Below are 50,980 nucleotides of genomic sequence, written 5' to 3'. Positions count from 1 at the left end.
TATAATAATATATTATCTTTTACAATTGCAATGCTAACCATCAATAAGGTGTTTATTTTTAATGATAAACAGCATAAAACTAACAGACATCAGTTTAAACCATGTTGAAAAGTTAAAGTTGTAATATTTATCATCTTTTTAAGCTTCATGTAATTAGATAATTGAATTAATATTGATAATTGCTCTTCAATAAGCATTATTTGGTACTTTCTGAAAAGGTGGAGTGAATGTTTTTGTAAGGGAATATATGATCAGTGTCTAACAGAAAACCCTACAGGGGGTCAATCTCAAAGTTGTTTCATTTAACCCAAGTAATCTAAAATATACATTCATTGATTGATTGATTTGAAATTGTGTATTAAATGCAGCCAACATGACTTATTTTACTTCATGTGGTATGTTTTTCAATGTGTCACAACTTACCATCATAACCAAATAACATAGAATTTTTTGTTTTTTGTTATAAAACATGTTTCACAATCATAGAAATTAGGGAATGGGTGATCCTATAGATGAATCTATTTGCTAATTTGTATGTGAAAACATTTCATCATTCCTAACACTTTTGCTTTTGTTTCACATTATTATTAATAAACAATATTAATAATTTTGATTTAAATATTCCATGGAGCACAGCTAAATATACTTTATCCGCCGAATGAAATCACAATTTGTACACAGTGACACATTTATGAAGTAAAAGTTCAGTGAAACATCCTCTCCTCAGTGATCATATTAATTAGGACACAATATCACATACTATATGTTCTCCACTTTCTTATAAATTTTTCCTTTGTTGATCATGAATTAACACATGTTCCAGAATCATTGCAGTTAGTTATTCATTCATTTCAACATATTTCTTTTTGTTGAACCTGCTTTTTAATACAGCAGCAATTTTTTTTTCTCACTTATTTTTAATACAGTCAATTAACTTCTACATTGTTCTAATTTGTATTCCTTTTAGCACAGTTAAAACAGTCTTGATTCCATTCATTTTGTCACACATATATATGTATAAGTAAAGAGTTGCCTTTTCAGGAAAATGAATTTTCTCTTTATATCTCAATGTACAGGAACCTGATAATATGAAAATAATATCCTTGTTTGGGTTTCATTTGTTGATCTTCCTTTGAATGACAAGTGCAGTCCTTGAGTCTTATTCATTTTATCAAATGTGCTATTGTATTGGAAGTGGCCATTGTTTCTCATTCATCTTAAAATTCTGCAAAAAAAAGGATATTATTATACACAATATAATTAATTTATAAGCCCCATTGCTATATATATGCATAATATCTATTACTTCAATCATTGCACTTGATTAATATGCTCTTAATGTGCCCTGTTATTAATATTTTGAACATAAAAATTATCTTATTCTTATTCTGATACAAAAAGAGAACTTCAATATAATCAAATTTTAGTAAGCTTAATAGCCTAAGCCCTTAGTATCAGCAGTGGTTGGTAAAACAAATAGTAAACTTACATGTTTGTAATAAAATAATTGCCATGTTTGTTTACTTTCTTAACACATAAATATAATAGACAGATTATTAATCTAAACTCATAAGCAATTAATCTTTAAATAGCTTTCATATCACTTCGTGTGACTATAAAATAAGTGTCAATTACAATAATATAATATTTGAATGCTTACATGATAATGCAGACTTCCTACATGTCAAGTCACTTGGAAGCAGTAAAAAAAAACAGTGAATACAAATTCTGCAAAGGACAAATATAAAATTGCATAATCAAAACTTTAAAAGCAATAAACACACCAAAAGTTTTTTTTAAAACATGTAGGAAATATAGGCAATAAAGGAGATATTTAAAAAAAAGATTGATTGTTGGTTGCTTAACGTCCAGTGGCAAATATTTAAAAGACTGTTAGGTATTTAATCTGTATGATGTTGAAATATTTACATCAATGTAGATTGACAAATTTTAAAGTCACTTATTTGTATTATACCATTTTAATATTTATCAAGCAAATCCTACAAGTACAAGTAATAAATAGTCTTAAAAATGTCAATTGAATGAAAGTGGTGATCAATTTAAAATTTTCATATCTTTAACTAAAAATTAAATTGGATAATATATTAACTGGGATGAGCAAATTCTCTCATTTTGTAAAATCTCAGTAGCCTGTTAACTGAAATATATGACTTAATAGTACATTTTATTTGTTTGTACATGCATTTATAAATTCTTTGTCTTTGTGTGACTGGTATTTTCTCATAAACTTAGAAATGACAATGGATATATAAATACTATTTGTGAAACAAATCCAAGTTTTATATTTATAAAATTCATGCTTAAATCACAAATTAAGTCAATTAAAAAAAAACAATGTCATTCTTTGTTTAACATGTAAAAACACCAACACTGCTCATTTGTGTGGGTGGTGTATAAAAGTATAAAAAAAATTGATTAAGCCTAAGGAGAGGTAGACTTGGTATACATTTCCATTCTCAATTTTATTTTTATGATAATATAGGGGGTGCACACCTTACTACCAAAGTTAAGGAGCTATGTATACATAAATGAATAGTTTTAATTTATTGCATACGCTAAACCAAGGGGGAATTAAATGGGGGGAGGGGTAATTATTATGTAACAGTTGGCTTGGAAAAAATCAAGTCTACTATAACTAATATTAAAACAATCTTTCTCCGAGCATTGTTTAAGTTTAGCCAACTTTATTGTTCCATTGATTGATTTATAGGTCAAAGGTTTTCGTCGTCGGTTATAGAAATTCAAATTCAATAAGAAGAAACGGGTACCGATGATAAAGAGTTACAATTTACAACGTATTTACCTCAAAATGTATGCAAAATCCACCTTTCCATTGTGATTTCCATGTGCCGACTTCTTTGACAAGGTGCTCAACAGCTGATGATAATGAGTGTGACGTGACAAGCTAAACATTGACGTTGATGAATCTTAGTTTTTGGCGATTTTCTTACTCAAAACTGTAAGTGTTCAAGGGAACAACGGTCATGTTTGAAGATATTGTTAATGTCGCAATGATGTTGTCGAAAAACAACAAGTTGATAAATCTTTGTAGCCAAAAAATCACAACTCCATAGCAAATTCTCCCAACGTCCGATTTAGCCAATCAAAATTTGTATAGTTTCGAAAATGACGTAATAGATGAGATTTCGATGCAATCACAAAAAATCGTCAAAAATGATTTGAAACCGCATTAACCTACCAGCGTAGCTTTCAGATAACTGCGAGTACTCTCAGATCTGTTCATTGTGTCTTTCTATGTCGGGATGTATAAGTACCCAGCGAAGACCACTTGTGTTTTTGTCCATCTGATGAGTTAACGTTTTTTAACTGATTTTTATAGTTCGTTCTTATGTTGTACTGTTATACCACTGTCCAAGGTTAGGGAAATTATTTATGTATGTGCCTGTACAAAGTCAGGAGCCTTTAATTCAGTGATTTTCGTTTGTTTATGTGTTACCTATTTGTTTTTCGTTCATTTTTTTATATAAATAAGGCCGTTAGTTTTCTCGTTTGAATTGTTTTACATTGTCTTATCGGGGCCTGTTATAGCTGATTATGCGGTATGGGCTTTGCTTATTGTTGAAGGCCATATGGTGACCTATCGTTGTTAATTTCTGTGTCATTTTGGTTTCTAGTGGACAGTTGTCTCATTGGCAATCATACCACATCTTCTTTTTTATATGAACAGTAAAAATGGTATGGACAATCGTATGTCTTGTCTTAGAATAGAGTGTGTTTGACATTTTTTTGTTATATTTTCACCTCAGTGAATGAATGACTAATGAATTACTAAATCGTGAATTTTGTTGCCATAAATAACTTAAAGCGTGTTTTTTCTAAATATTTCATAGATAATTGATTTTTTTAGTTTGGTTGTTCTATATAAATATAACATTAATTCTATATATTAATGTGGACTAATTACTTAAAAAAATGACTTCATGTAGCATTCCACCTTAAATAAGTCATAAGGAAAATATTACAATGTTATGACATACTTTGTCCGTCTAATGAGAAAATTGAAACAAATATAGTATGACGCGGTTAGCCGTGAAATTGTAATCACTGTTAATACATTGACAAATTGCAACTAGTCGTCGTACTATCATAAATAATAAGACAATTCGGTTTCTCTGGTGTTTTACTCCAAAAATATTAGAAAAACAAAACTTAACTCTCTAAAGCATTTAACGCAAGCTATATAGTATAAAGTTTCAAGCCGTCAAATAACATTCAGTATTATTATTTTGACAAATTGCAGGCTAACCTTTCAATTATCTTGAGTAATAAGACAATTGACTTTATCTCGTTTTTCACTTAAAGTAGTTTATGAAAAACATAGCATATACTTTAGTGACATCAATTACCTGCCCAGCAAGATTAACACAATATGTTTAAACGCATTGATGTGACGCTATTTACTGGCTTTGTTATCACATAAGCAACACGACGGGTGCCACATGTGGAGCAGGATCTGCTTACCCCTTCCGGAGCACCTGATATCACCCCTAGTTTTTTGATGGGGTTCGTGTTGTTTATTCTTTAGTTTTCTATGTTGTGTCATGTTTGCTGTTGTTTGTTTGTCTTTTTCATTTTTAGCCATGACGTTTTCAGTTTGATTTAGATTTATGAGTTTGACTGTCCCTTTTGTATCTTTCGTCCCTCCTTTTACCATACTTACCGTCTTTGCCATCTTTTTTTACATTAACACAGTAATATATTTATTGTTTATTGATAACATAAGCAATTACATTCACGTGTTCTTAAATCCTCATTCATGGAAAGATAGATGTTTCATTGATACTTACGTCAAAAGAGCTCGATAAGCTATTAAAGTAAGAGTCCTGTATTTATTTCACAACGAATAGTATCCAGTAGTTGACATCGGAAAAGATTAGAGTGTATACACACATAAAATTAGTCTTTAATACGACATAATTATATTATCTTAAGTTGGAAGATAGTGGTTGTTTCCATGTATGAGAAAGCAATCAAACAACATGATTTGGAAAACAGATATTTTGTTAGAATCGATTGTTACCTACATGTAGTTACGGTCCAATATCAACCCAGTAGCGAAACACAAGCACACATTATTTTAGTCTTCAGTGACTCAACTCTTCATAATATAAGTCTGCATTTTCACAGTTCGTGTATTCACTTACTTTCATATGGTTAAAGCAAATATCAGTTTGGATCAAAACCAAAACAAATAGTATAATAAATCGAAGAAAAAAATATCCAACGAGTGAACAAACAACACAATTTTCAGTGTTGTTCTGTCATGAGTTGACTATTTTTTTTATATTTGAATCATTTGATTAGTGATTCTTTTTATTGCATTTACATATTTGGCAAATGTGTTTTTTTTTTGTGAAATTAAAGTAGAAAATGTAAGGAACTATATAGTTTTCTACGCATTCACAAATAGTTTTGATTCGACGTTATCGACGTCTTGATAACGCCTTTTTTTATATGACGTTAGCTGAGTGTAATATCTACACACATGTGAAATTATCAGTTATGCAATGAAATAAAATAAAATGGTATTATTGCCACTGCGACAAGATTTTAAAGTTCACCAGTATGACTTTCAACAATGAATAAAATTTACACCAGAAAGAAAACTATAAAAAAGCCTGACCTGAAAAAAAAGATGCAAGAAATTCAAGAATAGAAAATAAAGAACCGAATGTATTTAAACAATAAACGAAGCCCACACGACAATTTTGACGCATTTTGTTTGTATACGTATATATCAGTTTGAAAAGCCACCTCTCAGTTTTAATTACCGCGAATATGCTGCAACACTACTAATTTTTATTTCATTTGTGTTGTCACAGATTTTACAATGCGTGTACAGAATTTAATCAAAAGTCGATTTATAAACCAGTATGTCAACGTTGACGCCTTTGAATTTCTAAATTGAAATGATTCATAACAGATAATGATTTTCAAGCCAGGAATCCAAAATTTGGCCTCTTCAATCAAGGCAATAACAATAACTCTTTAGATACTAAATAACATGTTTGTAACTTCGTCTGTCGTTTAATGGCATTGCTTTTTACTATCATTTAAGCTTAAATAAAATCAGGTTGTTAATGCTAAAGATGAAATAGAGGCCAAATTTATCAAATGGATATTTTCATATTCTTAGGCAAGAACAAAAGAACAATGGCATGGCGAATAACAGAACACACAATATAGAAAGCTTAATACTAAGCAAATAGAAACCAACAAAAACGATTGATAGTATGCGATAAATAAGAATAGGTGTAGAAATAGACGTATTATACAAAGTAATTATGCCAAACTTTTAAGATTAAAGGAAATCAATAGCATTTGCTTTATTTTAATCACGAATGACAACAGAGATCACCCCCGTTATTTTATTTCTTAGGAATTGTACAGAATAAGAGTTATTGTTGGAGACAAAGACAAAAGCCTTAACAACTTTAATATAATAGCAATAGAGGACACCATGTAGAAAACGTTTTATAAATTCGAAATGTATGATTTGATCCAAGGGAAGATATATTTTTATTACTTATATAGATCAAATAATTTGTCTTTCACATATCTTTCAGTTTAGATTTGCAAATGATTGTTTATATGTTTATATGTTGGTATTTCTTTTTTTTTGCACCTATGTATATCTGTTGTTCTGTAGTTTGTTTTCTTCTTATAGCTCTCGCCGCGATATAGCCTTTTTGTGCTCATGCGGCGTAAAGCAACCAACAATCAATCAATCAGTCTTCTTATAGTAATGTGTATCTCTAGGTTTAAGTTAGTAAACCTGATTTGTTTTCTCTCAATATAATTATGACCTTCGAAAACCAGTATATTACTGTTGCCTTTATGTATTGTTGATGTATACAAGTATTTAGTTTTGACAATGTAATAATTATTCCTAAGCATAACCTACCAATCAATATGAATGACAGGATTTTTATTATGTAGACAACGAACCTTCAATCCTGGAAACTAATTTTGTGGATTTATATTGAGCTGAAAAAGGTACCAAGGACAACAAAAATCCATTGATCGAAGCTGTGTTTTTCGTTATAGAAGGCAATTGGGGCAAAGTCAGATTTGTTTGATAAAAGAAAGAATACCACCATTGCAATCGATATGTTAAAACAAAGAGCACGTGATTTACAAATATGGCGAGGAAAAGTTAAACAACCTTATGAGCCGCCGTGGTGTAGTGGTTAGTGCATCGGACTACTAACACAAAGGTTCCTGGTTCGATTCCCGTCTGTGATGAAAATTTCAGGGATTGAATTTTTCGGCGCTCCCTTGACACCATTTGCGAGTATGGTCTTGAGGAAACGATGATAGTCCGTCGGAAGGGGACGATAAATGGCTGACCCGTGTTAAAAGAAAGCCATATCGCTTGCACGTTAAAGACACCCTTGTAGATTTCGAAAAAAAGAGCAGGCTAATGCCGCTACAAGGCAGGACTCGCACCCGCAAAGTAGAAAGGGATTAATATAAGTTGCAAAACTTGTTTCCCAATCCACTATAAATAAATATGTTTAAACTAAATATGTCATCTATAATTGATCAGAGACATATGATACAATACTGGTTAGACGTGTGGAATGATTGCACATGTTTTCTTGGTGTCTGGCAGGATTCATCTGTCCTTGAACGTATTCATTGGTAAATGTAAGATACTAAAAGCCTTCTACACTAACTGAATCTGCCACTTGTAGAACTGCAGCAATATTCATTTAGTTTGTTTTCGATATTCTTACCGTGACGATTTAGTTTCTTGGCTGCAGTTAAAAAATGGAAACACATTTTTTTTTTCTTTCTGCAAAACTTGTTTCCAAATCCACTTTAATTAAACTAACCTTCAAACGCATTACAAAAAATAATAAGATTGAGCAACAATATTTCACACAAAACTAAGATTTAACTCTTTTGTGCATATTTTAGATACTTTAGAGTTGACCAATTTCTCTGTCATCACACATCTTATATAGATTTCACCTGTTGCCTTATTCACAGTAAAAAGGGTTTGTAATAAGTTAATAAGTCTTAGACATTTATCATACAAAACAGTGTAAATTTTTGATACATCTAAAAGTGTCGAGAAGTTCGAAAATCTGAATTTGCTTTAAAATTCTTCATTTCTGTTTTCGGCACAAAGACAATATTTCGTACACATAACAGTTATTGTTTATTGAAATGTGCATTGTTTCCCCTAGTCAGTTTGAACAATTTTGAAAATAATTAAAAACCAATTGTTCTCTTACACAGCAAAGAGATTTTGAAAAGATGCTAGTTACTTTATTATGATGCGGTACACAAGTGGTTTCGATATTCTTTTGAGTGAAATAAAGGAGATAATTTGCTGCTTATTGTGAATTAAATGTGTCTTACGGTTTCATATGATAGCTTCTTTTACACTGATTTAAAAATATACATAGTTTTTATATATTTTTGCCTTAAACATGTTAAAATCAGGGGAAAATTGGCCACTTCCGATAGATCAAAAGTCATTTCTTGTCTTGAGTGATACGTTTATGAATTCAAATAACAAAATATATGAAATTTGAGTATTTTTTCATGAAAAAAGTGCAAAATTGATTATTTTCGGGTTTCTCAATGTCACTTCCGTTGTCTTTTTTCAAGGTCATATGTCACCCAACCTTTTGTTGAAGGTCATATGGCTTTATCGTACCAATATTGTAATTAGATTTCTGAATATAGTTCACATTGGCACTAATGTCGATTTTGTCATTAGCAAATTAAAACATAACTAAATTGTATCTTCTTTTGAGGCGGGATGTATAGAGACACAGACACGTTAATTTTTATCTCTATAGAAGTCGTTCCTCACTATCCTACTACCTGTCGATACATTTATTTTGGCATTACACAAGTCATGTCTTCTCTGACTGTTCAGGACGTTAAAATACTAAATCCCTGGGATGTGTTTTAGTTGATTTTAGTCTCTGATGCATGATTTTTTTTATTATTGATTGTTTTTGTCTTTTAACTAGCTGTCAGTAGCTGTGAGTACTCTCAAATCTTATTTTCTTGTTAATTCGACCTGTTGATACTGTTTATAATGGGTTTTTTTTTTGTTATTTTATATATATATGGATCTTGTCTATATAACAGCTTTGATTATTTGGAATATATTCAAAGTTTCAATTCTTCTTACTACATTTGTATAAACTTAAGATTTACCGGTATTTTTTGAAAACCGATTTTTTTTTCTTAAGTGAACATTTTCGAAGGGTTAAATATTTTGCAGTGGTGACTTGCGATTGCTTTGTTTGGACCAGTTTGTTTACTTTTTGGCCTTGAATGTCTGTCCCTAATATTTTATTAACTGTGCATTTGCATTCAGATATCGCAGATCAAATTTATTCGTTTATAGTGTATTAATAAATGTACTTTTTTAAAATTGTTATTTGGATGGCGAATTGTCTCCTTGGCACTCACACCACATCTTCCTATATCTATATAATATACCAAGTTGACGTAATGATAAATCAACCTTATAATTAAACATTTCAGGGACAGTAACTCCTCTAAGATGGCATTGGATTTTTTTCAGACCAAATGTAACATATATTCATTACAATAAAGCAAACATTTTCCACTTGTTTTTTTATGTATATATATATATATATATATATATATATATATATATATATATATATATATATATATATATATATGTGTGTCATACTACTAATAAATTACGAACACTGACGTTACGTCATAATACTTATGTGTTCCCCATAACGACGTTCATAGTCTTGAAAAGTCTTAAGATCGATAAAAGCGCTAGACAATGCTGCTTTTAAAACTCTTTTTGTGTATTTAATTTTTAATATATAATTCTGTTCACCGCTTGAAAATAATCCTTTTTTGTATATATATATTATATAGTATTAAATTAATATTAAGATCCATTTTGTTACATCTTGTGATCAATTTTATTTGGCAATCGCCAATGACAGTCAACAGGGTTAAAGTACATCAGTTGTTCGACCTGTTAGTCAAATGCGTTTTGTGTAATAAAGGCAACAATAGTATACCGCAGTTCAAAACTCGTAAATCTATGGACAAAAACAAAATCGGGATAACAAACCAAAACTGAGGGAAACGCATTAAATATAAGATGAGAACAACGAAACAACATTAAAATGTAATACACACAGAAACGGACTAAGCATTAGACAAAATCCAATGAGAATAACAAATATAACAAATATAACATAAATATACTTTTTCACTTTTTTGGTCTTTTAGAAAATGTTGTTTGTGCTGTATTTAGACCCTTCTACAACGAAATTTGTTTAACATTCACATGTATAAAAATTGCGGTTTTTATCCAACGCAATCATAGGTTTGAACGTAGTTTTTAATTTAGACTTGTATATATGTATATATATATATATATACCTTAAAAAGTGTTTGAGAAAATGCAAACATAAGCAAAAGTCAAAATGTATAACTTGACCTTGACCTTTGACCTTTGACCTCATTTTCTAAGTTAGGGTTATATGGTTAAAGTTTTATAAGTTAAAAAAATATACCAACAAATTTATTTCGTAAAGGTAGATAACTCCTATAAAATTTCATCGAATCACTTCGATCCAAACTAGCCAACAATTCCTGAGAATGTAACGAAAAATTTGTTATAAAGATTTTGTCAATATCTCTTTTTGTTACGAAAGAGATTCACATATTTGATCAATAGTGAATAAGTAGATAACTCTTACAGTTGAATTGTTCGTCTTAGCAGGGTGAAATTCAAAAACGCATAAACTGTACGATACAATATAAGAAATATCTAAGCGGCATATTGCAAAACCAAAAATTTCAAAAGTTGGCGGAAAAATGGAAATAATCAGAAAAGTGAAAAGACCTTAATATGAAATCAAATAATGCAATTTTTCAAGTCGGCTCGAACAAAACATTTCAAATGCAAATAATGAAAGTCATTATTTATGAAAAAAAAATAATCCATCAGATTTTACCATCTAGTGAGGAAAAACAAATTTTTATTGCCACACTAAATAAGAAATTAGAATAATTTTAAAGTGTCAAAGTTATCTTTACAATATTGATAAAATTCGCATTATTCATTCAATATTTTCGGCGTTAAAACTATATGGCTTTTTGTACAAGAGAAATGTATAATGTATAAGAGTTTTATTATTTATGATTTTAGAATGCTGTTTTCATATTTTCACATTTTATTTTAAAATAAACACATATAGCTTGATCGATGAAGTACATTTTTTTATTCTTTAAAATATATCATAATAATACTTAGATTTATCGAATGTATTTCCCTTGACAATAAGAATATGATATTAGTTTTGCTATATTTTAAGTTGTGCACATGCATTTTGTGGCATTTGAGTTATGTTCATTAGCGGTCGTCGAACTTATAAATGCGTACACCGCCGGGCGGATGGACAGTTTCAGCTATTCATTATTGATGTTACTAAATGCATGTAAAATAAACATATATATAGAAGTCAGTCTTATCTTCATAAAATACCTCAGTAAATGTTGACGTACATTATTATGAATACGTAGGGAAATCTAAGATTATGACGATGGTCGCAGATAGAGAGTTGTCTCATTGGCAATATTTCTATATTTTCCTGTTTTCATATTTACAGTGACTAACCTGTAAGTTTTTTTGTAAAAGTAAGGCCTAGGATATACTTTATATTTAATCTTAAACGAAATAAGCACCGGTCTGAAAAATACATACATTTCTTGTTTTCCAAAGAACATTATTGATCTAAACAGAAAAAGGAAGATAAGGTATAATTGCCAATGAGACAACTCTCTATATTCACATGAAACCAAAATGACACAGACGTGGACAACTATGGGTCACCGTACGACCTTCATTAATGAGCAAAGCCCATACCGACATAAATGACAATGTAAAACCATTCAAACGAGAAAACTAACGGCCTAATTTCAATTTATAAAAAAAGAAAAACAAATATGCAACACAGAAACAAACCACTGCATTACAGGCTCCTGACTTTGGATAGGCACTAACATATTGAATGTGGCGGGGTTAATAGATATAGGAAGATGTGGTATGATTGTAAATGAGACAACTTTACATCCAAATAACAATTAAAAAAAGTAAACCATTATAGGTCAATGTAAGGCCTTCAACACGGAGCCGTGGCTTACACCGAACAACAAGCTATAAAGGGCCCCAAAATTACTAGTGTAAAACCATTCAAACGGGAAAACCAACAGTCTAATCTATATAAAATTTTAAAAAAAACGAGAAACACGTATAAATCATATAAACAAACGACAACTACTGTAACATATCAGCGGGATCCCATTCCTCCCCTAACCTAGAACAGTGGTATAACAGTACAACATAAAAACGAACTATAAAAATCAGTTGAAAAAGGCTAAACTCATCAGATGGATAAAAACTGGACGTGTACTTGTACATCCCAACAACAAAAAGACACTATTTACGTACCTGAGAATACTCGCAGTTAACTGACAGCTAGTTCAAAGTCTCAAACAACTAATAAAAAATCAAGCATCTAAGACTAAATTATCAATCCGTTCACATTCAACATCCGATGGATTTCGTTTAAAGTCGTCATTAACAGTTAGAGAAAAACATTACCCTGTGCAATTCCAAAATACAGGTATCGACATAATTGTAGATTCATGAATGTGTATAAATATATAACAGACATGTAGTATGCCGATAGATTTAAGTTTACTGATAACAAAATCAATATTTACACCACTGAAAACAATATTCAATAATATAGTGTTGAATTGGTAACCTTTGAGAATAAGTTTATTTAAAGGATCGACAAGTTTACCAGAATTTTATTTGTAATACAGTTAACGTTGCGGGTGCGAGTGCTGCCTTGTAGCTGATTTAGCCTACTCTTTTTAAAATCTACAAGGGTGTCTTTTACGTGTCAGTGATATGGCTCTGTATTAACACAGCAGGTCAGCCGATTATAACCCCCTTCCGACGGACTACCATCGTTTCTCAAGACTTACTTGCAAATAGAGTCAAGGGAGAGCCGATAATTCAGTCTCTGAAATGTTTTCCGCGGAACAGAGATCGAACCAGGGACCTTTGTGGTAAGTAGTCTGATGCCTTAAACACTAAACCAGGGCTCTCCTATATTTTAATTATTTAGTTTCTGTAACGTTTTAATTATTTTTTCTCTGTTTGTTGTTTGGTTTGGTTCTTAGTCTGTATCATCTATATTTCATCACCCTTTTATTCTCTATTACTATTTTTATTTAGCCTAATTTGTTTTGCTTTTCCTAATACTTGTTACCTTTTATTTTGCTTTTTTGTGCATTATTCTGTATTTATAGCCCCATCCAGACTATCTGTATTTATAGCTCCATCCAGACTATCTGTATTTATAGCTCCATCCAGACTATCTGTATTTATAGCTCCATCCAGACTATCTGTATTTATAGCTCCATCCAGACTATCTGTATTTATAGCTCCATCCAGACTATCTGTATTTATAGCTCCATCCAGACTCTGTATTTATAGCTCCATCCAGACTATCTGTATTTATAGCTCCATCCAGACCCTAGAAAAATACCGTTGTTATGACACAAACAAATAACATCTTCAATCAACTCGCTTTAATGTCCTCTACATGTTACATTGTATTTGGGAATTGAAGAGCCAGTACCTTATCATATTGTTCATGATTTTTGAGAAATATTCTCCCTTGTTAATAATTGTCAAGCTACTAGTTATTGGTGCGTTTCCAATAACAGCATCATTGTGTATTATAAGCAAGATATCTGCTGCTGTTTCTGTTAATTTTTGCAGATATTAAATTGTCTTATGCAATTTAGTCCTAAGATGGAAATGTTTTATTTTAAATGTTAGTTTATATGTATTTCCCCGTTAGTTTATATGTATTTCCCCTTGGAATCGTATATATACATTCTGGTGTAATACAGAAAGTGTTGCTGTATAGATTTAATATCGATGTAATGAAACAGAATTTAAACATGTTAAACATGTCAGCAATCAAATCGCTTTTAAAGTTCTATGCATTTCACATTGTTTATGGGAATTACAATACCGTAATCTGATCAACAGTCTCATTCAATTTAAGAACTATGGTCCCTTGTTACATGTGGTTAGTTATAAAGCTGATAAATGTTTCACATGCAATACCCACATTATGTGGTTTTATTCAGATATCTGTTTATTGATGTTCTTATATTTGACTGATATTTTGAATATCTATTACAGCATGAACACCTGACTATCATCGGAAATGTTTGAACACATTTAATATACAAAGGAATTGAAAAAAAACTATGATGTAATTTTAGTTCACTTTTATTTTTATTATCTATTAAACTGTTGATTTCTGAGAAATATGTATTTTGCTAGTACTTTGGTCCACGTTTAAAGGAGGGGTTAAGATCTAGAAATTATATGAAATTTCAAATTGTTCCCTGGTTAAATTAGATGTTTTATGACTAAGGGCACGACATTGTTTATTTTTGTATTTGTCACCAAGGCATCAAATCTGTTACACACTACTGTTTATGTGAATATGGAATATTGAGCACATTTTTAGGATAGAACACATTATTTTTAATGTATTTTTGTTTCTCTTGCTTGTATGTTTGCTATGCTATGATCAAATGAAAGCACATCAAGGTAATACAGCTTACTTTTTAAATCTCGAAAGGACAACAACACTGCAACAACAATATTCATCACGGATATATGAGTTGCATGACTGTCTGCGAAGGGTAAATGCAAGTTCTTGTAATTAAATTTATACACTTTCATATATTATACATTTATTTTTCATACAGGACTGTAGGTAAACCATGCATCCCAAATTCTATTTGAGTTCATTTTCTTTAAATTCACTAAAGATTAACCAGCTGTTGTCTACTCCTGTGTCGGGTTGTTGTCTCTTTGACATATTCCCCATTTTCATTCTTAATTTAATTTTAATTGGTTAATTTCTAAAATATAGAAGAAATGTTAGATGCAATTCCTTACATAATGCTAGATACATTTAGTTAAATTTGTCTTGTATTGATGGACTTGTTTTCACATATTTCCGAATTTTCTATATTAACGTCTAAATGTCTTTATCAAAAAGTATAAATATATTAGAAACCAAATTTAAAGTGGAAGGATGCTTTTTTGTTTCTAATTTGTACACGGACTCTTTAAAATATATAAATAATTAATATCCTAATCTACTTGTAGTAAGACATGTATAATAACTGTAACACTTATTATTTAAAACAAGGTAAAAACGGAAGTTGTTTATTCAAAATATACTCAGCAGCAAAACACACGCATTGTTTTCCATGAGTTGCTTAGGAGTATAAAGTTATGTAACATATACGTTTTTCTTCATTTTGAAAGGTTTATTTTAAAATGGGTCGAAACTTTGACACAAACCGTTTAAATAAATTATAAACAAAACGTTTGGTGATGTTTTTATTTCAATTTTTAATGTTTAAAACAAACTTTTTGTTTTTTGATTTTTAACGTTTATAAACAAGTGTATATATACAAGGATGAAACTTTTGAACGGATGACACGACGTTCGTCTACAAAAGATTCACCAGTAACGCTTGAAGGCACTAAAAGCACAACATACAAAAGAGGGAAAAAGATACCATAGGGACAGTAAAACTTTATAGTGTTGATAAATACAGCGAAGATAATCTATTTCTTGAGTAGAAACTTCGTAATATTCCGGAAATCCAAAGTTTGGTATATTTGATTATCTATAATTATTACCATATCAATAATAAACTATGTCAACACAGAAATGCTGACTACTGATCTGGTAATTATATACTCTCGGGAAGAAAAACTTCACAAGCAGTGGCAACGACGCAGTGGTTGTTAATAAACTCATTTCAGTAACAAGGACAAACATTGTATACGTCAGACACGCGATTTGTTCACACAAGACTCATCTGTGTCGCACGAGTCAAACGAGTAAAATATGAGTTGAAGAGCACAGAAAACCCAATATAATGTGTTGCAAAATGCAATATGGTAAATTTTCAGTTGCATGATTAAAAGGGAATTTTTCTGTAATCTCTGCATCATATAACTGCAAGGTTAAGGTAAGGATACATTCGATTGCTACACTTTTTATGCTAAATGAAAATACTATACTTGATAGGATGTGGAGCGATATTTGTAATGCTAATTATATATTGTATAAATCTTTCCTCTGTACAATGTACATATATATTTATCATACACATTATGTGTAACATCCTGTAACATTACAATGTAAGTATCATGTGTGTGATACACATTTTCGCAATTAATCTTAACCTATTTATATTTAAGAAAATGATAATAAAAAAGCACAGTCTTACCTTTGTTGTGCTACATAATAAATCCATATGGTTGTGAACTACAGAATAATTAATAAATATGCTCAGTATAAAAAAACAGTGTTATACGGTATTATATAAAATTGTACATGTGGTGTGATTTTCATAAAACAATTAATACCAGAGTTCTAATGACGTGTATTTAAGCAATACCCAGGTATTTTATGACTTTTAACATTGATTAAACCCCATGTAGCAAAGTCAGTTATAGAAATCCCCGACATGACCGATTATCATCATTTTTGTGATTTTTTTTTTATCTGGTTCATGCGAATTTGTCTTTTACATTGACTGTAAGATTAAGTTTATAAATCGTTTGTCGCAAATACACATCATGAACGGCTATCGCAGAGTCTTACTTCATTTGAATTTTGTCTGGTATGTGATTATTGCTACTTCCATGTGTACGACGTATACGGGTACCGTATACGATGAATGACATGCTTACCCTTCCGGAGCACCTTATTTCTCTCCCGGTTTGTAGTGGAATTAGTGTTGTTTCTTATTTATTATTTATAACTGTTGATGTAAATGTCCTTTGGTTTTGTGAGTCTTTGTTTACTCCTTGGTTTTGATTGTTATTGTCGTCCATGTATTTGTCTCTCTGTTTTATATAAGTACACATGACATGTCTTTATAATCAATTCCATCTATAATTTCATAAGACAAACAGGGTTAGAACATTGAAATAAGTCTTGCTAAAGATGTGAACCTTCCATTCCAAAAAAATATATCTACGAATTACATGTGGGTTTTTTTTTATTTTCAAATTTAAGCGTTGTGGTTTGGAAACTGTTGTTCGTCATTTTGTCTGTTTTTTAAGACTAACAAGTTTTGGTTCTTCCTTGGGTATCCTTCTTTTAAACGTCAATCAAATACAATTGATGAAACTGTCAGGCACACACACTTAAACATAAGTACCACTATATTATCTTATTTTTAAATCTGAAGTTTAGAACAATTACATATTGTTACATGCTGTATGACTTGAGTTATCACAAAAGTATGTATGTACACGCACTTGACTCTGTTTTACAATTTAATCTCAAGTTGTTTGTCAACGTTTAACAAGAAGGACTTGTACTGGTAAAATTAGTGATTATCTGGAATATACTGTGGAAGTAAAACCGTACTATAATAAGGTAAGTTTTAAAATAGGTAAATGAATTGCTGTTTATTACTTTTTTTTTTTAATTTCTTTTACCCCAGTGTTTGGTTTTTTTTTTTTTTACATTACTGATGAATTTCAACCTTAACAGTACAATTCATGTTGCTCATCTTAATAATTACATTAAGAAAAAGATTAACAACGTACATGACGTACACGTGCTTGTGCATGCTTGATATTTAAACGATAGTTTTGATTTTCAGGTTACTGTGATAACTTCCTTTAAACGCTATTATTGCATTATTTATTTCGATTTTATGATTCGCTGTTACTTTGAACATTGATCCTGTGTATGCGAATAGAATTTTACAATGAAGTTGGGGATACGTCTCGAGATTTAAATACGGAGAAATGCGGAGAAATAATGGCACAGCGACTAAATTGATAGAAGCACACATATTTTGTATACCAATAAGTATCTCACATATGAAGGTTAATAGTACGTAGACTAATACTTAATGGTGATACCCTCGTGGATATACTAATTTTTAATCGGTCCCTAAACATGCTAAATAGCAAATATGAAACAATTCAAACGAGAAAACTAATGGTCTGAATTATGTACAAAACAATAAACAATTAACAAATATGACAGTCTAGAGGAATAAATTTTATAAGAGATGATAATATGATCAGTACCATATCGGACAATCCCAATGCAACAGTGTTTATGTGAACATAAATGTTTTATATCAGTATTGACCGACTCTCATCCTTAATGTGTCTACACATCATTGTATTGTCAGATCAAATCATGCAAATTATTGCAATATTCATCTAAAATTTGAACTTTATATCGTTTGTATATATTTAAAATAGAAGTAAGGGGATCTTCATTGGTGTACCCATTTTACTCTTTTCTTTCAATGTTTGGCTCATGTGTCTATTTCTTCTTTTTGCTGGTTTATTATTGGCCTTTTTTAATTTTTTTGTCTTCTTTTTTTTATCTTTTTCTTAATTTGTTTTGGTCAATAATCGGCCTTGTGTCAACCCAATCCGTACACTGATATAATTAAAATTAGAAAGTAAAATAAGGGAAGAAGCACCAGGCAGGTAAATTGGTGTCAAAAAGTGCTTATGAATACATTTCGTATAAATTCATTCTGTACGGAAGTTTAGTTCCTCCGTTTCTTAAAATAGACTAGTTGTTTCAGCTGAGTTTCATATCTTTGATGACTTAAATTACGGTTTTGTCATTACATTAATGCATTCGTTTCAGACAATCGTTTAAATTCTTTCATATAAGCATCATGAAAATTTTCGTGATTGAAGATAACTTGGCAAATACTTCAAGAGATTAGAAAAAGTTATCATATTAAACATGTTACATGTTTGTGTCCATTCTACTTACTAAATTTCCCATCGGTGCTGACACAAATTTAAAAACAAAAATCAGATTCAGTAAGGAAAATCATATTTAAATCTTATACTGTCGATTTCAGTTCGAGTAGGGATTACAAGAAAGTTATTTGATAACTATAGATTTTACTACTTACGACATTTTGTAATCGAGACACTTTTTTTAATTCAAAACGCGATACTTACAGAAAGGCTATCGGTATAGTAAAAAAAGGCAACAGTAGTTTACTGCTATTCAAAAGACATACACCAATGGAGAGAAAACAAATCCGGTTAACACACTAAAACTGAGTGAAACAAATCAACTGTAAGAGGAAAATAACGAAACAACAGACACACTGCAGTGAACAAAAAAAAAACGCAATGCAACACACATAAAAACGAACTATAAGATAACAACTGCCATATTCATGAAATATGTACATTTAAGGAAAAGAATGGTGGGTTGTACCGGGTTTTTAGGCTAGTCAAACCTGGCATTTTTATGGCAATGATAATTCTAATATGACGAGCTATTATCGTCAACCAGTATAATCAAAATATATATACCCTTAGCGCAAATGCAGTGATACACAAAACGGCTATTTTGCGTTACGACAAACTGATTTATACTGCCAGATATTCTTAATTTTCGACATCTGTTGGTTTTCCCGTTTGAATGATTTTACACTAGTATTTTGGGGCCCTTTATAGCTTGTATTTCGGTGTGAGCAAAGGCTGCGTGTTGAAGGCCGTACATTGACCTATAATGGTTTATTTTTATAAATTGTTATTTTGATGGAGAGTTGTCTTATTGGCACTCACACCACATCCTCCTATATCTATATCAGTCTATTTCAATTTAATTTTTATGTTAAAATTTCATAAAACAAAAAATCCGCGAAATGATGTTATCGTCTTTGCATGGTTTAATATAAGTCATTGTCAACTCAGAAATAATGCTAGCAACCTAAAATCTTATCTGTTTTATCAGTTCTTATCAAAGAACACTTTTTGTGCAAACTGTAATCACCCTGTTAAGGATAACAAACATTATTTCATTTGCCCTAAGTACAATGATGTAAGACAGATCCTTCTTGATTCCATTAACTCCATTGCTGATAATGTTGATATAAATATTGAATTATTACTTTTTGGAAACAGATTATTTTCATATGATATGAATTTTGCTATTTTAAAATCTGTTCAGAAATATATCAGTGAGACTCAACGTTTTGTTTGAAACTTACTTATTTTTTTGTTTCATTTGTTTTTTTTATTTTTTCCTCCTCCACTTAAACATTAATTCATTTTATCCACTAAGCAAGCTTAGTTTTTCTTTCAAGCCATATATATATATATTTCTAATGACTAATACAGGATATTTGCATGTTTAAAGGTTCTTGAATAAATGATGAGTAATTGCCTATATACTTAAATCTACTTTGCATGTAGTAAGTAACACTGTAAACATATATTTGATCGTGTGTGCTTATAAGTCGCATGCATGATCCACTATATTGCACTGTTTTAAATACAGTTGTTATAATTGAATTATACCTTGTACATGTAATATGGAGCGAGCTTTTATAGACTGTGCCTGTTGCTCAATCCTTTTCATATATTAATGAATAAAATAAGTTTAAAATCAAATTTAAAAAAGTCTTGGCATGGCAACGAAAGAAGGTGACGCACAAATATGTTCCGTAAACAAAAATTCAAATGTAAATACCAGGCGTTTAAAAGCTTTTTGTACGCCTCAGAATGAATAAAATTATATTGGAAGAAAATATATAAGTGAAAAAATGCGATTAAAACAAATATGATTAATTATATTATATTACTAATATTATCAAAATTGGGTAAAACGGAACATCTAAAACAGTATTGTTTGTATAGGGCTTTCACGATTAACAAAATTATCGCTCAGGGTAAAATTATCGAAATAATTGCCATACCCATGGTTAAATGAAAATAAATCTACGGATGCCATGATTTATTTCTTTCATATATCACTAAAAAGACAAACTCCTTGACAAGAATATAATACAAATAAATGCACGAGCATTCAGGACAGAGAAATACACAAATGAACAATACAATGGTTCATTTCGACATGGTAGCCACAGAATAAAACTAACAAGTAAAACAACAAAGGACAGCAAACAAAAACCGAACCTTTTATCATACGACTGGATCAACGCCATGAAAGTGAAGTAACAGATAAAACATCGGATCCCCGTTTGAGGTATCGTGTATTGCAGATGTGTCGATGTTAACTACCTGTTACTAGTTGAAATTGTGAAAATTTTAAAATATGAAAAGAATTTCAAAGTATTTTTTGCGATGTTTATGTTGGAAAACATTGTCTTTCTTTTTCAATGATCTGCAAAAATACGTGTTTTTACGTGATGTCATAATGGAAAATCGCCTTTTTTTGTGATGGGACAGAATCAAATCAAAAGGATAGTCAAACGTTTTTCTTCAGAAGTGATTATTTTACCAATGAAAAAATTATATCAAACTAACTATACGTAAAACAAAAATAATATCTGCTCTGGTACACAAAAGAGGCAAAATATACCAAACGGGCATCAAAATAAACTCTGCTCTGGTACACAAAAGAGACAAAATATACCAAACGGGCATCAAAATAAACTCTGCTCTGGTACACAAAAGAGACAAAATATACCAAACGGGCATCAAAATAATCTCTGCTCTGGTACACAAAAGAGACAAAATATACCAAACGGGCATCAAAATAAACTCTGCTCTGGTACACAAAAGAGACAAAATATACCAAACGGGCATCAAAATAATCTCTGCTCTGGTACACAAAAGAGACAAAATATACCAAACGGGCATCAAAATAATCTCTGCTCTGGTACACAAAAGAGACAAAATATACCAGACGGGCATCAAAATAAACTCTGCTCTGGTACACAAAAGAGACAAAATATACCAAACGGGCATCAAAATAATTTCTGCTCTGGTACACAAAAGAGACAAAATATACCAAACGGGCATCAAAATAATCTCTGCTCTGGTACACAAAAGAGACAAAATATACCAAACGGGCATCAAAATAAACTCTGCTCTGGTACACAAAAGAGACAAAATATACCAAACGGGCATCAAAATAATCTCTGCTCTGGTACACAAAAGAGACAAAATATACCAAACGGGCATCAAAATAATCTCTGCTCTGGTACACAAAAGAGACAAAATATACCAAACGGGCATCAAACTCATAACCGAATGAACAATAAAAAGACCAACATACATGTGGCACCCGTCGCTTTAATGAATTAGTTTACCCTTGGACGATTTGATTATGTAATAACACTCTTTAAACATTGTTTGTTTCCATTGAATGATTGTTGAATGGTTTTAATCAAGACAAAATTGGTTTTGGTTAACGCGAAGCATGACAAGTTGAAAGTGATTTATATATAAGCATTTAAAACAATTTGTATTTAACGAAAGAGTTGGTATTAAAAGTGGTTTGCTTATCAAAATATTTAAACTATAAAAAAGATAACACATAACGAACAAATAACTTATGTATTTCTGCTAGCTCCTCGATGTCAAAGTCAATTTATGTCCGACATAAGGGAAACAGCCGAACAAACGACTAATAAAACAATTGACGACTAAACACATTGGTGGACTTTGTCTTATATCTGCTCTTTGGTAGGACTGTAGTCTCTTTGACATATCGCCCATTCCCATTCCCTATTATATATCTTCAGCATTCAACAAGCAGATGTGACAAATTAAGCTTGTAAAACGATAGTAAACAGATTAGTAAGACTCCTTTCTCTATGTTAACATTTCGTTTATCTTTAACAGGCTTGTTGTTTCCCCGTAATAGAATATCCACTTATGTCATTGTTTTCTTTTCATTAGCTGGTTTCCTATAATTATGTTAATGCATAGATGCACTTAAAAGTCTGTTCGCAAATTGCAAGACAATAAGAAAAAGACATTTAATGTCAACCAGCAATATGACTTACTGGAATTGTTTCGTAATTTTGTGATCATTTTATTTATAATGTGTACTTCATTTTATAGTCTTTGTAAATTATACATTATAGCAGCCAGGAACACAGAGTTTGGCTTTTAATCGGTTAAAATCAACTTAATTTGAAAATTCCTATCAATTTAGATTAATTTTGTTACCAAAAGAAAAGCGGTAAAATGCATTATGTAGAGGAAGGTTCGGTAGTCATGTCCTCTGAGATTAAGCAATGATGGCACAGAGAAAACTCTAAAACGGTGGTGATGTATTCTTTGGGTTGTGTTTTTTTACTGTTTGGTTAAACATTTATTAGTGATCATGTGTTTATCTATGTCAAACTGTATTAAGTCATATTTTGTATAAAAATAAGGAGATGTGGTAGGGCTGTCAATGATACAATTATCCACCAACGTTCCAATGAAGTGGATGGGAGCAAAAAAGGGCAACCGAACGACTTTCGACAATAAAAAAAACAATACCGTATAGTCGGTCATAACATAATCCTTTTGATACTATAACTTGTAACGTGTAGCATTCCCTCACGTATGTACGGTTAATCGTTTCCCATGAAAATAAATCCGGAAAAACGCTTCGAAAACACACAATGTGGTTTTTTTTTTTTATTTATTTGAGGTTTTGCAAGTAAAAATCCATATGATCATTCAATCTTATTTTCAGAACATAAATGTAGTTTGAATGCATACTGTCGTTAAATGTTTAAATTCTTTATATTTGAATAAACAGTCAATGGAAAACACCTACAAATAAGGACATAACGAATGATTCTCTGACCACAATGGATGTTCTTTTTTCCAATGTGAGTGTTAACAGTAGCTTTGACTTAGATTTGAGGAATGAATCCAGAAAAAAAAAGTTCTTTCCTTCTGTAAGTATTGACTTTCCTGTAACTATGATACTGTAAAATAAAATAGGTAATAAGAAAATGTGTTTTGATTGTCAATATGAAAATACTACATCAGGGATTACACTAACTTAGATTTTAACTTAAAGTCACCAATATGCCTTAAGCATGGAACACCTGAAGTGTATAATTATTGAACATTACTATTTAATGATTGAATGCTTCTTTTTGTAACGTTATTTGGGTGTAAAAGCGTTGACCGAAGTACATTTTGTATAATGTTGTACATTCTTTAACATGCTTAAGGAATATCGTTTCTGTGTGAATCAGGCAATATCAGCATTCTCAAAGTAATAATTATCAAACCATGGTACTAATCTTATTAAGTATCTATTCTAAATTGAATCGTAAACCAACAAAAAGATCGGACTATCAGCTTCAACATGTTCAAGAATATTAAAGCATATTAAATTGATAAAAACTATCTGATTAGAAAAAAAACTAGTTTTCCATCTTGAAAATATATTTTCATTTTTTTTAAGGAATTACTGTAATATTTTTTTCTGTCTATGAAGAAATTAAAAAAAAATGTGATGCACACTGAATAATCCGCGAAGTTTAAAGTGTGCACCACATTTTTTGTGTGATTTCGAATAGGCAGGAAAAATATTACAGTCATTTTGTGTAATTTAATTCTCAATTACATTTTAAACATGAGTAAATCATGAAAAAAGGTTGATAAACTCACGGTCACATTACAAATTATGTCTAGAAGCTGATAAACAAATCGACGTCAGCCATGGTACTAATCGTATTAAGTATCTATTCTAAATTGAATCGTAAACCAACAAAAAGATCGGACTGTCAGCTTCAACATGTTCAAGAATATTAAAGCATATTAAATTGATAAAAACTATCTGATTAGAAAAAAACTAGTTTTCCATCTTGAAAATATATTTTCATTTTTTTTAAGGAATTACTGTAATATTTTTTTCTGTCTATGAAGAAATTAAAAAAAAATGTGATGCACACTGAATAATCCGCGAAGTTTAAAGTGTGCACCACATTTTTTGTGTGATTTTGAATAGGCAGGAAAAATATTACAGTCATTTCGTATAATTTAATTCTCAATTACATTTTAAACATGAGTAAATCATGAAAAAAGGTTGATAAACTCACGGTCACATTACAAATTATGTCTAGAAGCTGATAAACAAATCGACGTCAGCCAATCAGAAGACACGGTACATTTAAATTAAATTATGTATAAATAAATATTCATTTATGTGAATTCATTGTTGTATTTAGACAATGAATGAAGTAACAAAATGGATGGCAGTTGGAATCCTGGTTGGAATTTTGGTGTTTAACTCAATTATACTGATATTACTTCTCCGCAAGAAACAGAACAGTAGAATGGCTTTCTTCGTACAAAATTTAGCTATAGCAGGTAAAAATATATGTCAGTATAAAATATGAACACTTTATCAATTTGAATATGTCGGAAGCCCTTTCCTGGATAATCTAGGATATGTCAGTATAAAATATGAACACTTTATTAATTATTAATTTGACTATGTCTGAAGCCCTTTTCCTGGGTAATCTAGAATATGTCAGTATAAAATATGAACACTTTATCAATTTGACTATGTCCGAAGCCCCCTTTCTGGGTAATCTAGGATATGTCAGTATAAAATATGAACACTTTCTCAATTTGACTTTGTCCGAAGCCCCTGTCCTGGGTAATCAAGGATATGTCAGTATAAAATATGAACACTTTATCAATTTGACTATGTCCGAACAAGTACCGTTGATATACACACTGGTGGTCACCGTACGGACATACCATAAATAAAGGCAACAGTAGTATACCGCTGTTCAAAACTCATAATTCTATGGACAAAAAACAAAATCGGGGTAACAAACTAAATCTGAGGGAAACGCATTAAATACAATAGGAGAACAACGACACAACATTAAAATGTAACACACACAGCAACGGACTAAGCATTAGACAAAATCCGATAAGAATAACCAATATAACATCAAAACCAAATACATGAATTTGGGATAGAAAAGTACCGTGACACGACTTATATTAATGTGAATTCACACTCAAATATAGGAGAAAACAAACGACACAACAGAAAGTTTAACACAACGTAAAAATATTACACACACAGAAACGAACTAAGTATGATATAACAATGGCAATTTTTCTGACTTGGTACAGGACATTTTTAAAGAAAAAAATGGTTGGTTGAACCTGGTTTTGTGGCATGCGAAACCTCGCACTTTGATGGCATTGTTAAATATAACATTAAAATGACAACATAATAATACAGGACTACAATACAAATAAATAGGAGAACGTATTAGGCAAAGAAACACATGAATAATAGATAACAAAAGGCATCAGGTTTAAAATTCATTACGTCAAAAACGCGCCTCGTCCAAACAAGACTTACCGGTGACGCCCAGATATAAAAGTACCATTGATATGCAATACTTATGGTCACAGTACGGACATACCACAACAAGTACAGTTTATATGCAACACTTATGGTCACCGTACGGACATACCACAACAAGTACCATTCATATACAACACTTATGGTTACCGTATGGACTTTATCAATGACCAATATCACAACCGGGTGGTAGATGTTAAAGCAACAGCATAATTAATATCAAGTTTGTGAAAGCTCTAATTCGAAGTGCATTTGAAAGTTGTAGTCATAATGACATTGATGATATACTAATGATTATAACATTTGTTCTGCTTTGTGGTCATGTCTCAAAGCAAATGATTTTTCCTCTTTCAGATTTTTGTGTCGGTTTGATTTATCTATTACCCGAGGTTATTATATACAGATTTCATATCGAGTGGACTAAATACACCTGCTATGTATTGTATGGAGTGAAAATGTTTCCGATTTATGTATCTACGTTTGCGATCATTACCCTGACACTAGATCGTTTGTATGTTATTCTTAGACCTATATCTTCCTCTGCCAGAGGTGCTAAATATAGAGTATCATTGATCATGACAACATGGATTCTGGCGATATTACTTTCAATACCATATATGGTGTCTGTAAGATTCAATAATGGAAAATGTGGACATGATTTTGACAAAAAGGTAAAATTTCTACATGCGTATTCAAAATTCAATTAATGTGGTATTATTCGAAAGGATAAAGCTATCGACTAATTCCATTTATCGAAGATTTAAGGAAGAAAGACCTTTGTACGACTTTAAGCAATGAGCAAAACAAACTTTGGGAATGATTTAAAAGACATAGATATGACAAATTGTAAAACAAATGAAATACGAAAACCCACGGATAATGTATGTACACAAATTTGACAAAACAAATATGATAGAAAGTAACCAACAACAATCATAGCATTACTGAATCCTGGCTTGATTACAATCTTGGAAAGTAAATATACGTTTAATAAAATCACAAACAAAAGCATTTAATTCAGTTAAATTAGACACTTCTTTTACTGCCTTTGAATATGAAAAAAGAGAATATGTGTTGATGCGTCGGTTTGTTATCTGGATCGGATGTTGATTTCAAAGTATATGTTGAGATTATGTTTTTGTTTTTGGACATATGAGTTGCTATATTAAGTAGAGGATACGTGACATCAATCGAATAGATTCGAAACAAAGAATTTGACGCTTGTAATTACTTACTAAAATTGAAAACAGAAAAAAACAAAAGAAAACGTGTACTTATACGTGTAATCAAAGTGAAAATATAAGGAGATATTCAAAGGGAGTAGAAGGCAGACACACAGGCCCAAAATACTAGATTACGATTTCCAAAAAAAACTTGGTTCAACTTTGTGGTTTGATGTTTATTTACCCATACGTCCGGTCCAACGGTTTAATTGTTTGTGTCCATAAGGCGTATACATTATGGTTTCATTTTAAACTTCAAGTGATAGATTTCCGATATATTGAAGCAGGTTTTTTTCGTTATGTTGTACTGTCTTACATGTGTCTATTCATATCAATGTGCTGTGTCATGCTGCTAAATAAAAACACATGTTATAAAATATCATGCTGCCAAATAAAAACACATGTTATAAAATGTCATGCTGCTAAATAAAAACACATGTTATAAAATGTCATGCTGTTACATAAAATCACATGTTATAAAATGTCATGCTGCCAAATAAAAACACATGTTATAAAATGTCATGCTGCTAAATAAAAACATATGTTATAAAATGTCATGCTGTCAAATAAAAACACATGTTATAAAATGTCATGCTGCTACATAAAAACACATGTTATAAAATGTCATGCTGCCAAATAAATACACATGTTATAAAATGTCATGCTGCCAAATAAAAACACATGTTATAAAATGTCATGCTGCCAAATAAAAACACATGTTATAAAATGTCATGCTGCTAAATAAAAACACATGTTATAAAATATCATGCTGCTAAATAAAAACACATGTTATAAAATGTCATGCTGCAAAATAAAAACACATGTTATAAAATGTCATGCTGTTACATAAAATAACATGTTATAAAATGTTATGCTGCCAAATAAAAACACATGTTATAAAATGTCATGCTGCTAAATAAAAACACATGTTATAAAATGTCATGCTGCCAAATAAAAACACATGTTATAAAATGTCATGCTGCTACATAAAAACACATGTTATAAAATGTCATGCTGCCAAAAAAATACACATGTTATAAAATGTCATGCTGCCAAATAAAAACACATGTTATAAAATGTCATGCTGCTACATAAAAACACATGTTATAAAATGTCATGCTGCCAAATAAAAACACATGTTATAAAATGTCATGCTGCTAAATAAAAACACATGTTATAAAATGTTATGCTGCTAAATAAAAACACATGTTATAAAATGTCATGCTGCAAAATAAAAACACATGTTACAAAATGTCGCTGCTAAATAAAAACACATGTTATAAAATGTCATACTGCCAAATAAAAACACATATTATAAAATGTCATGCTGCCAAATAAAAACACATGTTATAAAATGACATGTATTGACATATGAAACTTCTACACATTTTACACAGCAACTACAATAAAAAAATTTTATATATATTTCACGATAAATCATGATATTGTTGTGTTTTGTTTTTTGTTTCTAGGTTATGCTTATGTTTGATATCAGCCTCATTCTGATTCTTCCTGTCCTTGTCATTGGAGCGTGTTATACATGTATTATTGTGACAATTTGTCGTCGCGAGCGAAATGAACTTTTGAATGAAAGTACTAAAAGAAGCACTAGTAAGTATTATCTTTGACAGATAATTTAAAACAATATACAATTGGGTAGGGGGGTTTACAAATATCAAAACAATCTCAGGTTTGACCAAAATAATATAACAATAAAATGTTACCGAAAAATTCAAAAAGAAAAACTTGATAACTGCATACTTCCAATATATTTACATCCCAGCTCCTTTGTTCTAACAGGTGTGATCTGAGCCGGATCACCCTACCAGATCACCCTAGTTTGAGGTTCTTTGTTATGCATGCTTTCCTTTGTTCTGTAACATTTTGGCGGGAATGTCAAATCCACTATAAAACTTATAATTAAATATACAATTATACGGAAAAGACTATCTATCAAAATTCACGTAGAAAAAAATCCAGTGTATATGCTGGGATTCGAACTCAAGACCTTTAGCATATCACGCCACAACACAACCACTACACCAGGACGACTGGATGCGAACTATCAGGAATTTAACATACTTAAAGGAAGCAAGATGATTTTTATAAGTGGGGCGAGTTGGCAGACCTTTATTCAGTGGGGTTTAAACCCTTTTCGTTAATAAGTGGATTGTCAGTGATTGTTCAGTTTGATTTTACACTTTTTCAAAAGTTGGGAGAGTCGGTAAACAAGAGTGTGGAGATTTTTTTCATAAAGTGGCGATATAGGTTGGGCCGATTTACCAGTGGGGCGAGTTGACATTGTTTGATAGCTACTCATCGTGTTTGGGGGTCAAAAAGGGTATAAATCATATAGTAATGTATAAAGTATATTATAAAGGTTGTGTGGTGTTCTAAATTAAATTTTATGAATTGTAAATGGTTTTTCGTCTAATCTAAAACAGCTGGGATGTAAAATAGTTATCCCATTCGGACTTGGTGTGTCAGTGTTAGATCACCCTCTGGCCTCCGGCCATCGGGATGATCTTACACTGACACACCACGTCATCGTGGGATAACTATTAAGGAAACACCACATACATAATATAATCATTGTGACGTGCAATATGACATAAGCAGCCGATATATTATTTCAAATAAGATAACTATTCACCATATGCAATCCCAGATCTCCGTACTGCATTTAACAATAACCAAAACCGATACCCAAGGTCAATCATAGAGCTTTGTATTTTTTTTTTATACCCCCGCTTTAAAAAAGGGGGGTATACTGTTTTACCTCTGTCTGTCCGTCCGTCCGTCAGTCAGTCCGTCCCATGAAACTTTCGTCACATTTTTCTCAGGAACTACAATACAAGGATTTCTGAAATTTGGTTTCAGGATTTATATAAGTCAGCTATACCGTGTGATGCGTTTTCAGATTCATCACTCGACAACTTCCTGTTTACCGAACACTTGTATGATTTTACACATGATAGCCAAGTTGAAAATTTTCGTCACATTTTTCTCAGGAACTACAATACAAGGATTTCTGAAATTTGGTTTCAGGATTTATATAAGTCAGCTATACCGTGTGATGCGTTTTCAGATTCATCACTCGACTACTTCCTGTTTACCGAACACTTGTATGATTTTACACATGATAACCAAGTTAAAAATTTTCGTCACATTTTTCTCAGAAACTACAATACAAGGATTTCTGAAATTTGGTTTCAGGATTTTTATAAGTCAGCTATACCGTGTGATGCGTTTTCAGATTCATCACTCGACAACTTCCTGTTTACCGAACACTTGCATATTTTTACACTATTAATATTATCCACTTGCGGCGGGGGTATCATCAGTGAGCAGTAGCTCGCAGTTTCACTTGTTCTTTCAAAAATTACAGCATTTTACAATTATTTTTGTCAGCAACAATTACCATTTACTGTTATTAAGAGAAACTAAAATGGATTATGTTACCTTATGCAATCATACAAATACTGTTGTCTTTCTGTTAAAACTAAGTTTTTGTATTTACCCAAATGTTTGTTTCTGTCCTATTGGCAAAGGAAGCATCAAAATCAAACATTGAAATTATTTTTCACAAAACATAAATGGTCGATTCATTGAGAATTAATGAAAACATGACGTATTTTGTTGTGATTAACAACACGGTAGTTGTTCTTAAACCTCAATTAAAGCATGCATGATCAATTCCTTCAGAAAATACGAAATTGTTCTAAATTAAAGCATAGCGGATCGTTTTACTATTACTTTCCAAAAAGTGTCTATAATTATTGTTTAAAACGGAATTGTAATGCTTTCTGTAGATTCCAGACTTAAAAACGATGGTCAGACAAAAAGTACAAGGAAACCACTTATTGCTCAGGCAAAAATACGGACCATTAAATTACTTCTGATTATCGTTACTGGTATGTATAGATATTTAAAATAAGTGTAAACAGTCGTGTAACAATTTGAAAATTCTATCCAACTATCAATAAGTTACAAATCTAGGTAAAAGGCAGAGGGAATCGCAATTACTTTACAAATAGTTGTTTGCATAGATAGTGTACACGTCTGCTGAAGTATCTGCATAATAAGAAAACACAATGCGGTAAGAGTTTGTCTGTTTGTTTTCTGTATATCATTTCATCAACAAAGTATCTACCTAGTAAGGAAACACAATGCGGTAAGAGTTTGTCTATTTGTTTTTGTATATCACTGTATCAACAAAGTAGCTGCATAATAAGGAAACACAATGTGGTAAGAGTTTGTCTGTTTGTTTCTGTATTTCACTGTATCAACAAAGTATCTGCCTAGTAAGGAAACACAATGCGGTAAGAGTTTGTCTATTTGTTTTTGTATATCACTGTATCAACAAAGTAGCTGCATAATAAGGGAACACATTGCGGTAAGAGTTTGTCTGTTTGTTTCTGTATATCACTGTATCAACAAAGTATCTGCATAGTAAGGAAACACAATGCGGTAAGAGTTTGTCTGTTTGTTTCTGTATATCACTGTATCAACAAAGTATCTGCCTAGTAAAGAAACACAATGCGGTAAGAGTTTGTCTGTTTGTTTCTGTATATCACTGTATCAACAAAGTTTTTGCATAATAAGGAAACACAATGCGTTAAGAGTTTGTCTATTTGTTTTTGTATATCACTGTATCAACAAAGTAGCTGCATAATAAGGGAACACATTGCGGTAAGAGTTTGTCTATTTGTTTCTGTATATCACTGTATCAACAATGTAGCTGCATAATAAGGAAACACAATGCGGTAAGAGTTTGCCTGTTTGTTTCTGTATATCACTGTATCAACAAAGTACCTGCCTAGTAAAGAAACACAATGAGGTAAGAGCTTGTCTGTTTGTTTCTGTAAATCACTGTATCAACAAAGATTTTGTCATAACGAAATGTATATACAAACGTAAAATGTTGTTTTAGTTATTAACAGTTATGAAAGGTGTTATTAATAGTGCCTAACAAGATTTTGTGAGGTAGACGAAATTGACCTTTAAACGATCGCATTGACTTTTTTGTTCCAAAAATAGGTAGATCGGACATATTTTGACTTTATTTAATGACTTCCTTAGTTTCGAATTAATTGTAATTAGCATGTTCCTATGAGACTGACAAATGTTGTTTTTATTGAAAGATAAATAATAATTTTACCTGGCGTAGCCGTGTGTAAAGTGTATTTCGGCATTTCTTTCCGAAAAATGACTTGTTGATTAGAATAAAACTTCTTATTTGTAAATTTTTTTCTGTTTTTCTCTGCAATTGACTATTAAAAAATAATCTATTTACTGTGTATTTGGAAATTTTGTGAAAATAGTAAATTGCCAATTCTTACCTTTCATACATATACTTTCATTGATAAAACATAACAGTTTGACGGTCATTTAAGTTACTGTCACATTCATGCATGTTCTTATTTAATCAATAGTCATGTATGAAAAGCATAAACAGTTTGAAGGTAGAATAATAACTTAACCAATCAAATTGCATAATATTCAATAACAATGACCGGTCCAAATTATAATAAGTAATAGGGGTAAACTTGGTAGGGAGATAATGTAAGATATTCAAAATCTATTTTTTGGCAATAACGAATAATAATTTGTCAACCAAAAGTTTTGCTATAATTTCATAAACATGTCGTTCTGTATTTGTACAGGATCTTTCATTTATGTATTTAAAGCCATACAAAGTTTGGTCTTCAAAAGTCCACATAATTATTGACTTTATACAGAAAATTTGTCCTTTTAAAGCATAAAATGATTCCAAAACAATACGTTACTACAAAGTAAAATCATTTCTCAAAACACTGAAAAAAAATTCATTTCGATTGGTACAGAAGTATTGTCATAAAGTGCGTTGAAATAAACAGTGGTATAGCAAACATCGAATTCCCGCACAAAATCTTGTTAGGCACTACAATAAAACTATTTTAAAAACAATTACAAAGACACTGAAAGTGCTGAAATTATCAATTTGTAGTTAACGTTTGACATTTAAGCATTAACGTTAGTGATAAGTTCTTTAATTTGATTCCATCATTTGAGTCTGTTAATGTCCTCATTCAAAACATATGCATTCTTATTTACTTTTACAGCATATATTGTTTGCTGGACACCGGTGTGCGTTGGTACGTCGTTGATGATGTGGAAGTTAATTAAATTTGGAGCTACTTTTCAACTTTTGTACGTCTTGGCGCCATTGAACAGCCTCGTGAATCCTCTTGTGTTTTTATTATTACATAGGAAAATTTTCAAAAGAAAAGAGTTTGGAACATATAGATTTAACCCGTCTGGAACTTTAAAAACGTCAATTTTCACAAACGGGCCACGAAAGCAGTCTTCATCAAGCTGTTAGCTATTTTATTTTTCTGTACATATTTTGTTTGTTGTAACTGGTAATCCGAGAAAATATTGTTGCAAAATGAAATACACACTACCATGACTATTGAACAACATGATGATTCTACATGTATAGTTTTTTTTTTTCGCTGAAGTAAAACAAAAAAATCTGGGATAAAAGATTATTTCATTGTAAGTTCGTTATTGTCGGTCCATTTTTTCCCGTACACCTGGTATTGAACATTTAAACGGCAGCAATCTATGCAGTGTCGGAACTGCAATGTCTATATGATATACAAACAAGGTCTCAATGTGGTTTTGAGGTGAAGAACAACCATAAAGCGCTGTTCGTTTGCTCCTTGTATGCTTTCTTTTATGCTGTTCATGTACTGGTTTGTCATTAATAAATATTCCATATATCCTTTGATTTTCTTCTTGATCTTTCAGCAGTGTAGAGTCAATAATTTTTACATAAAGTGATGGAGTAATAATGGAAAAGCGTTGATGAAAATCAAGATAGAAATACATTAGGAACCTTTCCTTTGTTTAGTTCACCTGTTAAACCTCAACATTTGAACAACAATCATCTCCGCTTTTCCTATTGATCAAACAGTTAGCAATATGGTCGGATGTTGTTACAAAAAAAGCCGCGATTGGGATAGGGACTTATTAAAGTTTAATCATCAGCCACCCAATTATATTATTTGTTTGTAATGTGTTATTTGTTTGTGGTATCCTAAACAAAATTGAAGGATTAAAGACGTTTAATTTACATTTTGGGAACCCCCTAGGTGAATTTGTCGTCAGAGGTTTTTGAATTGTAGTAACAATGGATGTTGCCTTATACTAAACTTTCTGTATAATATTTAGAAAACTTTTTCCGTTTTGCCATTGTGTTGTTTCTTTTTGTCAATTAATAGTTTTTATTACTCCATTGGAATTTTCTACAGTTTTCTGGTGTAATTCTGTTGTTGACCATATTCACAAATGATTACAGGTTTAATGTGATTACGTGATTATTTTATAGATTGAATCAATTGTGTTGATAAACGAATTATTAATCAACGCTCACTCTGATCTGAACTGAACAGCTCTTTAAGTAACAACCACTAATTCATATCGCTTTTGCTTTTGCGTTCTATATTCAATAAAGTGATTTCTATCAATTATGATTAATGCGTCTTAAAAGGTTCAAATTAAATGGCAATCATTATATGTTCAAACTATACCGAATCTTTACTTTTGGTCAGAACTTCAACGAACCTGTAATGCCACAAGCTGTACAAATTCAAGATTGTGTACTTTTTTGCATATTGATATTTTTAATTGTTTTTCGTAAACATTGTAATGAGATACAAGACATTGAAGCATCTGTAATTAACTGTATTATTTTTTTTAGAGTTAAGGAGGGATCAGGATAAACGGAATTATACATGTTAAGTCTTTTAAGAAGGAAATTCGCATTATAAAGGATCTTGACAACTTAAATTAACAAAATTAAGTATTATTTAAAGATTTGGTAACATATAATATCATAATAAAAGGTTGAATTACCTTTGCACACAAAGGAAAATTCACTGTTTCCTATCTGAAGTAATGCTGACTCTCGTCTTGGTATTCAGTTTGCACCCTTCTTGTATCCCTCCCCAGTACCGTAAAGCTTGGTCAACACACCACGTATAACCAATTTAGGTCAGAATCTTGTTTTAAGAGCAAATCCAGTAATTAGGACCTGAAAAGGCTAAGTTAAATACAAAAGCACTGATATGAATAATCTAATGCAATTATTTTGTAACAATGTTTCTCATTGGATGACAGTAAGCATTAAATTGTCTATCTCCTTGTCTGTAACTAAAGAAGCCGACATTTTGAATTGCGGAATGTCTACAATATTAAGCACAAAAACTCACTTGTTGTACCTGAAAAATCCTTTTTAAATTTTATTACATTCTGAAACGGCCAAGAAGCTAGAAAACACCCGGTATTTACGTTTCATGCCAGAAGCATAACACGTCACCTAGTTTAGGGGTAACACAACTAACATCTATTCGGGGAATTTTCTTTAACGTAAATTTAACACTGACATAATGAATGAAATTAAATTATATACTAGTTTTGTATTAAAATGCTACGCATCGCAAGGTAACTTTATTTGTGACAGTAAATCTAACAATGGACGTCCGCAAAGCTTCAAATACAATACAGTTATCTTTTAAATGTAAACAAATGGCTTTAACTTGTGCTTAAACAATAATCGAAAATTTAACTACAGTCATACCACATCGTTTATTTTTCTATCTAACTCTCCCTCTCTTGTTTATTGATTCATATTTGCAACTATGCTGCAACACTACTAATTGCGTAATGTTTATACGATTTGTGGTGTCAAAGATTGTGCAATGTTTGTAAGGAATTTAGTTAAAGGTAAATTTATAAAATAAAATGTCACAGTTGATGCTCATTAATTACTCAAACGGATATATTCATTAAAGAAAAATGATTTTCAAAATAGGATTCCAAGTTATGGCTTCTTTCATCAAGGCCATAACCAAAACTAAATAATATGTTTGTATCTCCACCATTCGTTTAATGAAATTACGTCGGATGAATTGGACAGTGTTAGAAACTATCACTTAATATTAATATAATAAAAAAAAATGTTATCTCTGCAAATTGAAATCGGTTAGTTTGTTCGACTATACGTCTTTTTTTTTTCAAGAGAAAATTGATCAATTTATTGTATTATAGTTTTATTATTTATGATTTTTGAATGCAGTTCATATTTTTTACATTTTAATTCAACAATGTTCAATGTAATGGTCTTCCCAAGAGATAAAGCAATAAAAAATTAACACTAACCGTTGCATGATCGATGTAACGCAGAATTTTATACTTTAAATATATAATGAAAATAATGATGTTTTTTTTTAATTTTTTTATCCGAAATATGAATATGGTATTAGTTTTGTTGCTTTTTTTTTTTTTATTTCCGAGTACTTTGAGTTATAGACATGCATTTTGTGTCATTTGTTTTAAATTGATTCTATGGAACGTTGCAATATCGGAAGTGCAGAAAAAATTTGGTCGTTGATTTTTCCTTGAAAATTTGGCGGAGTGTTCACGAAACAGTACTTGATTGATTGCAAAAGAAAAAAATAGGGGTCCATGTGCTTGTTTTTTTAATAAAAGTCATATACCTTAATATTTAACGCCGTCTGTCAGTATATCGCTAAATTACGTTATATTAAGTTTTAATCGCAAAGACGTCGTATAATCGTTCCCGCCGTACACGACTATACTGTCAAGTATAATTATGCAGGTGTTTTCCAAAGCGTTGATACTTATCATAAAAATGCATATGATGGTTCCTTGTAAAATGGCAAAACATTTGTGCTAAACATTTACGAAACGAAATTTGGACAGAAACCTTTTTATAATAAAGAAAGGGAAATAACAAAGGTTTCTAGCAGATTACTTTTTAACTGTACGGCAATAAAGAAAACTCTGATATAAGTATAAAGGTGCATATCCGTCCGACATTAGTTCTAAATTGATTCATGTACTGAAAGAGGATAGAGCATTATTTCAAAGGCCTTGATATGGCAAAATGTGAACCAACTATAAATTGAGTGAGGTGATACCATCAAGTGACAACCGTACAACCTTGAACAATGACAACCGTATAACCTTCTACAATGACAAAACCGATGCCGTATCGTCAGCTTTAAAAGGCCCTGACATACTTCGATTTTTCTTTTTCTTTCTACATTCAAAAGATAATCATCTTGCAAACTTTAAATATAAGGAGTACTTCTTGTTTTATAGTTGAAGTTGTTTCATCTCATTATTGCCTCAATCGACCGAAAATGAAGTTGTAGTATAACATTTCATATGAAGTACAGCAGCCGGTATTAGAAAATAATATTGAACGATGTCATTATAAAAAGATAACTTCCATTACCTTTTATGCGGCGTATAGATATTTTAATGATATTGGCTTACTTGTTTGTCTAAGAGTAGAGCTATATTGCAAACACGTTGTTTGATCTGTTGTCCGATCGTCTAGCAATATGTTTGTTACTTTTCTTAGAAACACCTTTACTGAATGACTTCATATTTGCTCATCAGCTTGACAGTTTTCTGATCTGTCTTTCTGCAATAAGTGAACATTTGCCGATTTTCAATTTTTATCTCTCAATATGTTAAAGTACAATAGGAATGTACATTTACAAATAAGAAGACTTGGTATGATTACCAATAAGACAAATCTCAACCAGAGACCAATTAACGTAGAAGTTAACGACTATAGGACATGGGACAGCCTTCAACAATGAGTAAATCCCATACCGCAAAATCAGCTATGACAAATTCAAAACAACTGAAACGGGAAACGTACGGCATGATTTAACAATGAACGAAATACAAATATGATGTACGATAACAAACGGTTACCATTGAATAATAAGCTCTTTTATTAGCATGTGAACGGTTATTTTCTTGTTTTGGTCTATTACATCCAGTTTGATATACAAAAAATACAACCAATTAAAAAAAACTAATGTGTGACAGTTTTGCATCATTTGGTACTAATTTGCTTAAAATCAAACCAAAAGTGACACCAATATATTTTTTTTGAAATCTTATTAACATACTTTTATTGACAGTTCTTCTGCATACACTTATATATTTTCACCCACCTCTATCCAGAACAGGGTGATACACTCTACTCATTATTTTATTTACGAACAGGGTGCATGTTGTACGACCTTGTCTACTCATGAGGGTCTCGAACATGCAGTCGGTTTTGTTATTTTGTTGATAGTTTGTTAAATGTGGCTTTACAATGACAATACTCAATACAATTTTGAGTCTGCCAAATGCTACACAAGAAAAATAAAAAATTAAAGACACAAAATAATTTAATTCTGATTGTTTTTAATTCAAGAAAGTATTACTGTCTTCTTTATCAATGGATGAAAATAACTGTTCTCGTCACGAAAAATATTGCACAAATTTGTTGAGGATAGTTGTTTTTGTCTGTCACTCTTGGAGTTCCATTGATACGTTTTTCAGTAAAGACCTGCTGTACACCACGGTCGTTATGATTTTTGTGTATGGATTTTAAATCATCCAACACCAGACCCGATTCAGCCATCCTACGCGCCATATATTTTGTTAAAAATTTGTCATTTACCACAGATTCATAAGTCTTCTCATTTCTCTTTGTTTCTGTGTCAAATTTCTGTTGCTCCATTAGGGATTCAATACTGAAAGAATGTAAAAGGAGTTCTGTCTTACCAATGCTCGATTTTTCCAATATACAATTCAATGCTGAAACATCTCCTATTGCGTGTGAGCATCAAACTGTCCACCACAAACATTTTCATACACTGTAGTCTGCTTATAGTTTGGAAAACCCGGAAATTGTTTTTTGAATAAAGGCAAGGTATCGACAAAACCCTTAACAACTGTTTTGAATTCGGCAAACATGTAAAATTCTTTATATTCAAAATTAAACGTTTAGAGTCAAATAACTTGGCATTATGGCCAATTAGTATTACTGGTTTGTATTGACTTAGCCATATTACAAAATTTTGAAATGCTGCTTCTCGTATTGGTTTACCATGGTGAAAAAGAACACCCCCTTTATTTGTAAGTCCAGTGACAGCGCTACTCATCTTTGAAATGGGCTTAGTTGGTTGTATGTAACAACTAAATTCATTATCGTTAAATTTACAGGCTGTTTGTAGAATTTCACAGTCCTCTTGTAACGAACTGGTTTCCAAGTCAAACACAGCAAAATTACCATCAAAATTGGTCACAGTTTCTGTGTTAGCACGATATCGAATCCCAGGTATATTGTTTATCACAGTGACCAGTGAAAAACCAACATCATTTTTATACGTAGTACCTTCCACTTTTTCTTTCTTTAATAGCTATTTCTGTCTTTTTTTCGTTATTTGTTTTAATTTTCCTTCTTTTCACCTCTGGTTGAACTGGTTTCCAAGTCAAACACAGCAAAATTACCATCAAAATTGGTCACAGTTTCTGTGTTAGCACGATATCGAATCCCAGGTATATTGTTTATCACAGTGACCAGTGAAAAACCAACATCATTTTTATACGTAGTACCTTCCACTTTTTCTTTCTTTAATAGCTATTTCTGTCTTTTTTTCGTTATTTGTTTTAATTTTCCTTCTTTTCACCTCTGGTTGAACTGGTTTCCAAGTCAAACACAGCAAAATTACCATCAAAATTGGTCACAGTTTCTGTGTTAGCACGATATCGAATCCCAGGTATATTGTTTATCACAGTGACCAGTGAAAAACCAACATCATTTTTATACGTAGTACCTTCCACTTTTTCTTTCTTTAATAGCTATTTCTGTCTTTTTTTCGTTATTTGTTTTAATTTTCCTTCTTTTCACCTCTGGTTGTTGGTTATAAATCAGTTGCCGTTTTCGCTCTTTTGAAAGACATTCGCTTTGTTTCTTTGTTATTTTGTTGGGCGATAACCAAGCCTCCAAATGAAGTTCCGAAATGTAATGGTATCCAATATTTTTCTGAGCTACTGTAGCAGAAACTCTGTTCTTTAAACTTTCACTGGCACTATAGCATATTCGCTTTGGTGCTTTAGACGCGAATATATGCCATTTATAGACTCTGCATCTTTTGTTGATCCACCGGGTGCAAGTTTATGTGAATTGTTTGACATCGTCTCAAAAACAATGTACAAATCAATGTAAAGGTCATCACCGGATAATGCTTTTCCGCCAAGTAGGGATTTAAAGCTGAAGTTATCATTGTCCGCTTTACACCAATTGCCACATTTCTCATGATGACCAAAATAGTGTGGAACTATGGAAGTAAGTGTTTCCCTAAGTGCATTTGCTTGGTTTTTGTTTTGTGATATAGCATAGGAAAAGCATTTTTGAAAGTACTTTATAACAGTGGTAGTTAAAGTTTTGTGGGTTTTTTTTTGCAGGGTATTAAAAATCGAATTTCCCACCGACTTCCTTGAATGATTTATATCACTACACTTTTCCACTGGATGTCCCAATCGTTCCTTCACTTGGGATAGTGTGGCAGAATCGTCATCCATGACTAACACACCAACTTGTGTTCCCGCAATATCTTCTAATATTTTTAGAAGTTCAGCTCCCGTATGTGCCTCCATTGCTTTAGGTGATTTATTCGAGTTTTTCTGGCATTCGTGATTTTCTGGTTCTTTACCCAATTGCGATGCTTTTAAACATATCCGACAGTGGTCTGAACATACTTTGAAGTTTAAAACTTTTCCAGTGTTTTGCCCAATTACAGATCCAACATCTGAGTGGCTACTGTATGAACGACCGGAGCCCCTTTTTTGCCAACACATGTCGTATTTAGCCGTTAACTTTGGAATGTCAGTGCCATTTGTGGTTCCTACCTTTAACTGCTCCCTGTAGTGGAAGAAAAATCAAATCTATGAACCAATTCTTAAAAAAACACAAATAAGGGTCCAAAAATGGGACCAAAACAAGCAGTTTTCAAATGACAATAAGTTGTGTTTTGTACAGTTTTTTTTTTTTTTTTTTTTTTTTTCTGAAAATGTACCACCAGGTAAAATACCACAAGGAGAAGATGTGTGAATATATATTAAATAGTATATGGTGGCCGGATGCGGCCATTTCGCCATTTCGCCTTTTCGCTTTTTCATGTTTTCTCCTTTCACTTTACAAATGCGAATCGAGAAATCAAGAAATCCAAAAAGCAAAAGCGCGAAAACACGAAAGCAAAATCGCGAAATGAATTTCTTGATTTCGCGTTTTTGCTTTCTCGATTTCCCGATTTCCAAATTTCTCGATTTCTTGATATCGATTTTCAAATTTATTTCTTAATTTCTAGATTACGTTTTCTCGATTGCCCGATTTCGCGTTGGAAAAGTGAAAGAGAAAAACCCGAAAAACGATAAGGGAAAATAGTCGCAACCGGCCACCATAACCGTACCATATTTTACCAAAAGAAAATGTTTTTTTTTTTTTAATATCATAGTTTGTTCAAGGGTTGGTTTAAAACAAAAATACAAGATTAAAGATATTAAAGTCAAAATGTCTTTAAAAGTGATTTTTCTCCCTCACCATTGAAGAAATTGTGGGGGTTACAATTGATTTTGCTAGTTCTATGTATAAAGTCTGATTACAGATTCTCTATGTATTGTGCAATAGCAGAGTGTAAATCGTGTAATTTCAAGTTCCATGACTTAATTTATTCTTTACCAGAAACCTATTATTTGTTCTATTTAATAACAATTCAAATTTAAACATGTATTAATTTTTTTTATATAAATAAGGCCGTTTGTTTTCTCGTTTGAATTGTTTTACATTGTCATATCGGGGCCTTTTATATCTGACTATGCGGTATGGGCTTTGCTCATTGTGAAAGCCCGTACGGTCCCCTATAGTTGTTAATGTATGTGTCATTTTGGTCTCTTGTGGACAGTTGTCTCATTGGCAATCATACCACATCATCTTTTTTATATACGTATTGCATATTGTGTCCATTTTTGCTCCAACTGTTTAGGGATAGACTTCTGCGGTCGTATCCATCTGCGCTCGGCGGACCAGTTTATTAATCAATTTATGTACGATCGATACTTTGTTGTGCTACCGTTTTTGTTTACATTGTTATGTAAATATGACATTTTGTTTTATCTTTCAATACTCACTAGACATTTCCCGGGAGACGGAATAAGACCATCAAATAAGAATTTCTGGGATGGAAGTTAATGCACTCGTCAAATGTGCGTCCAATACGTGATCTTCCTATGACAAACAGCCAAATGAGGAGGTTAGATAGTGCAAAATATAAAAACCCGTTCAGTTAATGCACTTCTCTAGAAATAACAGAAGTTAGCTCACTCGAAGATCAAAATTATCAAACATATACAAACAAGATAATACCGTTCTGTGTAAAGATGCACATATATAGGGACTGCATTAATGAGACAACAACCCGACAACCCAAAAAAGAAAAAAAAATATCTAGAGATTTTAGTAGCGGTCTTCAACAACAATAAACATGTCTATCACAGTTACATTCATTATGCCTCCGTTTACATATTAGTTTACCTTGTTTTCTCAATCTCCTCTTAAAGAGCATTCACACATGACGTTTTTGCAATCTCCGAAAGCGGCTTTTGAATCTCCCGTTCCCGTTTTTTTAAAGTCTTGGCTGTTGCTCCTGGAATTCCTAGCGCTGTAACAAACTTGTTAAGTTGTCTGGGATCAATCCCAGCCTCAATCATACCTGCAAATGATTACATTTTTTGTGTTTATTGATTTAAGAAGATTTGGTATGAGTCCTAATAAGACAACTCTCCATCCAAGTCACAATTTAAAAAAGTAAACCATTATAGGACAAACCCATCTCAAAAAGACAAAATTTGTGAAGATTTAAATATTTTTGCATGAATAATGATGCTACTTTCAGATAAGTGCCCGTTATATTATCTAATACAGTGCGCATTTGAGTCACAATAGTGATCATATTTCCAATAAATAGCAAAAGGTTAATACATTTTAACCATTTCTAAAAATGTTCAGGTGCCAGAAAAAGGCCGACTCCTATAGCATGTTGTCGTACTTCGTCGTTTCTTTGTCCGTTTTTGGGCATTAATCAGTGCCATAATATATATGTACTGTTACACCGATCCTCCTTTTAATGGGGTTTATAAACTAAAATTATTCACAACTCGTCTTCTTTAAACCAATAGTTTTTAAGTTTTTACATGTAATTTAAAAACAATGACTGCTCATTTATGAATTATAATAACATATACAAGTAGAGTTACATGTCTTTATTTCCACAAACTACTACATGTATCTTGTTGAGAAGCACATTAAAAAGTATACTCAGTGTGCTGATCTTATACAAAGGCCAAAGCAGGTAATGTATGTGTTGTCTCATTTAAATAACATGTTAATGTGATAAATGTGGAATTAGATATTTGCCACTGGACGACAAGCAACTATCAATACTAATAATTACCTATTGCAGCTTTTGTGTTGATGTCAAAAATTGCAGGTCTTTTTGTTCCGTAATGTGTTTTATTTGTTAAAATGTTGTTAAGCATATTACAGTTCAAGCAACGAATTATGAGATAGCTCCCAAATCCTTGCAGTTTTTCTTTCTCTACGTTGAGTAGATTCAGCTGGGCAGTGCAGTTTTGACAGCTATTCAGTGCTTTTGCCAGACTGAAAAGCTCAACAATTCTTCTACCATCTCTCCATGTTATACCGTCGGTATTTTCTTCTGTGTCTATAACCATTTCTTCATTTTCGTCGGGCAAAGTTGTATTCAATTTGTTTTTATTCATATTTTTTTTATTGTATGTTCCGCGAAATTATGACTTCATTTAAGGTCAAGGATCAGTAAATAAACTAGTCCATAGATTTTTTTAAAACTTAGAACTCAATTAGATATTGAAAATATACATCAGAAAATGTAAAAAAAAGTATATGTCACCGACTTCGTTTTCAAGAAAAATCCATTTTTAAAATGGTCCGAGAGGGTACTAAATTACATTGAATATATAGGGTAAATCTATATTTTTCTTCTACAATTTTCGGTTTCTAGTATAAATCACGAGAACCGCTCCATAGAATTTTTTTTTAAATTAATATTTTTTTCCTCTTTGTCTTACGAATTAGATGATATTAAAAAAAAAAATATGGTCACCGACTTTGTTTTCCCTGTAGAAGCGACGCAAACCCAACATTTTGACAAAAAAAACATAAAAATTCGTGACGTCGTAATTTTTATTATATAACGTCAAGTTATCATGCTAATAATTTCCAACGTTCTTCGTGTTGATTATGCACGATGATTATGTGTTTCGTATTGATAGATTCTTTTTATCATAAGAGTCTGGATAATTATCATAAATTTTTATTTAGTATTACCAATATTCTTTATTCTTTATATTTTGGCACCTCATTATACACTTTTTCTTTTTTTTTTTTTTTTTTTTGCATTTTATTCTGCAATTTTTGCCCATTATTCTGTATTCCGTAAATCCCATTCAGACCCTCTTTTATGGAACATTTTAAAAAGAAATTATACGTTGTAAAAATGTGATACAAGTATGTTCATTATCAATATACATATCTAAAACATGAATTTGATATTTTAGCTCTCACAGAGACTCACTTAGATCCAAATATATGCGACAAAGACATCGAACTTAATTCATTTTTAAACAAAATCATCAGAAAAGATCGTAACAATTTTGGTGGCGGCCTCCTTATTTATGTAAAAGACGATATTGGTATTCTCCGTAGAAATAATCTTGAAAATCAATTAGATGAAACTCTCTGGGTTGAAATCCGTGCGAAAGGTCAAACATTCTTACTCTGCAATACCTATCGACCTCCCGAATCGAACGACGGTCATTTTTGGACACGCTTAAATCATGCAATAGGATTGGCTTATCAATTCAATGAAAATATTGTAATTACGGGTGATTTGAACAGTGATTTATTCAAGGCGCAAAACAACAAATTAATTGAAATCTTAAATATATTTAATTGAAGAAATGTTATTGATTTTATATTATTGTATTAATATCTCTTCCTGGTTTGGAAATTACCAGTTTAAAATAGTGATTTATGATTAATATAATTAGCAATTCACAGGTATGTATTAACAAATATTATAATATATTTGTTTCGATTCTGGAAAAAAAAGATAGTATGTAAATATTTTTATATATAAAATCGATAACTGCAAGTGTGAACTATTTCCGGAAACTTTTTCTTTCCAAACAAGCTAGATACACATATTGATACATATATACTTATTTATTTACGGTTGAAAATGAAATATTTATAACATAGATTAGATAAATTGTAATGTTTTATTGTTAAACAGAGAGAAATCCTGGATTTCTTGTTAAAATAAAGATACCCTTCACTAGAATGCTGGACTAGTGAAGTAAATTGTTAACAGCAAGCAATATATTGTTGAATAAAAAAAAAAAAAAAAAAAAAAAAAAAAAAAAAATGTTATTGATAAACCAACTCGAGTGACAAATCACAGTAACACACTACTTGATCCAATTATTTTAAGTGACACTTTGTCGTACTTTATCTCAGATGTTTTACCAACGCCTACTAATATAAGTGACCACGATGCACCAATAATTTTTCTCGAGTGTCCGACAACTATTACACGTTCGTATAAAAGAGAAATAATAATTATAAAATGAACTGTTAACAAAACTTTGAGATTTTGAAATACTAAGGCGTTTCTACATCGGGAATATATTACCTAATCTGTATTTAGCAAAACTTTTAGGAATTTTCGGTTCTCAATGCTCTTCAACTTCGTATTTTATTTTTTTATTTTTTTTTATTTTACATTTTTTTATTCGAGCGTCACTGATAAGTCTTTTGTAGACAACACGCTCATCTGACGTAAATACAAAATTTAAATCCTGGTATCTATGAGAAGTTTATTTACTTTCTTTTCTATAAACCCGTCCAATACGCATTGGATACATTAATATTTTTCGTTCAACTATAGACTAAGTACAACAAATACGTCTGACGAAAACACCCACACAACGATATTCAAGATTGAAGGATTTTTGTTTTCTGATTTGTACACTGCCTCTTTAACTATATGCTTTACTATCATTAGGAGAGATTAAAACTAAATATATATATAAAAAGAAAATGTTGTATGATTGCCAATGCCAATGAGACAACTGTCCGCAAGAGACCAAAATGATACAGACATTAACAACTATAGGTCATCGTACAGCCTTGAACAATGAGCAAAGCCCATATCGCATAGTCAGTTATAAATGGCCCCGATATGACAATGTAAAACAATTCAAACGAGAAAACTAACGGACTTATCTGTATAAAAAATTAACGAAGAACATATATGTAACACAAAAACAAACCGCAACCACTGATAATCTGTTCTTGTTTAAAAGTAGGACACAACAGAAGGAATCTTTTTTAAAGTATGTATAAACCTTTCCATGGTAAGTAAAACGTTTACATATTCAAATATATCATACATGAGGGTCTGGATTAGGGACTTTCATTCCTTGATTTTTTCCCATTCTATTTTGTGCATTTCATTCTTTTTCTATTCTTTATTATTTTTGTCTATTTTTTTCTTGAATCCTTTATTCCGCGCTGTTTGCCTATTATTCTCAAATCTTTCGTTACTTCCCTATGATAATTGTGATAAGTAAACTTTTAGTTAAACTCGACGTGTTATTGTATTTTTTAATCATCTATGCCAATCCATAGAATGAAATTTCGATCCATAATCTCACTTAATTCGAAGTTTGTCTGGGTCTAAATATATATTGTTCTCCCATGTTTTTTTTTTTTTTGTTTATGGTAAGGACTTACAACATATTAACTGTAAGTCAGTTAACTTTCTTTTCAATTAGATTTTATCTATTATTCCTAAATAGAAACATGCTTTGAACATTAAAGAGAGCTCTTGATGAAGATGTAAACCTTCCATGCCATAACATATCTATGTAGAACTACATATGGGAAATATTTTCTTTTAAAACTTAATCGTCTTTAGATTTTAAATTGTGTTTTGCATACTGTTCTCTGTCATTTTGTTGATTTGTGCTTTCGATTAACGTATGTTGGTTCTCCCTTTATGTATTTACAGTCTTTTTTTAACGTCAAATACAATTTATCAAACTGCCTGGAACACAGACTACAACATAAATACTACTCTATTATTTCATTTTCAATGCTACATTTTACTTAAATTCCATGTCGCAAAGAATAGGACGTAAAATTGATTTATAACACAATTAATTCTCTACACGCACTTGACTTGGTATTTTTAAAGTAGATCTTAATATTGTTGTCAACATTTAACAAGCAGGACTTGTACTATCAAAATTTGGTATATTTAATATATTTTGGAATACTTATACTTACCCTGATATCAGAAGATAAGTTTTTAAATAAGTAAATGTATCGATGATACCTTTTCCCTCATTTCTTTCGCTGCCATGTTTTATTTTTTGGGTTTTTTTTTAAAGAGGAGCGCTTTAAATGCAACCATACCAATACGTTTTATTTTCCTCATATTCATATTAAAAATTAACATATTACCAATGCAGTTCAAAATCTGTAAGAATGCAGATAAATATACATGTTTGTTTGTCATGTAACTGTGGGGATATTTTCTCAAAACACAATTATTACATTACCCGTTTGTTGGATTGTATCATTTGATGTGTATTGCGTCGATACGTTATTCATGTTATTTGAGAATTAAAATAAACTGTTATATTGTCTATAAAGACGATCTGTTTCCTATGAACTTATTCTGTTTTGTAGGTTATCAATTATATGTATAATCGAAGTTTACGCAAATGTCCAATTTAACATGTTCAATGGCTTTCATATTATGTCGGGCGGAATAATGAATAGTGAATTAGATTATAGCATTACAAATATGTTGACTAACAATGAACATCCTATATGGTAAAAGATGATAATTAATAGCGTAATGAGTGATAGTTTGGTCTGATATTGGATCATAATATGGCATAAATACATTTTGAAAATGAATTGATAATGCCAAATAAAAAGGTCAAACACTTTTTTGTGTTGATGATATCAGGAATTCATAAGTCTAAATCATATGAATCATTACAGTAAAAGTCCTTTTTAGATAAAAGCAACGGTAGTATACCGCTGTTTTAAATTGATAAATCTATTAAGAAAAAAACAAATCCGAGCTACGAATTAAAACTGAGGGAAACACATCAAATAAAAGAGTAGAACTACGACACAACAGATACACAACACCAAAATGTAACACAAACATAAACGAAATATAATATAACATTTTAAGAATAATTGTATATATTCCTTTAAATATATAATAAACCTAAATGTATATGTATTTTCCAAATTATACTGATGTTTGAATTTCATATCATACAGTCCTAATTTACGTGAACATAACATGTCAAAGTATTGTCCAACTTACTTTAATCGGTCACGTGTCTACACAATATTGTATTGTCAGATCAAATCATGCAGATAATTGGCCGTTTCAGAATATAATGCATCCTGGATAATATTTTCAAAAGTGTACACCACAACGTCCTGATTGGTTAAAGATGTCATAAACAATGGAAATTTAACCAATGACGTGGCGTTATTTTCATTTTGGGGTACGAACAATGAAATTACCCATGATGCTTTAGATTCTGAAACGGCCAATTGCAATATACATCTGAAATGGAATCTATCTTCCTTTACATTGTCTTTCAGACTGTTTGTATATATTGAAAATAGTAGGAGTAAGGCAGAATTTTCATTTCTGAATTCTTTTTTTATTCATTCCTTCTATTTCAAACCATATTACTCTATTCTTTGAACTGTTGGCCCATCTTGCCACATTTATTATTTTCTGTCCATTTCGTTCTATTTCTTTTTGTTGTTGACCTTTTATTCGCTATTTAATATTTTTGGACTATTTTCTCTTTTCTTGTTGGTTTTGCCAATTATCGTTTTTTTGTAAACTGGATCCCGACACTAATGCGATGTCACCAGTACGATGTGATATGAGAATAATTTGTAATTTAAATGTTTTGAGACATCTTTAAAAAGTAAGATTTCCATTAAATAACGGTAGCACCACGCAGGTCAACTCGAAACATATATTGTTTATAGATACATCTCGTATTCAATTAAACCTGTAAGGGAATTCTAGTCCTCCTTATCTAAAAACATAATGCTCGTTTTCAAGTTGTATCAGATGAATTTCATACTTTTGATGACTTTTATTATAATGTTGTCATTAGATTAATGCATTAGTTTCAGACAATTCAAATTGTTCGGATTTTTTTTATATTATCGTTATGAGCATTTACGTAATTGTATTTTTGTTTGCAAATACGTAAAGCGATTAGAATAGTTCTCATATTAAGCATGTTAGATATACATGTTTGTATCTATTCTACTTAGCAAATTTCCTCTCGGGACTGAAACAAATCAAAAAACAGAAAGCAGATTAAGTAATCAATCATTTTTGAAATCTTATACTGTCGATTTCCTTATCTTAAAACAGATTACGCTGTTTCATGTTATTTCAGCAGAGTTTCATATTTTTGATGACTTTTTTTATTTTTTGTCAATACCTTAATGCATAAGTTTCAGACAATGCAATCGTTTAAGTTCTTTCATATTACCGTCAGGAGCATTAACGTACTGAAGATAAGTTGGCAAATACTTGTAACTATTAGGGAACTTCTCATATAGAATACACATGTGTATCTATTTTATTTAACAAATTTCCAATCGGTCCTTAAAACAAATAGAAAAACCAAAACTAAATTTGAATCCAATCATATTTAAAATTTTATATTGACGTATACCTTTCACGTAATATTTACAGGAAATATTTTATTTGATAGCTATAGGTTTTACCACTGCATCTAGTGTAATATGATATATTTATTTGAGACACTAAGCTTTTTAATGTCAAAAACGAGAGACTTGCAGAGGGTTTAAAAACCCTTTGTTCGGGCTTATGGTTTAGGCAAAAACATCGGATCCGTTAACTGGTGTTACAATATTATAGTTTTGGATATCGTACATGTCGTATACGGATACATTTGGTTTGTGTTTATTACCAAGAACATGTAACAAGTTGGATTTTAAATATTTAATATCAATGGATTTTTTTAGTATTCTTGAGCGATATCTATGTAGGTAAACTTTTTCTTTTCTGTTCATTCATCTGCAAAAAAATGGATTTTTACATCATGACATCATGGAAAGTCGACATTTACGTCATAGTAGAAACGTCATATGACAGCTAAACATTTTTTTCTAAGGTATGGAACCAATAAAAAGGCAGATAAGCGTAAAATAGCAGCGATTACTATACTACTATTTCGGAAAATTTCAGTTTGATAATATAGATTTTAACGTCGTACATTCCCGACTTATTTGTAGGGTTTAAGTATTTAGGGTTGAACTATTGTGGTGATAGTAAATCCTGATAAACCTTCGAACACACACATTTATCAAGTCTTATTTACATTTACTACAGG

At 31.2% G+C, this 50,980-nt stretch overlaps 1 protein-coding gene and 1 long non-coding RNA gene across 3 annotated transcripts; one reads left to right on the top strand and one right to left on the bottom strand.

Moving 5' to 3' along the window:
* Positions 1-266: 266 nt before the first annotated feature.
* On the bottom strand, positions 267-3,058 carry LOC143059242 (uncharacterized). The gene is made up of 3 exons (XR_012973446.1): positions 2,825-3,058; positions 1,661-1,728; positions 267-1,225 (listed from the first exon to the last, which is right to left on the bottom strand). It is a non-coding gene; the product is annotated as an uncharacterized LOC143059242 (long non-coding RNA).
* A 14,408-nt stretch (positions 3,059-17,466) lies between these two features.
* LOC143059800 (mesotocin receptor-like) lies at positions 17,467-34,301 on the top strand. Of its 2 annotated transcripts, XM_076233359.1 has the most exons (7): positions 17,484-17,588; positions 23,718-23,859; positions 25,144-25,285; positions 26,661-26,977; positions 29,002-29,140; positions 31,342-31,443; positions 33,634-34,301. In XM_076233359.1, exons 2-7 carry the CDS (start codon positions 23,770-23,772, stop codon positions 33,891-33,893), a joined length of 1,050 nt encoding a protein of 349 aa, XP_076089474.1. In that variant the 5' UTR covers positions 17,484-17,588; positions 23,718-23,769; the 3' UTR covers positions 33,894-34,301. The 2 variants fall into 2 exon arrangements, with proteins under 2 accessions (XP_076089475.1, XP_076089474.1); XM_076233360.1 differs by lacking the exon at positions 23,718-23,859 and having other exon boundaries at positions 17,467-17,588.
* Positions 34,302-50,980: the final 16,679 nt, after the last annotated feature.

This window comes from Mytilus galloprovincialis, chromosome 14 (assembly GCF_965363235.1).
Source record: "Mytilus galloprovincialis chromosome 14, xbMytGall1.hap1.1, whole genome shotgun sequence".
Classification (NCBI taxonomy): Eukaryota; Metazoa; Mollusca; class Bivalvia; order Mytilida; family Mytilidae; genus Mytilus; species Mytilus galloprovincialis.
Note: the sequence above shows the minus strand (reverse complement) of the source record. Positions and strands in the feature narration are given on the sequence as shown.

Excerpts from the sequence above, each read along its gene's own strand:
- LOC143059800 (XM_076233359.1), top strand. The coding sequence starts at position 23,770 with ATGGATGTTCTTTTTTCCAATGTGAGTGTTAACAGTAGCTTTGACTTA. Across the intron at positions 23,860-25,143 it reads AAAAAAAGTTCTTTCCTTCT|ACAATGAATGAAGTAACAAA; the intron begins GTAAGTATTGAC and ends TGTTGTATTTAG. Across the intron at positions 26,978-29,001 it reads GACATGATTTTGACAAAAAG|GTTATGCTTATGTTTGATAT; the intron begins GTAAAATTTCTA and ends TTTTGTTTCTAG.